Genomic DNA, 67,836 nt, shown 5'->3' with positions numbered 1-67,836 from the left:
GAGGAAAATCCAATCCCATCAAGGGTTTGTGGGGAAATCACAAATTCCTCCCTCACAGCAAAGGCTGGATCCACTTTCCCAACCACTCCTTTGTGTTTGTGTGCAACAGAGAAATGGAGTTTAGTGTTTGTAAAATAAATCTGCATTGATGTTACACGGCTCTGCTTTGGAGGAGCCTTAAAATCACATCCAGTGTGTGAGAGAGGCTTTAATTCAGCTGCTTTATCCATCCCTCTCCCAGGGAAAGGAATCAAACCAACCCCAAGGTCTGAATCCTTCCAGAGGGAGGATGGAACCTGGAATAACAAAAGGAGAAAATCCAAACACCTGGAAAATCCTTGGAGATTTCTCCTCATTGCCATTCCATGGGGGGAACTTCTGCAAGACTTTTGGTCCACCAAAGGTGTTTTTTTTCTGCTCCTGTTTTATTCCTGTTACAGGGAGCAGGGCAGTGACTCTGCTCATGTTTTCCCCATCACTGGAGCTCTGGAACAAACCCCAAATGCTCAGCACTGCCTGGGAAAAGGGAGAGGAATCCCACAAGGAGCACAGCGAAGGCTGGAGGAGGGCTCAGATCCCATCCCAGCTCTGAAATTCCTTCAGGATTTTTTCCCTGTCCTGCAGCACCTCCAGCTCTCTGGGATGTTCAGCCTTTTATGCTCCTTGTCCATCCCAGCCCCTGGTTCTCCCCTCCTGTGCTGTGTTTATTTTGGTATTAACTAGAAAAAATCCCATTTTTCTGTTGGCTGCAGGGGAATAGGTTTGTTGGGATGAGAAAGAAAGGGGATAAAGGGAGGGAAATGAGGGGCTTAACTAGAAAAAATCTCATTTTTCTGCTGGCTGCAGAGGGAAAGGTTTGGTGGGATAAGAGGGAAAGGGGTAAAGGGAGGGGAATGAGGGGCAGGGGGGTCTCCAAATCCCAAACTCCAAACTCCAAATCCCAAACCCCACCCCAAAACTGAGCACTGCAGTGCCCCAGCAGCACCCTGAGAGAACCAAAGCGCAGGGAAACGGGGCTGCTGGAGCTCCGAGCAGAGCAGGAGGCTCCTGCCCACTTCCTGGAACATTCCTGGAACTGGAGGAGCCGAGCTCAGGAGGTGCCGCTCTGCGGGCCCGGCACGTTCCGTGTGTGAGCTGAGCTCAGGCCTCTGCTCCTCTCCCAGGCCAGGGTGGATTCCAAGGATTTGGCTCCTTTCCCCACCTTTGGAGTGTTGGAGTTGGGCTCAGCTCTGCTCCTTCCCCTGCCTGAACACAGGAATCCTGATGGTCTGACAAAAAGAGGAGGGAAGGGAAGGGAAGGGAAGGGAAGGGAAGGGAAGGGAAGGGAAGGGAAGGGAAGGGAAGGGAAGGGAAGGGAAGGGAAGGGAAGAGAAGAGAAGAGAAGAGAAGAGAAGAGAAGAGAAGAGAAGAGAAGAGAAGGAGAAAGAGAAGAAGAAAGAGACGAGAAAGAGAAGGAGGACACACAGGGAATGGTTTTCCAGGCAGGGATAAATGGGATATTAAGAAGGAATTCCTGGCTGGGATGGAATTCCCAGAGCAGCTGTGGATCCCTGGGAATGCCCAAGGCCAGGCTGGAGCCCCTGGGACAGTGGGAGTTGTCCCTGCCCAAGGCACTGGATGCTCCTTCAGGATCTTTCCAACCCAACCCATTCCACGATAAATCAAAAATGTGAAAAAACACGACAAACACAAACCACAAAGGGATTGTGAAAGGGTCACTGGGATGCCCAGGAGAGGGACCAAAGTGCTGCAGGGATCAGAGCAGCTCCACAATTTCAGGTTCACAGGCGACAGAGCAATCAAAATCCACTTGGGTTCAGCGAGTGGCTTGGAAACCTCCCAGGAATCTCTGGTTTCAGGCGAGCTGGAAATAAAACAAAACTATTCTGCTGGTATTCAGCCTCCGTGTTCAGACAGAACTCAGCAGCCAGGGAGCCTGAACTTGCTGTTTTTGTAGCAGTTTTTCACAGCCCGAGGACGTCGTGTTTCTGGTCAGAGCTGATCCCGCTTTTTGGAGTCTTTATTGGGATAAAGAGTCCAAAATTCTCCAGCCCAGCTCCCGTGCTCAGGACAGGCCGGGTCAGGCTGGGGATGGCACTGAGGACACAAACTCTGAACCCCCTGAGGCACAGCAGGGAAATGGGGGCAGCTGGAGACCAGAGCAATGGGAACGTCCTGCCCACTGCCAGGAACATCCCAGGAGGGTGAAGCGTTCCCTGGGATCCATCCTGAGATCCATCCAGGACCCATTCCCCGAGATCCATTCCCTGGCATCCATTCCCTGAGAACCATCCAGGATCCATTCCCTGGCATTCATTCAGGAACCATTCCCTGAGAACCATTCTTCAAATCCATTCCCTCAAATCCACCCATGATCCATTCCCTGAGAACCATTTCCTGGGATCCATCCAGGATCCATTCCCTGGGATCCATTCCCTGAGATCCATTCCCTGAGATCCATTCCCTGAGATCTATCCAGGATCCATTCCTTGGGATCCATTCCCTGAGACCCACCCAGGATCCATCCAGGATCCATTCCATGGGATCCATACAGGATCCATTCCCTGAGAAACACCCAGGATCCATTCTCTGAGATCCATTCTCTGAGATCCATTCCCTGAGATCCATCCAGGATCCATTCCCTGGGATCCATCCAGAATCCATTCCCTGAGAACCATTCCCCGAGATCCATTCCCTGAGATCCATCCAGAATCTATTCCCTGAGATCCATCCAGGATCCATTCCCTGAGATCCATTCCCTGGGATCCATCCAGGGAGGAGCCCGGTGCCTTCCTCAGGATGAGGATGATGATGAGGATGTCATTAACCACCCCAGGGGTCCCCCTAGTCAGGGCCACCCCTCCAGCTGCCACCACTGTCCCCCTCTGTCCCCACCAGGACCCTGGGGACACTACCAACCCAAACCCCCAGCGCTGCCCGGGGTTTAATTAACCAGAGTTTTAATTGAGGACCAGCTCAGCCCCTTCCAGGGGCTCTCCATCCCCTCCTGACATTCCAGGGGTCACTTTTCCCCTTGGGACCATCCCCCTGCAGGGACAGGGACAGGACAGGGACAGGGACAGGGATGGGGACAGGGACAGGGACAGGGACAGGGATGGGACAGGGGACAGGGACAGGGATGGGACAGGACAGGGACAGGGACAGGGACAGGGGACAGGGATGGGACAGGGACAGGGACAGGGACAGGGGACAGGGATGGGACAGGGACAGGGACAGGGGACAGGGATGGGACAGGGACAGGGACAGGGACAGGGGACAGGGACAGGGACAGGACAGGGACAGGGACAGGGGACAGGGACAGGGACAGGGGACAGGGACAGGGACAGGGACAGGGACAGGACAGGGACAGGGACGGGGACAGGGATGGGGACAGGGATGGGACAAGGATGGGACAGGGACAGGGACAGGGGACAGGGGACAGGGACAGGGACAGGACAGGGACAGGGACAGGGACAGGGATGGGACAGGGACAGGGACAGGGACAGGGGACAGGGACGGGGACAGGGGTCGGTGACGTGTCCGGGCACTACAAACAGACGTGGAAATGGTGCTCCCAAGAGGCTCCGAGGAGACGCGCCTTGGGAATGTGAATGAGCACAGCTGGGGCTGGGGAAAATCGGGATAAATCGGGAAAAATCGGGATAAATCAGGAAAAATTGGGATAAATCAGGATAAATCGGCATAAATCAGGATAAATTGGGATAAATTGGGGTAAATAAAGATAAATCGGGATAAATTTGGATAGATTGGGGTAAATAAAGATAAATCGGGATAAATCACAATAAATTGGGGTAAATTAGGATAAATTGGGATAAATCAGGATAAATCACAATAAATTGGGATAAATCAGTACAACTCAGAATAAATCAGGATAAATTTGGATAAATTTGGATAAATCAGATAGATCAGGATAAATTAAGATAAATCAGGATAAATCAGGACAAATCGGGATAATTGGGATAAATCAGGATAAATCACGATAAATCCCAATAAATTGGGATAAATCAGGATAAATCAGTACAAATCAGAATAAATCAGGATAAATTTGGATAAATCAGATAAATCAGATAAATCGGGATAAATTGGGATAAATCGGGATAAATTGGGATAGATCAGGATAAATCAGGATAAATTGAGATAAATCAGGATAAATTGTGCACCTCAGCAAAAGGCTGATGAAGGGAATTCCTGGCTCACACTCGAGGGGTTTTTTCCACACTTTGTCAGTGGCACCATCAATGAGTGAAAGGTGGAAAATGTGTCCAATATCTGAAATAAACCCACATTGTTGTTACACGGTCCTGCCTTGGAGGAACCCTTAAATCACCTCCAGCGAGAGAAGTTTTAATTCATTTTCTTCATCCAGCTGCCCCATCCATGGAAAACTCTTCCAAGTGGGGGTCCAGATCCCTCAGGAGGGAGAACTCACACCAAAGGAAGTTGTTTGGAAAAAAAAATAAAAAATAAGAGCTGTAACAGTGCTGGAAATTCTGAAATGCAACCAGCACCCACCCACACAGGCACAGATGGACACACACTGAGAGCCTCCAATGCAGAGGGGAAAAATCGAGATATTTTAGAAATAGCGCTGACATTTAGAATCCCAGAATTGTTTGGGTTGGGAGGATCTTAAAGATGATCCCGTTTTACCCCCCTGCCATGGGAAAGGACGCCTTGCGCTGTCCCAGGTTGTTCCAAACTCTGGGCATTTCCAGGGATGGGGCAGCCAGAGCTTCTCTGGGGAACTTCCCTCAGTGTCTTCAGCAAAAACGGGGTTTTGTTTGAACCTGGTAAAAAAATAATTAAAATAATAATTAAAAATATATAATAATAATAAGGAAGGGAAGGGAAGGGAAGGGAAGGGAAGGGAAGGGAAGGGAAGGGAAGGGAAGGGAAGGGGAAGGGAAGGGAAGGGAAGGGAAGGGAAGGGAAGGGAAGGGAAGGGAAGGGAAGGGAAGGGAAGGGAAGGGAAGGGAAGGGAAGGGAAGGGAAGGGAAGGGAAGGGAAGGGAAGGGAAGGGAAGGGAAGGGAAGGGAAGGGAAGGGAAGGGAAGGGAAGGGAAGGGAAGGGAAGGGAAGGGAAGGGAAGGGAAGGGAAGGGAAGGGAAGGGAAGGGAAGGGAAGGGAAGGGAAGGGAAGGGAAGGGAAGGGAAGGGAAGGGAAGGGAAGGGAAGGGAAGGGAAGGGAAGGGAAGGGAAGGGAAGGGAAGGGAAGGGAAGGGAAGGGAAGGGAAGGGAAGGGAAGGGAAGGGAAGGGAAGGGAAGGGAAGGGAAGGGAAGGGAAGGGAAGGGAAGGGAAGGGAAGGGAAGGGAAGGGAAGGAAAGGAAAGGAAAGGAAAGGAAAGGAAAGGAAAGGAAAGGAAAGGAAAGGAAAGGAAAGGAAAGGAAAGGAAAGGAAAGGAAAGGAAAGGAAAGGAAAGGAAAGGAAAGGAAAGGAAAGGAAAGGAAAGGAAAGGAAAGGAAAGGAAAGGAAGAAGAAATAAAAAGGAGAGATCTGAAAACCCAAGAGTTACAGGTGGACAAAACTGATGAGACTGAAATCCACCCAGATCCTCCCACTGATGGGGAACAGATGGCACAGACAAAGTGCAGTCAGAGGGGTGGAAAATGAAGTTTCCTCAGTGCCTCATCCCCCAGAGCTCCAGGAAGAGTTAAATCCACCCAGGGACTCTTGGAATGGCTTCCACTATTCCCTCACTAAAGGAGACCCAGCCCCATCCCGTGTCCCAGTCATGTTTTCACCTCTAAACTGACTGAAAGATGCCATCAAAAACCACTCCCAAGTTATTTTCCAAGCTCTCAGCTCAGGGATGTTGAGTTTCTCTTCACTACAAACTCCACAGAAATTCCTTTACTGGCACCACTCCAAATTCAGCCAGATCTGAGTTCGGACATTGAAGGTTGTAACCCCCCTCCCCCCACCACAAAAAAAAAAAAAAAAAAAAAAAAAATCCCATCTCCAGGAGATTTTTAAATTAAACAAATCTCAGGATGCCCCTGCTGCAAGAGGAACATCTGTTTCTTATGGAGGGGGGAGATATCCTCGGGTTTAATCAGCTTGGGGAGATTAGAAGGATAATGGGAGACATTTGCAAATTCCAAGTTTCCCCTAAAAACTTTTTTTTTTTTTCATTTGAGAAAGGGTTGAGTGTGAGCTGCAGGAAAAGTGGGCTGAACAAAGGGATCACAGGAAAGCAGGGATCATTTACATATCTCTTATCAGCTGGAAAAAAAACCAGGCTTTTTTGACACCAAACTGAGCTTTGATCAGGAGAGGGAGCTCAGATGTCACTGCCAGCCTTGGGTGAACTCCTGAGACACAGAGGGAAGAGCCAAAGGTGGGAGACTTGTCCCAGGTTTGTGCAGATTCCAGCAGGAAATAACCACAGATTCCATGAGGAAATAACTACAGATTCCAGGAGGAAATAACAACAGATTCTGGCTGGAAATAACAACAGATTCCAACAGGAAATAACCAAGATTCCAGCAGGAAATAACCACAGGTTCCAGCAGGAAATAACAACAATTTCTAGGAGGAAATAACAAGATTCCAGCAGGAAACAATCACAGATTCCAGCAGGAAATAACAACAGATTCCTGTAGGAAATAACCACAGATTCCACCAGGAAATAACTACAGATTCCAGTAGGAAATAACCACAGATTCCAGCAGGAAATAAAAACAGATTCCACAAGGAAATAACCACAGATTCCAGCAGGAAATAACAACAGATAACAGCAGGAAACAACAAATTCCACGAGGAAATAGCCACAGATTCCAGCAGGAATTCAGGCTCCATTTGGAATGATCTCCCCAGACCATGAACTGGGTGTTGTCAACTCTTTCTCTCCCATTCCAGAGCCTTCCCCACAGGTGAAACATTTCCCCACAGATTTCCCCTTCAGGCTCCTGAAGAATTGTTATCTCTGTTTATTCCCTGGGGGAACGTTCTGTGTCCTTCCCCTCCGTCCTCCCTGTTTTTCCCTGTTCCCCCAACACTCAATGAGGTAATTCTGCACCAGAAGGGTGGAAATCTCTGGGCTGTGGCCTCATTCCTGCTGCTGCTGGACACTGCTGGGATCTCCTGGAGCTGTCCATGCGGTGGGGAAGACACTGGATGTGTGTTCTAACTCAAATATCCAAACCAGGTTAAACCAGCCCCAAGACTCCTTAAACCTCATTTGGGGATTTCTGGGGCCTCAACTGAGCAACTCCAGGTGGGACAAGCTCCTCCAAAATGAACCAAATCCCAAAACATCCATCCCCATCGAGCCCCTAAAGTGCCGGCTTGGATTTTCCAAAAGGAAAATCTGGCCCCAAAAAGCCACCCAGCCCTTCTGCTCCTCTTGGGCCTGACCCAAATCTGCACCTCCCCTCCCCCTGCGTTTCCCCCCGACACACCTTTCCTTCCACTGGAACATAACCCCAAATAAGATGTTGGCCCGACATGAAAGGGAAATGTATAAATATTTTCAAAAAAGAGAAGAATTCCTGCCTCTCCACCAGCTTGCTCCAAACTAATAGGTTTCAGATGTCTCACATACTTCATTCATTCAGCCCCATTCAGTCTCCTAGGAGCCCCTCGCTGTATTTATTAAACACAGCAATTGTGGAATGTTCAGCACTTACAGAATCAAACACACCATTTTCTTTTTTTTTTTCTTTTTTTTTTCTCTCTTTCCCCCCCCAAAAAAAAAAAAAAAAAAGTTTTGTGAGTGACCTAAAACCATCATCCTGCTTTCCAAAACCCAGTGCCCACTTCCAGCATCCTGCAGCTGTCCCAAACCTTGTCCTAGGGGTTTAACCCTTCCTGCCTGCCCAAAAAAAGCACTTTTTTTTTGTTGGAGAGAGCAGTTTTATCTTCAACAAGACGATTCCCCCGCCGTGCTGGAGCACCTCCTGCTCCCTGTGCTGTTCCTGAACGTGTTCTTTTCGGACTTTTGGCTCTCACATCCAAACTCGTCTCCGCAGTCTCGGCAGCTCTTCCCACTCCCGGAGGCTGGAATCCTGCAGGATGCCAGTGCTAATTTCAGCAGCACGGAGCTGGAGAACACGAGAACCCTTTTCCTAGAGGGATTCGAATGGAAGCAGACACAAGAGCTGAGCCATTTCTCGTTCCAGGCCTGGCAGGGAGAGCCGAGGAGGATGTCTGGGCTGCACAAGGCAGGACGTGGGGTTGGTTCCAGCCCCAGTGACCTGCCAGAGCTTGGGGGACTGATCTGAAGGGTTTGTTGGAGTCTGGCACAAGCCCAGGTCTTTTTTTTTTTTGGGGGGGGAGAGACATGAAAAGCAGAGCTGAGAGGGGACGTGAGGCCCTGAGCCTGGGCTGGGACCATCTGGCACGAGGCAGCGGCGGAGGAATGGCCTTTGCTTGAGGCCACAACCAGTTCATGCAGCTGCTGAGTTCTGTCGGGCTAGAGTGCTCCAGGAGGAGGTCATGGCCCCCAACCAGCCTCCCCTGGGCCAGCAGATCCATCCCCTGGGCCAGCAGCTCCATCCCCTGGGCCACCAGCTCCATTCCCTGGGCCACCAGCTCCATTCCCTGGGCCAGCAGCTCTGCCTCAGCCTCCTCTGGGCCAGCAGCCCCATCCCCTGGGCCAGCAGCTCTGCCTCAGCCTCCCCTGGGCCAGCACCTCCATCCCCTGGGCCAGCACCTCCATCCCCTGGGCCAGCAGCTCCATCCCCTGGGCCAGAGCTCCATCCCTGGGCCAGAGCTCCATCCCCTGGGCCAGCACCTTCATCCCCTGGGCCAGCAGCTCTGCCTCAGCCTCCCCTGGGCCAGCAGCCCCACCCCTTGGGCCAGCAGCTCCATCCCCTGGGCCAGCAGCTCCATCCCCTGGGGCATTAGCCCCATCCCCTGGGCCTCAAACTACATCCCCTGGGCCACCAGCTCTGCCTCAGCCTCCCCTGGACCTCAAACTCCATCCCAGCCCCTCCTGGACCACCAAGTCCAATCCAGCCTCCCTTGGGCCAGCACCTCCATCCCCTGGGCCAGCACCTCCATCCCCTGGGCCAGCACCTCCATCCTCTGCACCATTAGCCCCATCCCCTGGGCCAGCAGCTCCATCCCACCCCAGCCCAGCCCTGCACACCCACCCTGGGCACACCGAGCTCTTCCCAAAGGTCTGGTGGTTCATTTTTTCCCCCCTTTTTCAGCCCCCTGCCCCCATGGGACACCCCTGGTTCATGGGAACGGTGCTGCTGTCACTGTTTCCACATCACTGCCCACTTCAAAGGGCGCTCAGTGAGGCTTGGCCCAGACATTCCCAGGGGAGCCGTTGGTTTCCAGGCAGGATTTCTGGTTATTGGCCCCACTGCAGGAGGTTGTAGGGGAAGAGATGAATCCCTGTGGCTGTAAAACACCAAACGTGCTGAGAAGCCACTCCAGAGCCTCCCAAAGCCTCATTACAGCTCTGGGTAATTAAAGTGCAGCTGTCACAGCCTCTGCCAGGGCACACGGGCAGCTCCTTGCTCTGAGACCACTCCCAGGTGGGTTCCCAGTTTTCCTCTGCTTTTGCCATCTCGTTGCACAAGGAAAAACACCTCTGGAAACGGCGGTTCCTGGAATTTGCAAGTGCTCTGGCCAGGGAATGGCCACATTCCCAAGGCTGCCAGAGCTCCAGGAGTGTTTGGACGATGCTTCAGGCACAGGGTGGGATGGCTGGGGTGTCTGTGCAGGGCCAGGACTGGACCCTGATCCTTGTGGATCCCCCCAAGCTCAGGACATCCCATGGTTCTATAATCCTGTGATTAATTAGCAATCCAAGTTAATTGTCTGGTGGGGTCAGACCCTTCTAGAAGGATCATTTCTAGTTGTAGAGTGTCTCCACACCCCCCCAGGAGCTCAGCTGGGGCTGGGATATCCCAGGCAGGGCCAGGTATCCCACTCTTCATCATCATCATCCTCATCCCACCAGATCCCATCTCCTCTCTGCAGGGAACTCCCAGGTGAAAGGTGAATATCCCAGAGATACAAATTAATAAGGAAATCAATTAATCAAAAGTGGTGTCTTTTGGTTACAGAGACAGCTCCAGGATCTGAACCAATTAAACTCTTGAGTGCAGCCACCTCACACCCAACTCATCCCAAGCTCCAGAAAACCCCAGGGATCTGAGAGTCTGGATTCAGGGATTGGGGACAGGAGCAGCCCAGCCTTTCCTCATTTCAGAGTTGCTCCATCTCCAATTGTTCCCAGATATTGCAGTGTCACTCAGCTGTGTGTGCTCGTGGCACAATTCCAGATTCCTGCAGAGATGCCCAGGCCGTGAGCACAAACCACTGCCCCAGTCCCCAACATCTGACCATGTATTGGAAAAACCCCCTGAGGAAGATTCCTGCCCATTCCTGAAACTCGGTGCCTCTGGGACAGCAATTCCTCCCTGTTCTCCCTGGGTTTCCAGCCTTTTTTTGTGAGCTTGGCTGAGCATCTGCTGGTGATTAAGGGTTTTGTCATCTGGAAAGGGCTGACAATTACCTCCAATTATTCCAACTAGGTCAGGTTCTTCAACACGAGTTTATGTGATGACTCTTGGCTGGGATTTAGGATTTCGAGCCCCACTGGAGAGCAGAATCCACCGCTCCTCTCTCACATTCAGGAAAAAAAAATTCCTTCCATAAATAACAGCTCCTTGCCCCACTGGACTTGACCCATGTGTTCCTGACCTCCCGTTGTTTCAGGAACTGCACAACAGGCCTGGTTCTCCAGAACTGGAAAAGGGACTGAAGGGAATTTCAGGATGCTCCAGGAATTTCAAGAAGGGTTTTCTCATCCAACTTTCCACGTGGAAATTCCCAACTTGCTTGGAAATGTCCTTTGGGGCCTCAGGTGAGAGAGTGGGGACTGAGGTTTTAAACTCTGTGTGGGTAAAGGATGTCTCATCCCTTTTCCTGGGATTTACTGGCTCTAATTTCCCACTGGGAATTTCTCATTGTGTGAGCAGCAACCATTTAACAGGGGCTGCACTAAAGTCCTTTAGAGATTCCTGCCAACCCCAACTGTTCCAGGGCTCTTTGAACAGTTGTACTTGTCCAGCCCCACAGCAGATTGGGGCTGTCCCTGTTCTCCAGGAAAAGGGTTTTTCCAGGTGTCCCTCAAAAAGCTCAGAGCTTCTCCATGCTCCTAGTTCCCATCTGAGACTCAGTGTGGTGGTTTGAAAGAAAAACGAGTGAAAGGCTTCAAGTCAAAAATACAATTTAATAAGAAGAAAGGAAAAAAGTAAAATAAAATAAATGCAGTAACACAAAGGGTCACTGACAGAGTCAGAACACACCCTGAGCAGGGTGGGGGGAGCAGTCCAGGTGAGGGGCTCTTCCTGAAGCAGTGATCCCACAGAAAGGTCTGGGAGCTCTGCTCCTCTGGGAATCCAGTGGCTCAGGGCTGCTTGTCCTGTCCCAAATCCCAGATTCTCTCCAGGTGGGAATGCTTGGCTCCTCCCCCTGGGCATTGGGAGCATCTCCCAATGGGAGGAGGAGTCGTGCAGTGGCTCCTTGATGGCCCATTAAACAGAGAGAGCTCCTGGAGGGAGTTCCCTGTGAGTCCTGGGCAAGGCATTGATGGGCCATGAGCAGAAGAGCCCAAAGGAGGGGCCTGGGAAAACACTGCCCCACCTGGTTCCAACAGCTCATGGGGATGGGGATGGAATAAATACTTTGTGCACATCCTACACTGCAACCCAACAACTCAACGTGCCTGAAAAGCCTCCTGAAGAATCTCCTGCAGAGCAGGAAAGGTGCAGAGAATTGAGAACCCAAAATGCTGTTTGTGGCTCTGCCCCGTGCCAGGTGCTGTCCTTGTCACCCTTGTCACCCTGCCCGGCACAGGCACCTCGTGTTTTCCAGCAGGTTTTCTTCCCACACGGATTCCCCTGGGGACAGGAGGGTGTCCCACTAACCCAAACTCAGAGCACAGCCTCAGCAGTGAGATGGTCCAAATGGGACAAGCACAACTGGAAAATGTGCTGCACTGCAAGGCCAGGAGATTCCAGCTCCTTCTCCCTAATTACGAGTGATTGCTTCTTGGCAGGAGCTCAACCTGCCAGAGCAGTGAGGTTTTTACAAACATTCACACAGGCATTAGATCATTGTTTGAAGGAGTTATTGGCAGCCCGAATCTGAAGTAAAAACAGAGTTTAAAGCAGACCATATTGACCAGGGTGAAGCTGGCTGCTTTCATGTCTCCTGCTTGTCTCTGCACACCCAGGACCCTCATTTGTTTCCTGTCACTCCCATCACCGTGGCATTCCTGGGGCTGGATGTCACAGTTTTGGGGGGGTTCTGTCCTTGTTGGGAGCACAGGTTTACAGAATTAAGAATCCCAGGATGGTTTGGGTTGGAAGGGACTTTAAATCCCATCCAGGGCCATCCCTGCCATGGGCAAGGACACCTTCCCTCATCCCAGGGTGCTCCAAGTCCTGTCCAACCTGGCCTTGGGCACTTCAGGGATCCAGGGGCAGCCACAGCTGCTCTGGGCACCCTCTTAGGGAGGAATTCCTTCCCAATATTCCATCCATCCCTGCCCTCTGGCAATGGGAAGCTGTTGGGAAAGATGGGATGTTCTTAAAGGAAGCCATTCCCTGTGTCCTGTCCCTGCACCCTTTGTCCAAAATCCCTCTCCAACATTTATTTCTTTATATCCAAGAAACACCTTCCCAAATCCAAACACTGTCATACATTGGGAACAAGCCCTTTTCCCTTTGTATTCCAGCAGAATCTTCCTGCTTTGCTCTCGTTGAACTCATCCTTGTCTCTGCTGGGCCAGTCTGACACCGTGGGATGAGCTCTGGAGAGCTCTGCCACCCTCTCCCAAAAGCTTTGGGAAAGTAAAGGCTCAAGCTCGAAGGAGAAATGGGAATTCCCATGAAATCCTGTTGTGACTGCAGAGGTGAGTCTGTCCTGCACTCAGGTGGGGCTGGGAGTTTGGAAATGGATAAAAACACTCCAGGCTCTGGCAGCCAACAAGGCAAGAGCTCCTCATGGAGCAGCTCCCACCCCAGAGGACGCCCTGGCCTTCCATGTGTTCCTAAATGAGATCTCCTGAGAGCAGCAGTGGCTTTTTAAAAGAGAGGTGAGCTTGTTAGTGCCCAGCATCATCCCTTAAAAAGGAAATCAGAGGTTTTAGTGCACTTGGAGGGGCTGTAAAAGGGAAGGAGGAGGGAAGGGGCAGCGTCAGGAAGCAGCAGAGCCCCTTTGCCTGGCACTCAGGAGCTCTGTAATTGTGAAATTCCCCAGCGCTGAGGTAGAACAAGCCTCAGACTAAACCCAAAGGAGCTTTGGGAAGATCCAGAGAAGGTTTGTAGGGGCAGCTCCCCAGCAGGCCCCTTTTCCTGAGGCTGGAAAGGGTCTAAGTGAGGATTGCCAAGCTCTCCACCCATGAAAGTCAGGGTGTGCAGGCTCCTTTCTTCTCAATTCACGGCTTGGGTTACACACCCCTGTGCTGCTGGAGCAGGAAACTCGGGGAAGTCACATTAGAGGAGTAAAAAAGCTCCTGTGCTGTCAGAGATTCCCTGCCCAGGGACTCTGGTGACTCTGCTCCAGGTTTTCCTTGGATTTGGGGGGTACTTGTGTCTGTTCCCATGTGCCCACAGAGCTCCTGTCCTGTCCCAAAAATACAAATTAATAAGGAAATCAATTAATCAAAAGTGGTGTCTTTTGGTTACAGGGACAGCTCCAGAATCTGAACCAATTAAACCTGTCCTGTCAAGGCCACTTTTGAATCAGAACCCAAAAATCAAAAGGACAAAACAAACACAAACGACACAGGAACCATCCTGGAAAAGCTCTGAGGAATCTGTTGTCATGTTTTAAGAAAGAATGTGGAATTTCTGCTGCTTTAAACTGATTTTACAGTGCAAACATTGGTGGTGCAGCAGTGGCTTTAGGAAAATCTGAACCAAAAAAAAGCTTAAAGATTTTTTTTTTTTTTTTTTTTTAATATTAACCAGTCCCACTCCCTGGGAGGGTTTAGTGATTATTGTCACCCTAAAATATGGGAAATTTGCAGGAGAGCTGATGTCCTTCCTAAGGTCAGACATGATGAGATGGAACCAGGAAAGAAAAAATAATTGGTCCTGGTTTTAAGTGTTAAGCAATTCTGCCTCCCTAAAACAAGCAGCATAATTTATTGGTTTTTTTCTTGCTCACACAGCAAAATCCACAAACAGCCGAGGACAACCACGAGGGAAGAATTTGTCCCCTCATGTAAATCCACTTTTTTTTTCCCTTGTAAAGCTGCATTCCTGACCCGGCAGCTGCTCCAAAGGGCCGATCCCAGACCCCCCATCCCACCCCAAACACCCCCGAGGGCTGTTTGGGTTTAGGATCACCCCAGGACAGCCCCAGGTGTGGTGGCCAGAGGGTTTGGGATGGTGAAAAAGACACACCAGAGGCGATTTATCAGCGTGAGGCCAAAAGCAGACAGCGCTTTCCCAGGGATTTTTCCCTTTGCTGTGTGTTTGGGAGGTCACAGCTGTAAAGGAGAGACACAGGAGGAGCTGGAAGCCTGCAGGGATTGTTGCCTCCATCCCATATGGATGGAAGCTTTCCTGTGGACTGACATCCCATTAATTCCTGCTGGTGGGAGCTGGAAACCCTTTTTGGAGCCTCCAAATTTGCTCATCCCACAGATCACTCCGGTTCCCATCCCTTGACCTGCCGACTCGTATTTATTTTCTCGCTTTATAAGAACCAGGTTCTTCTTCTTCTTCCCTTTGCTCTCATTCCTGGTGGGAGGTTGTTCTGTCTGGGATACCCGAGATGGAAAAACGGGATTTTGTCCAGCAGGGTTTGTCTGTCTTTGCTGGGAAAAAGAAAAGAAATTAAAATCCTCAGCTCCACAAGCTCCCAAATTGTGCCATCAGCTGGAGCGAAGTGGAATTTCACAGGATGGGATAAAACAGACTTTTTTTTCCAAAACTACCTGTGTGAACAACCCCCAAATTGTGAAAAATTAGGCTTATTTTTTTTGTAAATTTAAAAAAATATATATTTAATAAAAAAATAAGATAATTAGGAGATTAAAAAAGCAAAGTACGGCCGGTTGGGTGACATGGAATTCATCTATTTCAGAGACATTCGTTAAATACCTTTTTTATTGTATCAGTTTGTGAATACCTTTATAATATATATAAAAAATAACCTGTGAGGATAAAAAGCGCTTTGAGAGCCCAGGAAAGCTCAGGAAAGAAAATCTGGAAGGGAAAGCTTAGGAAAGGTCTTGGTGGTCTCTGGAAGGTGACAGATTTCTGCCTCAGGTCTCCATCAAATCTCAAAACTGCCTTAATAAAGGCATTTAAAAGGGAGATTCGCCTCCTGAGCAAGGAGTATTTATACTCCTCGGCGTTTATACGAGGAGTAAATACGAGATGGTATTTATGACACCAAGAGACGGGATATTGGGGAAGGAATTCCTCCCTCTGAGGGTGATGAGGCCACGGCACAGAGAAGCTGTATCTGCCTCTGGATCCCTGGAAGCGTCCAAGGCCAGGCTGGACGGGACTTGGAGCAGCCTGGGATAGTGGAAGGTGTCCCTGCCATGGCAGGAGTAGCCCAGGACGATTTTCATTTAAGATCTATTTCCCATCCAAACCCCTCCATGTCCGCGCCCGTTTCCCGCCATCGCCTCAGCCCCGCCCCGGGGTCTCCCGGCCCCGCGCGCAGGGGCCAGGCGGGGGCGCCACCGCCCGCGGGTCTCTCTGCGCATGCGCACAGCGCCCCCCCCCCCCGCCTCTCCGCCGGAGCGCGGGAAGGCAGCGACGGGCGGGACCACCGGGAGACATGGAGGGGGGACGGGGGTGGTCATTAACGGCCACAGAGCTCCGGTGTGAGGTCTGGAACCGCTCGGAGCTCCGGTGTGAGGGTTGTAACGCTCCAGGGCTCCGGTCTGCGGCTGTCTCAGCCCGGGGAAAGCCGCGCAGGGAATAGGCGCTTCCCCGTTAATCACAGTACTCCCCCCCCAGCCGACATGGCCGCCCGCCCCTCAAGGCCGCCGCTGCCGTGACGGCCCCGCCCCGGTGGGCGCTGAGTGCCGGGGTGGGGCGGAGGGCGAAGCGACGGGCCTGGGGCAGAAAAGGGACTGACCCCAAGGGCAAAAAAAAAGGGTAAAACGCAGGAAAACAAGGGGATTGTTGTGGAACAGCAAAGGGACCGTCCTGAAACAGCAAAGGGACCGTCCTGGGACAGCAAAGGGACCATCCTGGGACAGCAAAGGGACTGGTCATGAGACAGCAAAGGGACTGGCCCTGGGACAGCAAAGGGACTGGCCCTGGGGACAGTGAATGGCCCGACCCCAGGGGCAGCTCAACCACCACAAACACCCCAAAATCAGAACAGGGACGGAGCCTCAAGCCCATTTATTACCCATTGCTGGTGTCTCAGCGCTGCTGGGGTGGGACAAGGGACGGGAGCAGGCCTGGGATGGGGACAGTGGCTGTCACAGCCCCACCCAGGGTGTCCCCGAGGCCGCCGGGCTCCAGGCGCTGAATTCCCCGGAATCTGTAGCATCTTTTGCAGCCACCTGGACGTGGTGGAGACTCCCGGGCTCCAGATCCGTCAGGATGTGGGATGTCACCTCATACGGCCCCACCTGGGGACAGCAGGGTCAGGGACAGGCTGGGCACAACCAGCCGTGCCTCAGTTTACCCAGAGGGGAGGTGGCAGTACCGTGGTGGGGACGGAGTCATTGTCCTGGGAATAGCGGACGCGGTACTGGAGAGGGAAATAGTCCGGGAATGGCCAGGAGGATGGAGGGCTCCACTCCAGCAGCAGCTTTTGGGGTTCTCCAGGGATGGGGGAGACACGTAGGGACTCGGGGGGGTCTGGCTTTACTGGGGAGACAAGGAGTGAGAGAATTCCAGGATGGTTTCAGTGGGAAGGGACTTTGAGGATCATCTCATCCCACTGGGGACAACTTTCGTTATCCCAGGCTGTCCCAAGCCCTGTCCAGCCTGGCCTTGGACACTTCCAGGGATCCAGAGGCAGCCACAGCTTCTCTGGGAATTCCATTCCAGGGTCTCCTCACCCTCACAGCCAATTCTTCTTTCCAATATCCCATCTAAATCCTCCTTTAGATTAAAAACAACCCCCTTGTCCCACCACTTTCCTTTTTAGACATAGGGGGATGTCATGGCTGTGGGATCCAGGATGGGATTGTTGGGGCCAGGGTCTTCATGTCTCCCTGTGAACTGTGCAGGGACAGCCTGAGCCCCAGGAATTCATTGCAGTGATGATCCCACATCCCAAGCAGGGGAAAGCCTCAAAAGACACCCCAGGGTGAGACATGAAGGTCCTGCAGGTCACCCCAACCCTAACCCTAATGCAACCCTAACCCAACCCTAACGCTAACCCTAATTCATTGCAGTGATGATCCCACATCCCAAACAGGGGACAGCCCCAAAGGACACACCCCAGGGTGAGATATGAGGGTCCGGCAGGTCACCCTAACCCAGCCCTAACCCAACCCTAACCCTAATTCATTGCACTGATGATCCCACATCCCAAAAGACACACCCCAGGGTGGGACACGAGGCTCCCGCAGGTCACCCCGGTGTCCCCAGCCCGCAGCACTCACTGATATTCTCCAGCAGGAAGGGCAGAGTCCCCGAGGCAGCTCCCAGGGCGTTCCTGGCTGTCACATTGAGCTCGTAGGGGGTGAGGGAAAACACCTGCAGGTCCCCGAAGGAGCAGCTCCGCGGGCCCGTGGCCGTGCACTCACCTGTGGCTGTGCCGTGCCTGGGGACACAGGGACAGCTGCCCAAGGGCTGGGGGACACGGGGAGAGGGGCTTTGGGGACCCTCACTGACCTGTAGGTGACCACGAATTCAGTGTCCAGCAGAGGGTCAGGGCTCAGCCCCCAGGAGCAGTTCACAGCCTGGGGGTACCTGCTGGCCCAGCACTCGATGGCCGGTGACGGGGGCGGGTCTGGGGACAGGGGACAGGGGTCACCCCACTGCCACCACCCCCAGGGACCCCCGGTGGGGTCACAGCAGGGCTGGGGGGACACTCACAGCCCAGCCTCAGGCAGATGGTGGCCCAGGTCTCTCCGGTGACAGGGTGGTGGCAGCTGTAGTGGCCCTCGTGGGCCAGGCTGGCGTTGGGCAGGGCCAGCCCCGGGGCTGGGGACGTGCCCAGGACAGTGTCCCCCCGGCGCCACTCGGCCTCACCCCCAGGGCATGGCAGCAGCACCTCGGTGCCCAGGGGGCCGTGCTGAGGGGTGCAGGGGCCTGGGGACACATGGGGACACGGTGGGGACATGGCAGGGACAGGGACATTGCATCAGGAAGGGTCTGGGCCCCCCAGTGCCATTCCCAGTGTCACCAGACCCCACCTCTAGCCCTGGTCCCCCATGTCCCCAGACCCCCAGGGTCCCTACTGCTCCATCATCAATCCCTCTGTGCCCAACCTCATGTCCCCAGTCCCTCCAGTGTCCCCACACTTCTGTCCCTGTCATTGTTCCCCTCACTGTCCCAGATCCCCTCCAACCCCAGTGCTCCCTCCATCTCCAATCCCAGTGCTCCCAGTCTGCCCAGTCCTGCTGTATCCCCAAATCCCCCCAGCCTCCACCCCAGTCCCCCCAGTCCCCTGTACCTCTGTCCCCACTGTCCCCATCCCCAGTGCTCCCAGTCCCCCCAGTCCCCCATACCTCTGTCCCCACTGTCCCCATCCCCAGTCCCCCCAGTCCCCCATACCTCTGTCCCCACTGTCCCCATCCCCAGTGCTCCCAGTCCCCCCAGTCCCCCATACCTCTGTCCCCACTGTCCCCATCCCCAGTCCCCCCAGTCCCCCATACCTCTGTCCCCACTGTCCCCATCCCCAGTGCTCCCAGTCCCCCCAGTCCCCCATACCTCTGTCCCCACTGTCCCCATCCCCAGTGCTCCCCGCCGTGCCGTTGTAGGGGACAGTGCAGGCAGGTGCCACCAAAGCCACGACCCAAAGCCACCTCATGCCAGGGGACTCTCAGTGGGGCTGTCCAGGCACCTGTGGGGACAGGCAGGACGGTCAAACCCCAGCACTGGGGACAGCACAGCCACCACAGGTCCTCAGGGACATCACCCTGGAGCCACCCCACACTGCTGTGCCTCAGTTTCCCCCTGGGCCCTGCAGAGGGATGGATTCCAAAGGGGTCAGGAAAAGAGGAAAGAGAGGAGGTGAAACTTCCTGCTGTTTCCGAGGGGGACCTGCAGCCACCCTGCAACCTCATCAGGGGTTTGTATCCCTCGGGGGGGTCCCCACCTCCATCCAGGGCAGGGATGTCCCTCACAGCGACCCCCAAAGCCCAGCCTGGAGGCCGAGCTGAGCTCCCCGCTGTCCCCAAGCCCAGCACCGCAGGGACATGTCCTGCCCTTGTCACCTCCCACCACAGCCCAGCTCAGCCCTGGCGGGGACAGGCTCCGCTTTCCCTGGATTTGGGGGTGTTTTGGGGTCACCCCAGACCTCCAACACCCCCCCGCAGTGCCCGTGGGGATCCCAGAGCCCCCCAAACGCTCACCGCAGCAGGGCCAGCCGGGACCGCGCTGTCCCCGCCGGATCCCGGCGCTCCCCAGCCCATTTCCTCGCAGGAAGGGCCGTTCCCGAGGGGACGGAGCCGATTCCCAGCCTGCTGCCACCGGGATCTCCACGCCTTGGGAAAAGGATTCCAGCCCTGGCCAAGAGAGTTCCCACCTCTCCCCTGCCACCACTCCCTTCCTTCACTGTCACCCTTCCCCTGGAGGGATGGCAGGGCTGGAGATGGTGACACTGATCACCTGCTGTCCCCAGGTCCCCCCACAAGCCCCCCGTGCCCACCCCGGTGTCCCCAGAGAGGAGCCACCCCATTAGTGTGTGACTATAAATAACTTTATTGCTGCTGTGCTGGGGGTGGTTTGGGTGCCCGGACAAGCAAAGGGACACACGGGGTGCTGTGACAGACCTGTCCCTCCCTCCCCTGTGCCCCCCGTGCTGGCAGGGGCTCATCTGCCCTGCTCCTGCAGCCGCTGCATCCTCAGGATCTGGCACAGGAGTCTCTGCACGTCCTCGTCCATGTGGCCCTGGGGTGGAGGGGACATTGGTGGGCACAGTGGGGACAGCAGGGGAGCTCCGTGCATGTCCCTGGGCTGGCACCTGGCTCAGCCCCTCCATTGCCTCCTGTGGGTGGCAGGTGGCCCAGCCCCTAGTCCAGTGTCCCCACCTGTCCCCAGCCCTGTCCCCAGCTCACCCCAGCCCTGTCCCCAGCTGTCCCCAACCTTGTCCTCAGCTGCCCCCACCCCATTGTCCCCGGCTGTCCCCAGCCCTGTCCCCATCCTGTCCCCAGCCCTGTCCCCATCCTGTCCCCAGCCCTGTCCCCAGCTGTCCCCAGCCCTGTCCCCAGCTGCCCCCACCCCATTGTCCCCGGCTGTCCCCAGCCCTGTCCCCATCCTGTCCCCAACCCTGTCCCCAGCTGTCCCCAGCCCTGTCCCCAGCTGTCCCCAGCCCTGTCCCCAGCTGCCCCCACCCCATTGTCCCCAGCTGTCCCCAGCTCACCCCAGCCGTGTCCCCATCCTGTCCCCAGCCCTGTCCCCAGCCTGTCCCCAGCCCTGTCCCCAGCTGTCCCCAGCCTGTCCCCAGCTCACCTGCACGGCATAGAGCAGGTGGCTCCGGTACAGCGTCACCACCTTGCTGTGCCTGGTCTCTGTCTCCTGCAGCACAGGGAGGGGGTTTGGCCACAGGGCTGGGGGCCAGGGGGAGCCCCGATCCCCCCAGGTGACCCACCTCCCCCCAGGTGACCCCCCTCCCCCCAAGTGACCCACCTCCCCCCAGGTGACCCCCCTCCCCCCAGGTGACCCACCTCCAGCTTCTCCTCCAGTGCCCGGATCCGGGCCTGGAGTGCGGCCGTGTTGTTGTTGGGAGGGGATTTTGGGGGTCCCCCCGACTCGGGGAGGGCGTTCAGGGCTTCCTTCAGCCTGAAAACCTCCTTGGAGAGCTCGGTGATCTGCACAGGGCACAGGGGTGACAGGTCACCCAGAGCAGCTGTGGCTGCCCTGGATCCCTGGCAGTGTCCAAGGCCAGGCTGGACAGGGCTTGGAGCACCCTGGGACAGTGAGAGCTGTCCCAACCTATTCACGAGAGTAAGACAGACTTAATTAGCACATCTAGACTGGGATGCCCTGGAAAGAACAAACAGAACTTGGAGCTCATGAGAAGATGGGATTAGAAACCTGCTTAAAAGAAGAAAATTCAATCAACCCCCTACATGGATATGTTGAAAAATGTATGAGTTATTTGTATGATCTTTTGACCTAATTGTTGTAGTGGAAATTATTAACTTTACTGAAATGGTGTATAAGTTCTTGGATAAACCTGAGTAAAATCGGATTCTGATCATGGTCAGTCTCCCCGTCTCTCCTTCAATCTCCAATACCAACCCATGGCAGGGGTGGAATGGGATGGACTTTAAGATCCCTTCCAACCCAAATTCACCGACTCCAAAGCCACCATTCATTCCCCTCCGAGCCATCCCCTCACAATCCCCTCTCCCTTTACCTTCCTGTCCCTCTCCCTGACCAGCCTCGCCGCATCCTCGGCGTGCCCGTGGAGCTCCCGCAGCCTCTTCGCCTCCTCCTGCGCCTGCTCCAGCTGCTTCTGCGCCGCTCCCAGCCTGTCCTCGGCCGCCTGCCTCTCGCTCTTCATGAACAGCGCCTGCCTCTGCACTCGGAAAACCTCCTCGCACGTCTTCTCGTGCTTCCTCTCCAGCTCCTGCAGCCGCCGCGCCAGCGCCGCCGCCTCGGCCTTCAGCCCCGCCTCGGCCGCCTCGTGCTGCGCCCGCGGCACGGCCGCCGCCAGCTCCGCCTGCAGCCTCGAGGCCTCGCGGCTTTTGGCGTCGGTTTTGGCCTCCAGCTCCCGGAGCTGCTGCCTCAACGCCCTGGCCTGCTCCTGCAGCGCGGCCGTGCCGCGGGCGTGCTCCTCCCGGGACACCCAGCCCTCGGCCTGCGCCCGCTGCAGCCACGTCGGGGTCGCCGCCTCCTTGTCCTCGTGCTGGCGAAGGCGCTCCCGCAGCGCGCTCAGCTCGGATTCCCGGCGGGTCAGGGCGGCCTGGAGCTCTGCCAGCTGTGCCTCGGCTTCCCCAGCTCCTGGAGCATCCCGTGGTCTCGCCGACAGCTCCCGCCGCAGCTTCTCTGCCTCGGCCTCGGCGCGGCCGCAGCGCTCCAGCAGCGCTTCCTTCTCCCGTGACGCCTCCTCTGCTGAGGATCCCGGTGAGGCCGCGGTCTGTGCAGCCTCCAGCCGGGCCTGCAGCTCCTTCAGCCGCCGCTCACGCTCCTCCAGCTCGGTCTGTGCCCGTTTCAGGGCTGCCCGTGCCTCCGCCAGCTCACCCGGGGGTGAGGAAGAGGAGGAGGAGGATGTCTGCACGCCCAGCTCGCCCAGCGCTGCCTTGCACTCGCCCCAAGCCCAGGCTGGTTCATCGGGGGGACGTGGCCCTGCTGTTCCCCCCGGGATGGGCTCTGAGGCCCCGCGGTGCCCGTCCCCTCCAGCCCGGGCCGTGCCCTGAGCCCGCAGCTGCTCCAGCTCCTTCTGCAGGGCCCGGTACAGAGCGATGGGCACCGTGTCCCCCGGGCCAGCAGGGCTGCTCTCGTCCCGTTCGTAGTTCTCCAGCACCTGCCCAGAGATCATGAGGCCACCGTGAGCCAGGGGACAAGGAAAAGACAGACAGACAGATAGATGGACGGACAGAAGTGGGACATGCCTGGATTTTCTCCCTCAGCTCCTTGTTCTGCACAGTCAGGGACTGCACCTGCCCCTGGAGCGTGGCCAGCAGCTCCTCGGCCGAGGGGCTCAGCGTCTTCTTGGAGAGCAGCATCTCTGCTCCTGCAGGGCGCAGGGACCTGGGGCTGTGCCCACCTGTGTCCCCAAGTGCCACCTCCCTGAGGTGTCATCGGGAGCTGCCAGGACCTACCTGGGAACTCCAGCGGGTCTCCCTCCTCGTCCTGCAGCGTCTCGATGTCATAGCTGGTGTTCTCCTTCTCGTTCTGGGGGTGCAGGGAGGGGGTGACCCCGCTGTGCCCGGCCCTGGGCACTCCCTGCCAGGTGTGTCCTGCCCACACTCACCTCCATGGAGGACAGGCGGCTCCGCAGAGCCTCCACCTCCTTGCCCAGCTTCTCCTTCTCCCCGTCCCGTGCTGCCAGCCGCTCCTCCAGCTCCCGGATCTGCGGGGCAGGATATGGGAATGGGATCCCTTTGGCTCCTGGCAGAGTTCTGGTGGCATTCCCATCACCAGGACCCCTCGGAGAGGTGAGATCACCTCCAGGCTTTTCCCTGGCCTCACCTGCTTCTCCATGGAGCGCAGGGAGGACTCATCCTGCTCCGCCCGCTGGCAGCACCCAGGGAGGAAACAGGGAGGGATGAGTGTTGTCCCCACCTCCCCTGTCCCCTCTGCTCCCCAAGGACACGGTGGCATCTCCCCGGGATCCTGCAGCCGGTACCTCCCGCCTCTGCTTCTCCTGCTGCTCCAAGCCGCGGATCTTGTGCAGGAACTGCGCCCTCTCCTGCCGCAGCCGCACGATCTCCTCGTAGGCGTCGCGGTCCTCCTGCAGGGGGAAACATGGAAAAGCATGGAAAACCAAGTCCTGGCACAGGAAAAACCCCAAAATCCCACTCTGTGCCCGAGGGGACTTCTTGGCAGAGATCTCCCCTCATCGAGGAGTGTTTTGGGGTGCTCTGCACCTGCCAGGCCCAGGTGGGGACTTGGGGACTTGGGGACTTGGGGACTTGGGGACTTGGGGACCCGTTTCTCACCTGGCTGGAGGTTCCCAGGGGAGGCAGAGGAGCCTTCCTCTTCCTCGGGGTGCTGCTCTTCTCCCTGACTGATGACTGGCTGGGCGAAGAGGTCTGTGGACAGCCCAGGACAGAGGGGACATCACACCCACAGTGCCCTCCCTCCTTCCTGAGCCAGGGGACCCTCCAGGGACTCCCCCAGCCCCTCACCTGCGATGTCTGCTCTGTTGACTCCTCTTCTGTAAAGAAAAGCATGAGGGGAGAGAAATTGAGGAGATTTAGGGGCTCAGGGGGGGTACAGAGACCCCTCAGCGGGGACAGCACAGGCAAAGGCAGCCAGGAAAAGGGGACACATCCCCCCAGCCGTGTCCAGCCAGTGACAAACCCCTCAGTGACAGTGACAGGGAGCCCGGGGGTGGCCCATCAGCCTCACCGCTGGCCCAGGAGCGTCGCTGGGCCGCCTCCTGCAGAAGGTGCTGGATGAGAGCGTTGCCCGTGGCCAGCCCGTAGTGAGCGGCGTCGTGGCCGGTGGCGTCCACCACGGCCACGCGGGCGCCGGCGCTGACCAGCACCTCCACCGTGTCCACGCTGCCGCTCTCGCAGGCCAGCATCAGGGCTGTCCTGGGCACGGGGAGAGAGCTGGGTCAGGGGATGGACAGTCCCTGTGTCCAGTCCTGGGAGCCCCGGTGATGTCCAGCCCCACCTGCCCTGCAGGTCCCGGCAGTTGATGGAGGCGCCGCGGTGCAGGAGGTACCGGCACAGCTCCGAGTGGCTCATCTTGGCAGCCAGGATCAGCGGTGTGGAGCCGTCCTGGCCATGGCAGGGAGGGGAGGATGAGCAGAGGAGGATCAGATCCCCCCAAGGGGCAGCTTGCTCTTGATATCACCCTGATTTCTGTGTCTCACCTCAATTTCCATGTCCCACCCCGATTTTAATGTCCCACCTCAATTTCCATGTCTAACCCAAATTTCCACCTCCTACTCTGATTTCAATGTCCCACCTGGATTTCCATTTCCCACCTCGATTTCCATGTCTCACCCCAATTTCCACCTCCCATCCCAATTTCAATATCCCACCCTGATTTCCATGTCTCATCCCAATTTCCACATCCCACCCCAATTTCCATTTCCTACCTCAATTTCCATGTCCCACCCCAATTTCAATGTCCCACCCCAATTTCCACCTCCCACCCCAATTTCCACATCCCACCCCAAGCCGTGCCTCATTTCAGGACCACCCCAACCTGGTGCAGCCAGACCAGAAGCAGAATCACCTCACCTTGTCCTTGCTGTTCAAGGGAGCCTTGAAGTCACAGAGGATCTCGGAGCAGGAGATGCAGCCGCTGGCAGCTGCGGGTGAAGGACCAGAGGCTGAGGGCTGCCCCCTCAGGGACATGAGGGATGGGGTCAGGGTTGGGATTAGGGTTGGGGTTAGGGTCAGGGTTAGGGTTAGGGTTAGGGTTAGGGTTAGGGTTAGGATTAGGGTTGGGGTTGGGGTTAGGGGTTAGGGTTGGGGTCAGGGTCAGGGTCAGGGTCAGGGTCAGGGCACTGTCCCCACTCACCCGCCAGGTGCAGCGCGGTCCGGCCGCTGCCATCGGCCACATCCACGGGGCAGGAGGCCTGGGGGGACAGCCTGGGTCACCACAGGAGGGGGACAGAGGGGACACACACTGCTGGAGTGGCATGGTGAAGGACAGGGGACTGACAGACTGTGTGGTGTGGTGGAGGAAAGGGACAGGCAGACAGACAGACAGACAGACCCCCTGTGGCTCCACGCCGTGATGAGGAGGGACAAGGGACAGGCCCCCTGTGTCACTCCTGGTGCCAGGGCTGGGAATCACCACGCCAAGGCACGGGTGACAACAGGGGATTCAAGGACAGGGAGGACACGGAGCTGCCACAGCACCTCCCTCCATCCCTCCCTCCCTGTGTCCCTCCTCCCTCTCCCTGTACCTGCAGCAGTTTGCTGACACACTGAGGGTGCCCGTGCTTGGAGGCCAAGTGCAGGGCAGTGTAACCTGGGGAAGGGACAGAGGGGTCAGAGCAGGGCTGGGCCAGAGGGGACAGCCTGGGGGGACAGACAGAGGGACGGGCACACAGCAGGATCAGCTGGAACAGCAAGGGGACAACCCCAGGAGCTCATCAGGCATTGCTCAAACTCGAGCAATGTAACCTGGGGAAGGGACAGATGGGTCAGAGCAGGGCTGGGACAGAGGGGACAGACAGAGGGACAGACAGAGGGACAGGCACACAGCAGGATCAGGGAACTGTGATCCCATCACAGCAGGATCATCTGGAACAGCAAGGGGACAACCCCAGGAGCTCATCAGGCACTGCTCGAGCTCCCTTAAGAAACTGTGACAATTTACAGCCCCCCAGGTGTGGCCACCACCTCTGTCCCCTCATCCTCAACACCTGGGGACAACCAGTGGCCCTGCGTGGCATTAACCACGTCCTCACCAGCGCTGTCCTTGGTCATGGCATCCACTCCGTGGGCCAGCATCGCCTCCAGACAGTCCACATTGCCCCGTGTGGCAGCCAGGTGGAACCTGCAGTGACACCAGGGGCTGTGGGGCCGTGTCCCCTGTCCCCAGCCGTGTCCCCGGGGTGGGATCGGGGCCACTCACGCAGATTTGCCCTCCGAGTCCAGCTTGGTGGGCACCAGCCCCTTGCGGAGCAGGAGGGACGAGACCCGCCCGGCGTCGTTGTAATCCACGGCCTGCAGCAGCTTCTCGTCGTTCTTGGTCCAGTCCTGGCTCTGCAAGGGAGTCCAGGGGAGGCTGTGACAGTGTTGGCTGTGACAGTGCTGCTGTGACAGTGCTGCTGTGACAGAGCTGTCCCCAGGGCTGGGCTGGGCTGGCTGTCTTTGTCCCCATCCCTGCCCTGCTCCACCCAGCCCTGTCCCTGTGTCTGTGCCCCTCTCCTGGGAGCTCCAGGGTGGGAGAGTTAAAAAAAAAAAAAATAAAAATCCCCCCCAGCCCTGTCCCCGTGTCTGTGCCCCTCTCCTGGGAGCTCCAGGGTGGGAGAGTTAAAAAAAAAAATAATAAAAATCCCCTCCAGCCCCTCCCCAGTTTGAGGGGATTTTGCAGACACAGCCCAGTTTAGCTGTGCCAGGCTGGGATTTGGGATTGAGCCCCAACTGCCCCAAAATCCCAGTAATAAACTGGGGTTTACCCCCAACACCCCAAAATCCCAGTAATGAACACAGCCAGCACCCCTGGGAGCCCCAGCCCTGATCCCATTCCCAGCTCTGATCCCACTCCCAGCCCTGATCCCGTTCCCAGCCCTGATCCCAGCCCTGATCCCATCCCCAGCCCTGATCCCATCCCCAGCCCTGATCCCATTCCCAGCCCTGATCCCATCCCCAGCCCTGATCCCACTCCCAGCCCTGATCCCACTCCCAGCCCTGATCCCATCCCCAGCCCTGATCCCAGCCCTGATCCCGTTCCCAGCCCTGATCCCATCCCCAGCCCTGATCCCATCCCCAGCCCTGATCCCATCCCCAGCCCTGATCCCATCCCCAGCCCTGATCCCATTCCCAGCCCTGATCCCATCCCCAGCCCTGATCCCATCCCCAGCCCTGATCCCAGCCCTGATCCCGTTCCCAGCCCTGATCCCATCCCCAGCCCTGATCCCAGCCCTGATCCCATTCCCAGCCCTGATCCCATCCCCAGCCCTGATCCCATCCCCAGCCCTGATCCCAGCCCTGATCCCGTTCCCAGCCCTGATCCCATCCCCAGCCCTGATCCCAGCCCTGATCCCACTCCCAGCCCTGATCCCATCCCCAGCCCTGATCCCATCCCCAGCCCTGATCCCATCCCCAGCCCTGATCCCATCCCCAGCCCTGCTCTGCTCCCAAAGGAGGAGAGAGGGATCAGAGCAGGGCGGGCACAGCAGCTCTCCGGGGATGCTCCAACCTCCCGGGATAACGGGGCGCTGTCCCCCCAAACAGCCCCGCGGCCGGGCCGGGGCAGGAGCTGGACTGGGGTTTGCTGTCCCGGTTTATCCCTGTCCCAAAGGAAGCGGGACAAGGACCGCCAGTCCCGGGCTCACCCCGCTGACCACAAAGCGGCGCTTGGCTGCGGTGGCGGCGGCAGGAAATGGATGTGTCACCTTTGGGGAGCCGCTGGCTCCTGTCCCAAACCCTCCTGTGCCCTCTGGGGCCCCCCCGAGCCCCTCCAGCCCGGTGGGAGCAAGGACAGGGGGAAAACCAGTCTCCCAGAGCAAACTGGGCAAACTGGGAGGGTGGTGCCGGGTCCCCCCCAGCCCCTTGTCGGGCAAGGACAAAGCGGGATGGGGAGGGGAGCCCCGGGATGGGGATGGGGGGACAGGGGGGGCGGGGGGACACGGCTCAGCCCCCAGGACGCGACCAGAGGTGACCCCGGGAGGGGAGCCGGGAGGGGACCGGGGACGTACCGCGAAGGAAGCGGCGGCACAAAGGCAGATCTGCTTCATGGTGCTGAGCAGGAGGCGGCGGGAGGACGCCATGCGCCCCTCGCCCCCCGCCCCGGCCGCCACCGGCACCCCCGAGCCCCGAGAGCTCCGGCATCGCCGCCCGGGCGGGGGCCGGGGCTGCGGCACTGAGAGCCGGGCCCGCCTCCTCCGCCCCCGGCCCTCCCTCCCTCCTTCCCTGCATCCCTCCCTCCCTCCTCAGCATCCCTGTATCCTCAGCATCCCTCGTTCCGCGCATCCCTGCATCCCTGAATCCCTGCATCCCTCCATCCATCCCTCCCTCCCTCCATCCATCCATCCCTCCATCCATCCATCCATCCATCCATCCATCCATCCATCCATCCATCCCTCCCTCCCTCCATCCATCCATCCATCCCTCCATCCATCCCTCCCTCCCTCCATCCATCCATCCATCCATCCATCCATCCCTCCATCCATCCCTCCATCCATCCATCCATCCATCCCTCCATCCATCCATCCATCCCTCCATCCATCCCTCCCTCCCTCCATCCATCCATCCATCCATCCATCCATCCATCCATCCATCCCTCCATCCATCCATCCATCCATCCATCCATCCATCCATCCATCCCTCCATCCATCCATCCATCCATCCATCCATCCATCCCTCCATCCATCCATCCATCCCTCCATCCATCCCTCCATCCATCCATCCCTCCATCCATCCATCCCTCCATCCCTCCATCCATCCATCCATCCCTCCATCCATCCATCCATCCATCCATCCATCCATCCATCCATCCCACCACAGAGCAGGAAACGCCTCCAAGGCAGGGACCGGCACCCAAACTGGTCCCAGTTAAATAGGGGAGGTTGTGGTGGGGGCAGCTGTCCCACCTCGCACCCACAAAACAGGGCTGAGCATCTTCGTGGCCACTGAGGAGAGGGACCTGGTACCCCCCGTGCTGTCCTGGGGCACAGAGTGACCTCCCTGCCCGAGTGACCTCCTGCCCTGTCCTGGGGCACAGAGTGACCTCCCTGCCCGAGTGACCTCCTGCCCTGTCCTGGGGCACAGAGTGACCTCCTGCCCTGTCCTGGGGCACAGAGTGACCTCCCCTCTCTGTCCTGGGGCACAGAGTGACCTCCCCTGTGCTGTCCTGGGGCACAGAGTGACCTCCCTGCCCTGTCCTGGGGCACAGAGTGACCTCCCTGTGCTGTCCTGGGGCACAGAGTGACCTCCCTGCCCGAGTGACCTCCTGCCCTGTCCTGGGGCACAGAGTGACCTCCCTGTGCTGTCCTGGGGCACAGAGTGACCCCCCTGTGTGGCCCTGGAGCCAAGGGAGGGCCAGATCCCCCCTCCTGCACCTCACAGCCCCCCCAAACACCCCTCAGGGAGGAGCCCCAAAAGGCAGAGGGTCCCCAGGCTCTGTCCAGGCTGTCCTGGTGGCAGCAGGACACTGGGAACCTCTCAGGGGAAACTGAGGCACGGGAGCACCCCGAGTGGGCTGGTCCCTCAGAGTCCAGGTGAGGAGCCTCAGGCTGTGTCCCCGTGTCCCCACAGTGTCCTCCCGGTGCTCTGGGGACAGCGCTGTCCCCCTGTGCCCTCAGCACCCCGTGTGCCAGGCTGCTGATGAATAATTGAGGAGCATCGACAGGCTGGTTCCATGGGCTGTGACAGCTGGGAAAACAGCACTTGTCCCCAGGAAAGGGACAGGGAGGGGACCTGGGACCCAATTCCCTTCTCCTTTGCTCTGCCCCACTCCCAGTGATGGCTCTGGGGGCACTGGGGGAGCACTGGGAGCTCGAGCCCACTGTCCCTGTGACACTGGGGACATCCTGGGGGAAAATCCCAGGTCCTCATGTCCCAGTGAACATCCCAGGGCAGGTCCCTGTGACACTGGGGACATCCTGGGGGAAATTCCCAGGTCCCCCTGTCCCAGTGAACATCCCAGGGCAGGTCCCTGTGACACTGGGGACATCCTGGGAGAAACCCTCAGGTCTTCACAGGGCAGGTCCCTGTGTCTCTGTGACATTGGGGACATCCTGGGGCAGATCCCCATGTCCTTATATCCTGTTGAATTTCCCAGGGCAGGTCCCCGTGTCCCTGTGACACTGGGGACATCCTGAGGGAAATCCCCATGTCCTCACATCCTATTGAACATCCCAGGGCAGGTCCCTGTGTCCCTGTGACACTGGGGACATCCTGGGAGAAATCTCCAGGTCCCCATGTCCCTGTGGACACCCCAGAGCAGGTCCCCATGTCCCCATGACATCCCCAAGGACAACACTCACATCTCCCTTCTTGAACTTGGCCCTCAGGCTCTTCATGGTGGCTCAGCCCCAGCCCTGCAGCACCTGCTCGGGGGGACGACAGGCACTCCCAGGGCTCTGTCTGTCAGTCTGTCCGTGCTTAGGGACAGCTCCAGCCCCAATCCCACCGTTCCCAGCCCGTCCTGGAGCTCCCAGAGCCGGGAACCGGAGCCGGGGATTGAGTTACGGCCACGGCTGCGGTTACAGCCCGGGGGGGCCGGGCTGGGCTGGGCTTGGGAAGGGACCTGCCGGGACAGCTACACAAGGGGTTCTGTTTGAGAAGGTGTAGAAAATTTTCCATGGATGGTGGGGACAAGGAACTCTGCAGACCTGAGATGTCCTAGAAACACATGGTTTTATTATTACAAGGGTCGTGTGTAGAAATTTTTCTGTGGATGGCAGGGACAAGGAATTTTGCAGACCTGAGATGTTCTGTGGCTTTATTATTACAAGGGTCATGTGTCGAAATTTTCTGTGGATGGCAAGGACAAGGAACTCTGCAGACCTGAGATGTCCTAGAAAAATGTGGCTTTATTATTACAAGGGTGGTGGGTAAAGAGGGGTTTGTTTTCAGCCACCAGCCTGGGCTGGAGCAAAGCCCTAAAGAGAGAATGGGGAGAGAGAGAGAGAAGAGAGTTAAGGGGTAGAAATGAGATAGGAGCAGGGGAAAAACGTGGGGAGAAAACAGGAGCAAGAGAGGTGAGAGAGAGGAGAGGGGAAGGGTGAAAGAGAGCCAAGAGGGTAAGAGAGTAAGAAGGTAAGAGAGTAAGCGAAGAGAAAGATCCTCTTGTTCCAATCCATTCTATCTCTTTTTCTGTTGAATATTCTAATTCACAGCGACCAACCGGCGTGAGATACAAAACCTACAGACTTTACATGCAGCCTGTGAGAACTGCTACATCACCATGTCATTTTATATTCTAAACTCTGTAGACTTCTTTCTCATGCCCTTGTTCCCTGATGTCTTTGCAGGGTGGAAAGGCAACATTCCTGTGTATTTTGTTTTTCTGTCTTTTCACTCATCTTCAGCTCATCACTGTCTTCCTGCCTCCCCATGATCACATCTCCAAACTGGCTTTCATTTCTATTTCACTCACAGCTTTTCCATCTGCACTATTTCTTACCATAAAATCATATCCATAAATCCTTCCTATCCCATCTTTCCCAACAGGAAAGGATCTGTAGCTTTGCTTGCAGCAGCACCTTGGTGTGTTTTCCCAGGGGACACACCTGGGGTGACTGGGGAGGGCTGGGCACCCTTTGCTCATCACAAACACCCCCAGCCCTTGGTGGCACCTCTTTGTCCTGTCCTGATATTCCCCTTTCCCCTGTCCTGGCAGTGGTTGGTTTTGCCAGTTCCTGCTGTTGTTGTTGTTGTTGTCAGCATCTCCTGCTCCTCGCTGGCAGCTCTGTCCTTCTTCCCTGGGATCCCTTTGTCAGCACGGCTTGTCCTTCCCTGGGATTCACCGCTCTGTCCTGGTACTTCTGTCCTTGTCAACCAGCCCTGTCCTTGTGTGCACCCCGTGTCTCTCCTCTTCCTCTCCTCTCCTCTCCTCTCCTCTCCTCTCCTCTCCTCTCCTCTCCTCTCCTCTCCTCTCCTCTCCTCTCCTCTCCTCTCCTCTCCTCTCCTCTCCTCTCCTCTCCTCTCCTCTCCTCTCCTCTCCTCTCCTCTCCTCTCCTCTCCTCTCCTCTCCTCTCCTCTCCTCTCCTCTCCTCTCCTCTCCTCTCCTCTCCTCTCCTCTCCTCTCCCTCCCCTCCCCTCCCCTCCCCTCCCCTCCCCTCCTCTCCCCTCCCCTCCTCTCCCCTCCCCTCCCCTCCCCTCCCCTCCCCTCCCCTCCCCTCCCCTCCCCTCCCCTCTCCTCTCCTCTCCTCTCCTCTCCTCTCCTCTCCTCACAACCTGAGCCCAGCCCCGCCTTGCCCAGTTCCAAGATGGCGGCACAACATGAGTGCATCCCCCGCTTTGCCCAGTTCCAAGATGGCGGCACCATCTGAGCCCAGCCCCGCCTTGCCCGGCTCCAAGATGGCGGCACAAGCCGAGGGCATCCCCCCGCTTTGCCCGGCTCCAAGATGGCGGCGGCGGCTTCTGGGCGTGTCCCGCCTTGCCCCGGCTCCTCCCGGCTCTTCCGGCCGCGCCGCGGCCGCGCCGATGGCGGTGAATTACGCGGCCGGGCTGTCCCCGTACTCGGACAAGGGCAAGTGCGGCCTCCCCGAGGTGAGCGCGGCACCGCCGGGTGACCCCCCGCCCGCCCCGGTGATCCCCCGCCGGCCCCGGGGAACCCCCGCTCTCCGCGGCCCCCGGCGCGGCCCGGTGCCGTTCCCATGGCAACCACGGCCTGCGCCCCGCGGGGACAACCGTGGGGGGCCCGAGCCCTTTGTGCGTGTCCCCGGCACATCCCGCGGCTCCTCCTTGTCCCCATTCCCGGGGTGTCTCTCCGGACACCCCTTGGCTCCTTCATCCCCTTCATGTCCCCCTTCCATGGCCTTTCCTTGTCCTCACCCTCTTTCTGCCCCCTCATATCTGTGTCTTCCCTGAGCTTTAGCAGTTCTTGGGAAGCTTAAAGCAAGGTTTGGGGACAGGGACACTCAAGGAGCCGTGGGGATGCTGAAGGGACACTCAGAGTGCTGTCCCCGGGAGAACGGGCTGGAGAAACATCTCAGGAATTAAATATTGTGCCCAAAACAGGGTTTGGTGTCCCCAGCTCGCTGTCCCTGAGCCCTGTCCTGTCCCCAGAGCTGGGGCTGAGCACACCCGGATCTCTCCTGGCTTTTATCAGAGAACAAACCCCCTGTTGGTGTTGGGTGTTTCCAGCTCTGTCTCCAGACAACACAGAGTCTCTCCCATTAAACATTTCTATTGTTAAAGGATGCAAAATCCTTCATGGAAAAAGAATTGTGAGTTAATTTGGGCTCTAAAATTGTGGAATCAATCCTGGAATGGTTTGGGTTGAAAGGAGCTGAAGGATCATCCAGAGTAGAAACACTTTCCACTATTCCAGGTTGTTCCAAGCCCTGTCCAGCCTGGCTTTGAACATTCCAGACATCCAGGAACAGCCACATCTTCTCTGGAAAATCCATCCCAGCCCTTCCCCAACATAATCCACATCTCTCCATCCCAGCCTGTTTATTTTTTTTTTTCTCCTTTTCCCAGATTTTCGACCCTCCAGAGGAGTTGGAGAGGAAGGTGGAGGAACTGGCAGAGCTGATCCGGAGCTCCTCCAACGTGGTGTTCCACACTGGGGCAGGGATCAGCACGGCCTCAGGCATCCCTGACTTCAGGTAAATCCATCCCTGATTTCAGGTAAATCCATCCCTGACTTCAGGTAAATCCATCCCTGATTTCAGGTAAATCCATCCCTGATTTCAGGTGAATCCATCCCTGATTTCAGGTAAATCCATCCCTGATTTCAGGTAAATCCACCCCTGACTTGGGTAAATCCATCCCTGATTTCAGGTGAATCCATCCCTGACTTTGGGTAAATCCAGGAAAACACTGGGATTGATTTTAGTCCATGGGAGAGGCTTCTGACACTGAGAGAGGAATTGCAAACCACCAGGAAGTGAAAACAGCAGTTTAGCACAGGAGAAAATGCAAAATTCAGGAGTTTTAGGGTTCTCCCAGCTCAGGAGATTCCATGATGATGATGATGATGATGATGATGGTGATGCTCCTGTCCCCATCTCCAGCTGTGATATTTTTGGGGAATCCCACCAGGAAATCGCCGCCTCAGGTGTCAAATTTGTAACCTGAAAATCTCAAAGCAAAGAGACAAAATGTGCCTCCACTTCCAGCTGATTTATCCCAGTGGTTTTCTGGGAATTCTGGGACCCAGGGAAGGGAGTTTGAGCCCTGGGCAGGGGGTGTGGAGCTGCTCCAGGGGGTTTGGAGACCTTGGCACAGCCCAGGAAAACACTGGGGTTGATTTTAGTCCATGGGAGAGGCTTCTGACACTGAGAGAGGAATTGCAAACCACCAGGAAGTGAAAACAGCAGTTTAGCACAGCAGAAAATGAAAAATTCAGTAGTTTTAGGGTTTATAGGATAGAGATAAATGGGGGATAAAATGGAGGAATTTGGGTGGTGCCTCGTGTCCCTCTCCTTCCCCCCGCCCTCCATCCCCTGGGGTGGTGATGGCACAGGGCAGTGACAGTGGGTTGGGTCAGAGCAGAAATGACCCTTTTAGTGTGAGCCCTGGGCATTGGTGTGAAATAATAAATAACCTACACATAGTTATCTGGATAAAATTAAAGTGACTCCCCATCTGAGCTCAGTCCCCTCATGTCCCAGCCCTGTCCAGACCTCGGCTGGGAGCAGAGAAAAAACTCTGAGATCTCAAATAATAAACAACAAACAACATTATCAATTGTTTATAATATTGATTATCAATTATAATCAATAAACAACACGAGAAATCAGAAAACAAGGCCTTGAACAACTCTGCTTTTTTCTACCAACACAACTCAGGGCTTTTTAGGTTTTTAAATAACCCCAAAAAAAGAGAAAACCAACCCAAGAGAGCAAACCCCATCTCTGTTCCCACAGAATCCTGTGCTGTGTTTGCATCAACCCCCAAAATCCAGAATCCTGCTGATCCTGGGGGAAATCTGCTCCCATTTCTGACACACCTGGAGCTGATCTCTCCCTTCTTTTCTTTTCTTTTCTTTTCTTTTCTTTTCTTTTCTTTTCTTTTCTTTTCTTTTCTTTTCTTTTCTTTTCTTTTCTTTTCTTTTCTTTTCTTTTCTTTTCTTTTCTTTTCTTTTCTTTTCTTTTCTTTTCTTTTCTTTTCTTTTCTTTTCTTTTCTTTTCTTTTCCCTTCCCCAGGGGCCCCAATGGCGTGTGGACCATGGAAGAGAAAGGGCTGTCCCCAAAATTCGACACCACCTTCGAGAACGCCCGGCCCTCCACCACCCACATGGCCCTGCTGGGGCTGCAGAGGGTGGGGATCCTCAAATTCCTGGTCAGCCAGAACGTGGACGGGCTCCACGTGCGCTCAGGATTCCCACGGTAATTCCTGAGGGGTTCCCGAGGGGTCAGAGCCCTCTCTGACACCGGGAGGGGATGGACCAGCCGGGATTTAGGGGAGAAGGAGAAGGGATTTTAGGGGAGAGAGGGGAAGCTGGAAAGGAATAAACCAGCTGGAATTTTGGGGAGAGAGGGGAAGGGATTTAGGGGAGAGAGGGGAAGATGGAAGGGGATGAGCCAGCTGGGATTTAGGGAAGAAAAGGGAAGCTGGAATTTAGGGGAGAGAGGGGAAGATGGAAGAAGATAAACCAGGTGGAATTTAGGGCAGAGAGGGGAAGCTGGAAGGGGATAAACCAGTTGAAATTTAGGGGAGAGAGGGAGAGCTGGAAAGGAATAAACCAGCTGGAATTTAGGGGAGAGAAGGGAAGGGGTTTAGGGGAGAGAGGGGGAGCTGGAAAGGAATAAACCAGTTGAAATTTAGGGGAGAGAGAGAGGGGAAGGGATTTAGGGGAGAGAGGAGCTGGAATTTAGGGGATGAACCAGCTGGAATTTAAGGGAAAGAGGGGAAGCTCCAAGGGGTTGAACCAGCTCAGGATATTTTGGGAACAACCAAGGCCAGGCTGGACAGGGCTTGGGGACAGTGAGATGTGTTGTCCCTGCTCATGGCAGGGGGGTTAAATTTAAATTTAATAATTTAATTTCCTTTCCAACCCAACCCCAAATCTGCAATTCCACGAGTGAGGAGCATCGATGTGTCACAAACACCTCCAGCCAGAGCTGCCCCCTGGGGGATTTTCTGCCCTTCCCAGCCCCTGTTTGTCTGTCTGAGCCAAACAACCATGGGAAAAGCAGTAGAGGATGATGATGATGATGGTGATGATGGAATTCCAGGCTGCTCCCACAGCCCCGAGCCTCTGGCTCCTGTCCCAGCTCTGCCTGTGCTTGAACAAGCTGAACTGGGGCCAAACTGGGGGGAAATCAAGTCAGTCCTGTCTCCCCGAGCCTGGAGGAAGTTCCCAGTCAGCCCCAGTGTTTTCCTGCTCTCAGCCTCAGGGGGATTTTAGGAAAAACAGGTGTCAGAGGGCTGGAACAGCACAAATACAGACAGGAATTTTGGGTACTGGAAAAGCAAAGATCTGGGAGCTCCCAGGAGCAGAGATTTGAGCTGTAACCAGTGGAAACAGAACAATTAAAAGGCCAGGACCTGCTGTCCCTCCCTCAGACCCATTTGGGGCCATCATCTGGCAGGGCTGGAAGGCAGGGAAGGCCTTGGGGGTCCTGGGGAGGAGGGAAGGGTCTCCCAGGGCCCCCCAGATCACCCTCCTGTGCCTTTCTCCCACAGGGACAAGCTGGCCGAGCTCCACGGGAACATGTTTGTGGAAGAGTGTGTGAAATGTGGGAAGTACGTGAGGCCTGGAGGGGCTGGGCTGGGGTTTCCATCCCAGGGGGATTGTCCAGGGAAAATCTGGGCTGGCATTTCCATCCTGGGAAAATCTGGGCTGGGATTTCCATCCCATGGGGGGAAGTTGGATTTCCATCCCGGGGGAAAGCTGGGCTGGGATTTCCATCCTGAGGGAAAGCTGGAGTGGGATTTCCATCCCATGGGGGGAAGTTGGATTTCCATCCCAGAGGGAAGTTGGGCTGGGATTTCCATCCCAGGGGGAAAGTTGGATTTCCATCCTGGGGAAAACTGGGCTGGGATTTCTATCTCATGGGGGGAAACTGGGCTGGGATTTCCATCCCAGGGGGAACCTGGACTGGAATCTCCATCCTGGGGGGAGCTGGGCTGGGATTTCCATCCCAAGGAGAAGTTTGATTTCCATCCCAGGGAGAAGCTGGGCTGAGATTTCCATCCCAGGGGGAAGTTGGATGTCCATCCTGGGGGGAAACTGGGCTGGGATTTCCATCCTGGGGGGAAACTGGGCTGGGATTTCCATCCTGGGGGGAAACTGGGCTGGGATTTCCATCCTGGGGAAAATCTGGGCTGGGATTTCCATCCCAGGGGAGGAACCTGGGCTGGGATTTCCATCTCAGGCTGTCGTGGGGGGCCCTGCAGCCCCCCTGAGCCTGTCCCTGCCCCACAGGCAGTACGTGCGGGACGCTGTCGTGGGCAGCATGGGGCTCAAACCCACAGGTCGCCTCTGCAGCGTCACCAAGGCCCGGGGGCTGAGGGCCTGCAGGTAGGAGGTCACACAAAATAAAAACTCCAAATATTTCAGAAGGCAAACAGCACAGAAAAAAGGCTTTATTGTTTAATTCTTACTACATTTTATAAGGTTGTTCTGATACAGATTTAACATGGTTGGTGAATAGGAAAAACACTTTTCTAATCCTATTTATCAAACCAGAGAAAACAGCAAAACATCACCTGGACAAAGATTGTTTTGAGGAAGGAGAGTTGTTTTGCCAAGACTGTTTTGAGAATAAAACTTTCTTGAGAAATTTTTTCCTTGGGAAAAAAGTTAGCAGCTGCCAGCAGGTTAAAAAATCTCTCAGACCCAGAAATATCAGGGCCAGGGGTAGGGAGGGATCCCTCCTGGGATTTGGGATGGGGAGATCACCCAACAGCTCCTTGGATTTGGGAAAAGCAGCCCCAAAGTGCAGGAAGATCCCTCTGGGTGCTCCACAGGGAGGGTGGGACAGGCTGTGGTGGTTGTCCCCCCTGCCAGGGCACAGCTGCCTCTTCTCCTGCCTTTTCCAGGGAAAACTGTGATCCCTGTGTGTGTTTTCCAGAGGGAAATTACGGGACACGATCCTGGACTGGGAGGATTCCCTGCCTGACCGTGACCTGACCCTGGCAGACGAGGCCTGCAGGTACTGACACCTGCTCAGGGGGGAGAAATCCCTTTCCTCCCATCCTTGCCCTGATTCTGGATTCCTCCTCCTCCTCCCTGCAGGAAAGCTGATCTCTCTGTCACCCTGGGCACCTCCCTGCAGATCAAACCCAGCGGGAACCTCCCGTTGATCACCAAGAAAAGAGGAGGGAAGTTGGTCATTGTCAACCTCCAGGCCACCAAACATGTGAGTGAGGCTCCTGCAGCTCTGCTCTGCTCCTTTTCCCTTCTATCCCTCTGTTCCAGGCCCATCCCAGGTTTGTCCCTGCACGTTGTCCCCTCCCAGGTGGCCTCTCTTGGCTGGGAGTCCTGGGGTGGAGGGTTTAAACCTGAAACTCCTGCTGAACACAGAGAGTCATGGAAAGGGCTGGGCTGGAAGGATTGGAAGCTCATCCCAATCCCTCTCCCATGGGCAGGGACACCTTCCACTATCCCAGGCTGCTCCAAACCCTGTCCAGCCTTATCCAAGCAAATCTGTAGGAGCAGAGTAAAAGCTCAGCCTGGAGCCTGCAGTGTCCTGGTGGGGTTTACAGCCTGATGGGAGGGCCACACTCACAGAGCCTGTGGAAGGCATGATCAGATCCTGCTCAGTTCCTGTTCAAATCCTGCTCAGTTCCTGTTCAAATCCTGCTCAAATCCTGCCCAGTTCTTGCCCAGTTCTTGCCCAGTTTCTGCCCAGTTTCTGCCCAGTCCCTGCTCAGATCCTGCTCAGTTCTTTTCCAGTTCTTGCCTAGTTCCTGCCTAGTTCCTATTCAGATCCTGCTCGGTTCCTGCTCAGATATTGGTGCCCCAATTGTCCAAAGTCTTTAACACCCAGAGCTGGGTGTCCCTGCGATGTCACCAGAGCTCCCTTGTGCCTGTCACGCTCTGTCCCTGTCCCTGGCTGTGTGCCAGAGCCCCGGGACCCGCTGGGAATGACACAGCAGGGCCTGAGCCGTGTCCCCTGAGCCGTGTCCCCACGTGTCCTCAGGGCCATCCCTGTGTCCCCTGAGCCGTGTCCCCGTGTCCCCCGTGTCCCCTGAACCACAGGGCCATCCCTGTGTCCCCTGAGCCGTGTCCCCAGGGCCATCCCCGTGTCTCCTGAGCCGTGTCCCCAGGGCCATCCCCGTGTCTCCTGAGCCGTGTCCCGGTGTCTCCTGAGCCGTGTCCCCAGGGCCATCCCCGTGTCTCCTGAGCCGTGTCCCGGTGTCTCCTGAGCCATGTCCCCAGGGCCATCCCCGTGTCCCCTGAGCCATGTCCCTGTGTCCCCTGAGCCGTGTCCCCCGTGTCCCCAGGACCATCCCTGTGTCCCCAGGGCCATCCCCTGTCCCCTGAGCCGTGTCCCCTGTCCCCAGGACCGCCAGGCCGACCTGCGCATCCACGGCTACGTGGACGAGGTGATGACCAAACTGATGAAGCACCTGGGGCTGGAGGTGCCCGAGTGGACGGGGCCGGTGGTGGTGGAGAGAGCCGAGCCGGGCAAGGCCCAGCAGCTGCAGGGGAGGCTGAAGGAGGAACCCGAGGAGGAGATGAAGGAGGAATTGAAGGAGGAGCCAAAAGAGGAGCCCCAGCCCCGGCACAACGGGACGGCAGCGCCGTGTCCCGGCCACGGCCTCAAACTGGAGCTGCCCAGCCCCGACACGGGGCCAACGCCGGTGAAAAAGATGAAAGTGGAGCCTCTTCTCCTCACCTGAGTGACCTGGACTGTCCCTTTTGTCTCACCTGGGCTGCTTTTCCTACCGACTTTTTTTTATACCCTTAAATATTGTTTTCCCTTTTTTTTTATGTCAGTATTAAAACACTTGAATTGTGGCTGGTGGAGAAGCTGCACCTCCCCACGGGCCTGGGGAGGGATTTGCAAAGGGAAATTCCTCCCTGTGAAGGTGCTGAGGGCCTGGGATGGAATTCCCAGAGGAGCTGTAGGTGCCCCTGGATCCCTGGAGTGCCCAAGGGCAGGCTGGATGGGATTTGGAACACCCTGGGACAGTGGGAGGTGTCCCTGCCCATGGCAGGGGTGACACTGGATGGGATTTAAGGTCCCTTCCAATCTAAACCACTCCATGATTGTAATTCCACATAATTTGGTCATGGAAGGGTGTTGGGACAACATCAGGAGCCTGGAGCTGGCTGGATCCCAGCTGGACTCGGGGCTGGGAGCTGTGGGAGGTGTCCTGGCCCCAGCTCCAGGCTGGGCATGGCTGTGTATCCCCCTCAGAGCTCCCTGAAACCTTGTGGGTCATCCCCTTTTAAACCACAGCAGGTGAATTTTTTTTTTCAAAAATATCTTATATTTAGAGATGAAAATAAAATTAAAAAAAAAAAATAAATCCAAAACCAAGAACAAAAACCAACCAGTCGTGCACCACCAGCAGCCAACCAGGCCGGGGTCCCTCCTGCTTCCCCAGCCCCATCCTGGGTGACCCCACAACTCCCACTGTGCCAGGAGGGGCAGGAGCAGCCCCTTCCCTCCCAGTGAGACCAGTGAGAACCGATCTCCTCTTCCCATAGAGAGAATCCAAGCAAAGCCAAGCAGATCCAGAGGCAGATCCTGGAGGGGTCCCCCCAAAGGGCTGGTCCTGTAGGGGATGAGGTGCTGTGTCACCCCAAGGCACCCCCTTGTAAAACTACAACAGGTGCATTTATTTTTTTTTTTCCCAAAATATATTTAGAGATGAAAATAAAATTTAAAAAAAATCAAAACAAAACCAAGAACAAAAACCAACCACTTGTGCACCACCATCAGCCAACCAGGCCGGGGTCCCTCCTGCTTCCTCAGCCCCATCCTGGGTGACCCCACAACTCCCACTGTCCCAGGAGGGGCAGGAGCAGCCCCTTCCCTCCCAGTGAGACCAGTGAGAACCGATCTCCTCTTCCTATAGAGAGAATCCAAGCAAAGCCAAGCAGATCCTGGAGGGATCCCCCCCAAAGGGCTCATCTTTTAGGGGATGAGGTGCTGTGTCACCCCATGTCACCCCCGTCCTTCCTGGGCTGCCTAAAGCTCCTCCAGCGGCTCCAGCACGGCGGGCCGGCCGTGCCCGGGCTCTGCCCAGGCCAGGGAGGGCAGCCCCGGCTGGGGCTCGGTGCCATCCTCATCCTCCCCGGGCTCAGCATCATCAGCCCCAGCCCCGCCCTGGTCCCCCCGGCTCGGCCCCGCGCTGGGCGCTGCCCCCGTGCGGTTCTGCGGGTTCCTTTTGTCCGGCCGGGCTGGGGATGTGCCCTGCAGAGCCTCGTGAAGGGTCCCGAGGGTCTTCTCCGACCACAGAGGCTCCGGGGGTTTCTCCTCGCCGGGCTGGGGCTGGGCGTGCACCACGCGGGAGGCGGCGGCGTTGTGCAGGGACCTGGAGAAAACTGAGCCCCAAAGAGGGTCAGGGGGCTGGGGAGGGGCTCTGGGGGTGTGGCAGCTCTGGCTCGGCTCAGTGCAGGCCCAAAAGAGCCCCAAAACAGCCCAGTACAGCCCAAACAGAGCCCAAACACAGCTCAACACAGCTCAAACAGAGCTCAGTACAGCCCCAACAGCCCAGACAGGGCTCAGCACAGCCCAGCACAGCCTCAAGAGCCCAGAACAGCTCAGCACAACCCAACACAGCCCCAAAACAGCCCAAACAGAGCCCAAACACAGCTCAGCACAGCCCCAAAACAGCTCTGGCTCAGCTCAGCACAGCCCAAACAGTCCAGCACAGCCCCAAAACAGCTCAGCACAGCCCAGAACAGCAGCACAGCCCAGTACAGCTCAGCACAGCCCAACACAGCCCCAAAACAGCCCCAAAACAGCCCAGATAGAGCTCAGCACAGCATAGCCTCAACAGCTCAGCACAGCCCAGCACAGCTCCAAGAGCTCAGCACAGCCCAAACAGAGCTCAGGACAGCCCCAAAACAGCTCAGCACAGCCCAAACAGAGCCCAGCAAAGCCCCAGCACAGCCCAGAACAGCTCAGCACAGCCCCAGCACAGCCCAGCACAGCCCAGTACAGCCCAGTATACCCAACACGGCTCAGCACAGCCCAAACAGAACCCAGTACAGCCCAGCACAGCCCCAGTACACCCCCAGTACAGCCCAGCCCATCCCTCACCTCGCACGGGCCTGAAGTCGCCGTTTGCCTCAGCCTTGCTGGGGGAAAAGGGGCTGATGGAGGGGAAGACGATGAGGGTGAAGGAGAGGAGCAGGACCTGGGGACAGAGGGGACATCACTGAGCACTGCAGGGGACAGGGACCAGGAGCTGGGTCACGGCTGGTGGCAGAACCAGGAGTGAATCTATCAGTCACTCCTGGTTCATGTCCTGCCAGTGCACCTCCATCCATCCATCCATCCATCCATCCATCCATCCATCCATCCATCCATCCATCCCTCCATTTTCCCTCCATCCATCCCTCCATCCCTCCAATCCATCCATTGTCCATCCATCCATTGTCCATCCCTCCATCCCTCTCTCCCAGCCCCTCTCCAGGCCCCCAGGGTTTGCAGGCCCCACTCACCGCCAGGCAGGTCCCTGTCTGTGCTGCTTTGTTGCTCGACTGAACCACCATGGCCTGGAGCTTCTTCAGCTGCTCCAGGAGGGATCTGGCAACAAAGATAACCCTTGAACCCCCATCCCAACATTTCCCACCCCAGTTTGCCCCCATCCCACCCCGGGAACACCTACGAGTTCTGTTTCTCCAGGTGCAGGACTTTCCTCTGCAGCTCCTGGTTCTGGGCTGTGCACGCTGACATCCTGGGATGGGGACAGCAGGGTGGGGTCAGTGTCACCCCAGGGCTCCGGGTGTCACCCCAGGGGTCAGAGTGTCACCCCGGGGCTCAGGGTGTCACCCCAGGGCTCAGGGTGTCACCCGGGGAGGAACTGGGCTCTCTACCTGCTCTCCAGCCCATCAATATATTCCTTTTTCTTCTTTCTGCTCTCCTGAGCCGACTGCTTGTTCCGGATCTTCCTCCGGATCTTCTTCAGCACCCGCTCCTCGTACTGGGGGAGACATTGGGGGGGGTCAGGGGCTGCCAGGGATGGGACCCCCCACTCCAAACCCTTCCCCTGTGGGTGCCCACCTTGGTGAGGGGCAGCTGGGTGGGCAGGGTCACCCCTTCCTTCAGCAGCAGCTTCTTCTCATCCTCTGTCAGCACCAGCTCCTGGAAGTGGCCCTGGCTGGGCCGGAGCAGGGAGCCAGGAGCCTGTGGCTGCTGCAGGGACAGGGAATGGTGACACCCTTGGGTGGGGGTCACCCCTCACCTGGCCCCAGGGAGCCTGGATGGGACCCTGGTGAAGGTGCCTTGGGCCAGGAGGGGACAGGGATGACAGACAGGGAGCAGGAAGGGAAAAGGAACAAGGGTGGGGATGGGGATGGGGGTGATCAGGGCCCAGGAAGGGACAAGGCTGGGGACAGGGAGTGTTGGGGACACAGGGACAGGGACTCACGTTGTCAGAGCTGCCTGAGAGCAGCAGGTCCTTGACGGTGAGGGCGCAGGATTCGGGTGGGGGGGCCACGGGCAGGTCCTGGCTCTCCTCCAGGAAAAACCCGGGGTGCCACATGTCTGGGTGGGGACAGAGCAGGGCTGACAGCAGTGCTGTGTCCCCACTGTCCCCAGTGTCCTCATGGCCCCAGAACCAGGGGGATTTGCTGCCCAGTCCAGTTCCCCTCACTCTGCCCCCCCAAACTGTCCCTCTGTCCTTCCTCAGCCCCCCTCACTCAACACCAGTCTGCCCAGTTCACCCCAAACTCTCCACACTCCCCTTATCTCCTCCCTGACCCACCAGACCTCCCAGTTCTTTCCAGTTTCCCCCCAGCTCCCTTAATTTCCTCACAATCCCCCACCACCCTCAGCTCCCCAGTCTCCCCAGTCCCTCCAGTGCTCCCAGCCTGATCCTTTCCCAGTTTAGCTCACCCAGGTCGATGGAAACCTCCGAGTTGAGGACCCCAGAGGCCGTGGGGAGGGTCTGGGGCTGGCAGGGCTCGGTGTAGGGGTACAGGACCTCCCGGGGACCCCCATCACAGCTGCGGGGGGGGCTGTCGTGCTGGTCAGAGGGGGGGTCCTCGGACACCCCGCTGTCACTGGTGGCCGGGGACCAGCTGGGCGAGTCCGACACCGAGTCCCCGGAGCCCAGGATGGAGCTCAGGAAGTCCTCGCTGTCCGGGGCGCGCTGTGGGGACACGGTGGTGTCACCAGGGAGGGAGGGCTGTCCCCAGGGCTGTGACACCCGCAGGGTTTGGTGTCCCAGGCCGGGGCGGGGTCCAGGCTCACCCTGTCCTGGGGCCAGGCGCCCGGGGGTGTCCCCAGCTCCAGCCCCCGCAGGATCCCGTCCTGGTGGTCGAAGAGGAGATCCAGCAGGTCCAGGCTCTCGAGGCTGCCCGCGCTGGAGGCCACGGCTGTGGGGTGACAGGGTCATTGTCCAGCCCAGGCCCCGTGGAACCCCCAGAGCCACCCCCTGGGAAAGCCCTACAGGGTGTGGGGGCTCCAGGTATGGCAGTGCCCCCTCCCCTTCTCATCCCAGCAGCTGAAATTCCCAAATTCTCTGTTTTTTCACCCAGCCAGGGGGTTCCCTCCTGGAGGTGACCATGCTGGAAGGGCTGGTTAATCATTTTGGGTGGCAAGTGGAGGGGAGGGAGGGGACTGTGGCCACTGGCCACCCCAGGGAGGGGACTCAGCCCCTCATTGCCACCCTGGACTCAGAGAGAGCCCCTGGGCCAGCTGACCACCAGCCCAAGTGGCCAATCAGCCAAGTGACCAAGCAGCTGACCCACTGACCAATGGCTCAGTCAATGAACCGATCGAGAGACTGACCAGATGGTCAAGCCATTGGCCAAGTGACCAATGGATGGACTGACCCAACAACCAGCCCAAGTGACCAATGGATGGACTGACCCAACAGCCAACCCAAGTGACCAGTGGATGGACTGACCCAACAACCAGCCCAAGTGACCAATGGAGTGACCAGTCAATTCTCTGACTGATTGACCAACCAACCCACCACCCAACCAACCAACCCAAATGTCCTCCAGTTGTCATTATTTGACATTTGTTTGCCCAAGGTGGACACGGGGCTTTATTGAGCTTTGTCTTCACCCTCAACCCTCCCGATAAATCCTGAGCCGTGGAAACCAGGCCATACCTGAGTGAGATGCCATGGATTTTCCTCTCCACTCTCCTCACCCTCCTCCTCTTCCTCCTCCTCCTTGGCGATTCCCTGACCCGAGTGGCAAAGTTTAAACTCCAACCGCACAGAAATAATATCCCAGATTGCAAAATGCCCCAGCCCTGATTGGGGCTGTCGGGGCGCGATGGCAGGGCCGCCCCGGGGCTGGACCCGTCACTCATTAGCCAAATGTTTTTGTGCTCCTTTGCCAAGCGGGGCAGAAGGGGCCGGGGCTGCCGAGCAAAGTCCAGGTGCTATAATTGTCCGTGAACCTTCACCCACTTTTGGGGACAGTTTCCCTTTTTTTTTTTTTTTTTTTTTTTTTCAGATGTCTCGGCGTTAATTACGACTGACGTGTGTTGAGGGTAATATCCTGCTTGGGCTCTACCACTTATGGCTAATCAAAAAAAAATATAAATTACAACCAATGTGTGTTGAGGGTAATATCCTCCTTGGGCTCTACCACTTATGGCTTATAAAAAAAATCCAAAAAAACTCTTTGGTGCTCTGTGGCTCTGCCTGGAAAGGGATTTGGGATTTTTGAGGGATGCAGGGACAGGAAACAAGGAATGGATTCCCAAAGGGATGGATGGGATATTTGGGAAGGAATATGAGGGTGGGGAGGCTCTGGGATGGAATTCCCAAAGATGTGGCTGCCTCTGGATCCTGGGAAATGTCCAAGACCAGGTTGGACAGTACTTGGAGCAGCCAGGTGATTTATTAAAAAACTATGGATATTGATCTAATACCAATATCCAACTATGACGGACAAAGACTCTCTAACAGTTTAAAGTTAGAAAGTGTGTGTTTATTATAACGCCGGGATCACTCCCAAATACACAATTTACAGATGGTCACAGGGGCTTTTATGTCCAGGAGTATTGAACACCCAAAACACAAATGCACATTCATAACTCTGGTACATCCCATTCCCTGCTCCATATGGTAATTAGCCCAAAAAGCCATTAAGCATGGGGAGTTTATTCTTTAAAATGGGTCGGTGGTCTTTTTTATAGGGTGGGGTCCCAAAATGATGAAGTAAGATGGGTCTTCCTCCCTTTGACTTTTTAACCTTTGACAGCTGAATCCTGATTTTTTCAGGACTGTTTGATTTATGATTGTATTGTATTCATGGGGGTCTATTGATTATTCAGGATGCAAAAGCCTGGTTTGACACTTCCCTGATTTATCAATTCCTTCAATTATTTATCAGATCCTTCAATGATTTATCAGTTCCTTCAATCCAGCTTGTATTAACAAAAAGGGAAATTTTAGCTCCTTTACCTCAGCAATATTTATTTTAACTAAAGTCTTTAATTCTTCTAAATCACTGGGACAGTGAAAGGTGTCCCTACCTCAGCGATATTTATTTTAACTAAAGTTTTAATTCTTCTAAATCACTGGGACAGTGAAAGGTGTCCCTACCCATGGTAGGGGTGGAATAGGATGTGTTTAAAACCCATCCCACCCCAGACCATGCTGGGATTATTCAGAGTCCCCTCAGGGCTGTTTCACTGTCCCAACCCCTCATCCATCCCCTGCCCTGAGGGCCCAACACCGGCCCCGGCGTCCCCTCAGCGCTCCCGGCCGGGCCCAGGGAGGGGACAGCGCTGACTAAGGCTCCGTGTGGCCCAGGCGTGGCTCAGGGACAAGGCCACGGCCCCTTATCGGCCGCCCCGCGGCCTCTGCCCCACAGGCGGCGGCTGCTCCCTCCTTTATGGCCCCGCCGGGAACGGGCAAAGGGCGCCCGCCCGCCCGGGGCCACCCTGAGGAGCCTCGGGGGTCTCAGGGCCCCTCATGAGGAGCCTCGGGGGTCTCAGGGCTGAGATGGGGCATGGAAAGGGATGAGCAGGGTAAATAGGGGGTGGAGGGGTGTTGCTCGTTGGTGGGTGGTTAATTAGGGATTATTTAATTAATGTTTTGTCCACACAGTCGGTGCACCCCCGAGCAGCTCGGGGGGCGCCTCGTTCTGCCCCTCAGCGAGATCTCGCGAGACTCCGCCCCGCCGAGCGTTATTAGCTCCGCCTCCCCATGGCCACGCCCCCTGTGCAGCACGAGGCCCCGCCCACCGGGCGGTCTTCCCTCGCCTTATGGAGCCCCCAGTTCCCGCCCTATGGAGACCCCAATCCTGCCCTATGGAGCCCCTGGTTCAGCCCCATGGAGATTCCGGTCCCGCCCCACGGAGCCCCCAATCCCGCCCCACGGAGATTCTGGTCCCGTCCTATGGAGATCCCGGTCCTGCCCACGGAGACACCAATCCCGTCCTATGGAGATCCCGGTCCCGCCCCATGGAGACCCTAATCCCGCCTCATGGAAACCCCAATCCCGCCCCACGGAGACTCCAATCCCGCCCCACGGAGACCCCAGTCCCGCCCCCATAAATTCGACCGTATCCCCACCCTCCAACCCCGCCCCTCTTCCGGCCCCCGCCCCGTTACCGACTGAGGCCCCGCCCCAGACTCGACCCCACCCCGTTACCGTCTCAGACCCCGCCCTTAAACTCGACCCCGCACACGATTGGCCAGCGCTGGTCCCGCCCCTGGACGGCCCCGCCCCGATTGGCCGGCTCAGGCCCCGCCCCTTCTTGGCCCCGCCCCCATGCGCGCCCCCGCGCCCGGCCGCGCCCCCCGGCCCCGCAGGCGCGGCCCGGCCCGGCCATGCCGGCCAAGAGGAAGCCGGTGCTGCCCGCCCTCAACATCGCCCCCAGCGCCGCCGAGGGGCCCAGCCCCGACGGCTCCGCGGAGTGAGTCAGGCCCGGCCGGGACCGCCCCGACAGCCGGGATGTGCCTTGGGGGTGGGGGGGGGGGGACGCGGGGCCTTGAGGAGGGGAACACCGGGCCTGAGGGGACAGCGGGCCTGGGCGGACCGGGCAGGCCGGGACACAGCGGGCACAGCGGCCTGAGGGACGGGGCACGGCGGGGACGGGGTGTGGGGAGGGATAGAGAAGGCCTGGAGGAGCCGGGACGGGTTTGGGGAGGCTTGGAAAGGTCCGAGGGGGGACCTGGGACAGGCCTGGGGGGCTGGAGGGGCCCAGCCCGGGGAGTGTGGGGCAGGTGAGGGGTCAGGGAGGAAGGGCTGGGGATGGAGATGGGATGGGAAGGGGGAGACTGCTCTGACCCCCCGATTTTCAGGGACAGGGAGCCTGGAGCAGGAGCTAAACCGGCCTGGAGAGCCGGGCTGGGGATGGGATGGGGAGGGGAATTGGGGGGCAGCAATGGGGGCTCAGCAGGTGGGATGTGTGGGGTGAAGGGTGCTGGAGGGGGGTACCTGGGGGCCCTGGGTGTAAGGGACAGGGTGAGACCCCCCCGGGTGTGGCAGAGGGGGGACAAGGCGGTGGCAGCAGCTGGGACGGAGCAGCTGGAGCTGACCCCGGGCAGGGGGGGCTCAGCAGCAGCTGCTGGGGCAGCACAGACCCCCCTTTGTGCTCAGGGTTTGGGGTAGGAGCTGCTGGACCCCGTGGAAAACCCTTCTCATGTTACACATGGGACAGGGAGCGGTGTCTGCTGCTGCCTCTTGAAGAACCAAAAGATTTTTCCTCTTCTTTTCTCTCCCAAAAACACTCGACTGCTCCAAAGCTCCTCTCCACAGGGGCTGGGTCTGACTTCTCCAGGTCTCTCCATTTCCAGGGGTTCAGGACATCTCAGGAGATGCTTTTCCATCATTTCCCTAAAAACTAAACCTTATTTTCCCTGTTGCTGCCCATCTCCCATCCCCTCCTGCCCTTCCCCAGGGCTAACCTGGTGGACCTGCAGAAGAAGCTGGAGGAGCTGGAGCTGGATGAGCAGCAGAAGAAACGCCTGGAAGCTTTTCTGACTCAGAAAGCCAAAGTTGGGGAGCTGAAGGACGATGATTTCGAGAGGATCTCAGAGCTGGGAGCTGGAAATGGAGGGGTGGTCACCAAAGTGCAGCACAAACCCTCAGGGCTCATCATGGCACGGAAGGTAACGAGGGGCTGGGGGGCACCTGGAGCTCTGGGAGGGCTTGGTTGGGTTGGATTATTTCTGAATTTTCACCTTCTCCACCTCACCTGGGTCAGGAGCAGAGCCCTGGCTGCTCCCAGATGGAGTTGTCTCCTTTGGGAGAGGCTGCACTGCCACTGACAGATCCCTGGGGTCTGGAAAAATGGGATTTTTATTTTTTTTTTTTTCCCCATTTGTGACGGGTGAAGTGACTGGAATTGGATTGTAGGTTGTGGCTGAGAAAGGAGGGCTGGAAGTGGCAGTGGGAAGGATGAGTTTGGCTCACACATCCCTCATCCCCATTTAACACACCCCAAGGTCATTCCAAGCCAGGGCAGAGGTTCCTCTCAGCTTTGGGAACAACAGAGTAGAAAATCAGGAGCTGCTGGGAGAGGCTGTGCTTGGCAGGAGCAGCACAGGCACTGCTCTGCCTCCTCCAGAGCCTCTCCTCCCTCCTGCTCTTGGGATCATGGAATGCTTTGGTTTAGAAAGGGCTTTACAGCTCCTTCCATCAGCCCAGGGGGTTTCCCTGACCCCACGTGGAGCCCTAAAAACCACCACTTGTTCTCATGCAGAACCTTCACAGGAGCTTTTTTTTTTTCTTTTTTTTCTTTTCTGTGGTTTCCTTGATCTCGGGGCACCTTCTTACAACACCTCCAAGAGCTTGTGAAAATGTTCCTGGCTGCTGACTCAGAGGGGCTGAGATCAAACTGCTCCTCCTGACTCGTCTTTCCGCCCGTGTCCGGCGCGATCCCGGCGCCTTCCGCGGCTGGGGCAGCTCAGGGCTCTCCCTCCCTCTGCCCTCAGTGTGAAATCCCACTCTGGGTGGGCTTGGGGAGGCCTCAGATCCCACCCTGGGTTTGGGGAGGCCTCAGATCCCACCCTGGGCTTGGGGAGGCCTCAAATCCCACCCAGAGTCACCCCTGGTGTGGACAGGGACACATTTCTGTGTCCCAGGGTGTTCCAAGCCTCGTCCAGCCTGGCCTTGGGGCAGGCACAGCTTCTCTGGGATTTATTCCCCTAACCTATCCCACCTAATCCTTATTATATCCCACTATATATATTATATTAATATATATATTATTATGTTATATCGTATTATATTATACATTATATTATGCATTATACATTATATTATGCATTATACATTATATTATGCATTATACATTATATTATACATTATACATTATATTATACATTATACATTATATTATATATAATATATATTATACTATATTATATATTATATTATATGTTATATTTTAATATATAATAACATTATATTATTATATATCATATAATATATAAATGGATATTATTATTATTATTATTATTATTATTATTATTATTATTATTATTATATTAGGTGGATTATATCCCACCTAACCCTGCCCTTGGGGAGTGGGAAACCATTCCCTTTGTGTCCTGGCACTTTATCCTTAACATTAATCTGCAAATGGGAAAAAAATTCTGCTCCAAAAGAATTGGAGCTTCCCTTGAAAATCTCTGCCTTGAAGATCTCATTTCATTCCCAGCACTCAGGGCTGCTCCCCATCACTTCATTTCCCCCCCAGGAGTGACCCTTTGCCTGTTTTCTCTCCTGGCAGCTCATCCACCTGGAGATCAAACCAGCCATCAGGAACCAGATCATCCGGGAGCTGCAGGTGCTGCACGAGTGCAACTCCCCGTACATCGTGGGCTTTTACGGGGCCTTTTACAGCGACGGGGAGATCTCCATCTGCATGGAGCACATGGTGAGCCCCTTCCCTTCCCCTGCACCCTCCCAGAGCTTTTCCCAGCCACCTGAGTGTGTCAGCTCCTGCTGGGAGCCCCAGATCCCTGCCCAGGCCTTGGGATGAGGGAGGCAGCGAGTTTTGGGCAGAGGAAACTGAGGTTTGGGGCCGGGCCAAACGGAAATTTGCCAACCCAGTGCTCTGCTGAGAGGCTCTCCTGGTGTTTCTGGTGGAGAATGTGGTTATTTCTCCTCCAAATCAGCACCAGTTTGGTGTTTCCAGTGGTGGAAAGGAGTAAAGAACCAACAGCAAGAAGCAGAGCTGGTAAAAAAAACAGTTTTCAGTGATAAAAAACTGAAAACTTTTCAGAGCTCAGATCACCAAATCAGCACCAGTTTGGTGTTTCCAGTAATGGAAAGGAGTAAAGAGCCAACAGCAAAAGCAGAGTTGGTAAAAAAACCAGTTTTCAGTGATAAAAAACTGTAAAAAAACCAGTTTTTCAGTGATAAAAAACTGAAAACTTTTCAGAGCTCAGATCACCAAATCTCCTCTTTTTTTTGGCTGGAAAAGGGGTGTGCTCAGTCCAGCTGCTGTGTTTTCCTGCTGGGAACTGCAGTGTTGGTCATCCCTGTGTTCTTTATTTCAGGACGGTGGCTCTTTGGATCAGGTGTTAAAAGAAGCCAAAAGAATTCCTGAGGAGATCCTGGGCAAAGTCAGCATAGCAGTGAGTGATGGGGCTGCTCAGGCTGCCAGGGGGGATTGGGAATAAGGCCTGGCCTGCCCTGGGGAGATTTTTGTGTTTGCTGCACTTTCCTGGGCCAAGAGCAGGGGGGGTGGAAATTCCCAACCCCTTTTCCCCATTTCCAACCCCTCTGGATAACATCAGCTTCACCTCAAGGAGGTTTGGGAGAAATTTTTTTTGGGGTGGTTCACCCAAAATCTGTGATGGAATTGGGGGATAAATTACAAACCATGAGGGATGTGGACACTTTTTACTGAGGGTAAAGCTTTTTTCCCCTGAGCTCTGCTCTCATCCCTGCTTTGGATCCCCCCCAGGTTCTGCGGGGTCTGGCTTATCTGAGGGAGAAACACCAAATCATGCACAGAGGTGAGAGCAGAGCCCTGAAAATCCCCATCCTGCAGTGCCAGGGGTGTCACCCAGAGCCACCCTGACATTCCCCTGTCCCCCCAATTCTGTTCCCAGATGTGAAACCCTCCAACATCCTGGTGAATTCCCGAGGGGAGATCAAGCTCTGTGATTTCGGGGTCAGCGGGCAGCTCATTGACTCCATGGCCAATTCCTTTGTGGGAACTCGGTCCTACATGTCTGTAAGTGGCTTTTTTTGGGGATTATTTGGGTTTATCTCAGCTCTGTTTTCATCCCCATTATCCCCCAGGTTATTTTCACTATCCCAGGGTGTTCCAAGCCCCATCCAGGGACAATTCCAGGGATCCAACTTCTCCTGGAACCTGTTCCAGGGGCCTCCCCACCCTCCCAGGGAAGGATCCTGAGGTCTGAGCTGCTCCTGTATTTTGGGAATGGTTATTCAAGTGCAGTTATAGTTAGACAGGGGCTATTTAAAAATCCTCTCCCCTCTGCCTCCCTGGCTCTGAGCTGCCTCAGAGCTGCCAGTGGGGATGACTTGCATGGATTTGATTTATTTCTAATTTTATTTTTTTTTTCTTTTCATCTCCATAACCTCAAGGGGATTTTTCTGCTCCTCTGATCCCTCTGGGTTGTTAACAGGAGTGAGCAGGAAAATAACATTTTTTTTTTGTGGATAAGTCGAGTTCCTCAGATTTGAGCAGACAGGGAAATAAATTCCTGCTGGATGTTCCCAAACACAAATCAGTGGGAATGCAGCCGAGTTGGGAGTGTGGAGGAGATGCTCCAAGTGCTTTTTTTTTTTTCTGCACATCATCCTTATTTGCACAAGATCCTTCTGCGCCTGTCCTTTCCCTGGAGAGGCTTTTGGGATATCACAGAATTCCAGAGTGGTTTGGATCCCTTAAATCCCACCCAGAGCCACCCCTGCCATGGCAGGGACACTTCCCACTGTCCCAGGCTGCTCCAGCCTGGCCTTGGACATTCCAGGGATCCAGGGGCAGCCACAGCTGCTCTGGGAATTCTTTTCCAGGGCCTCCCCACCCTCACAGGGCAGAATTCTTTCCCCAAATCTCCTCCATCCCTGCCCCTGGCAGTGGGAAGCCATTCCCTGTGTCCTGTCCCTTGTCCAAAGTCCTTCCCCAGTTCCCTTGGAGCCTCTTTAGTCTCATCCCTACGGGATATTTGTGCCCTTGGTGTCAGTATCCCCTGTTCCTGTGTCCTGGGGGTCAATATCCCATGGCAGTGGGTGTTCCTGTGCTCTGGGGGACAGTGTTCCATGTCAGCCCCCATCCCCAGTGCCCTGGGTGCCATTGTCCTCCATTTCCATTCCCTGTGCCTCCTTCCCCCCCATCACCCCGTTCCCAGTGCCCTGGGTGCCCTTATCCCCCATCTCCAGTGCTCTGGGTGCTGTTATTCCCATCCCCAGTGCCCTGGGTGCCCTTATTTCCCCTTCCTTGTGCCCTGGGTGCTGCTCTCTCCATTCCCAGTGCCATCACCCCCATTCCCAGTGCTCTGGGTGCCATTATCCCACAACCCTTGTGCCCTGGGTGCTGCTCTCCCCATTCCCAGTGCTGCTCCCCCCATTCCCAGTGCCATCATCCCCCATTCCCATTCTGTTCTCCCTATTCCCTGTGCCCTGGGTGCCATTATCCCCCATTCCCAGTGCAGTTCTCCCCATTCCCAATTCCATTATCCCTCATCCCCAGTGCCCTGGGTGCCGTTATCCCCATTCCCAGTGTAGTTCCCCCATCCCCATTCCCAGTGCTGCTCTCCCCATTCCCAATTCCATTATCCCCCATTCCCAGTGCCCTGGGTGCTGCTCTCCCCATTCCCAGAGCCATCATCCTCCATTCCCAGTGCCATTATCTCCATTCCCAGTGCCATTATCCCCCATTCCCAGTGCCCTGGATGCCATTATCCCCATTCCCAGTGCAGTTCCCCCATCCCCAGTGCCATTCCCATTCCCAGTGCAGTTCCCCCCATTCCCAGTTCTCCCAGTCCCATTCCCAGTGCCACCATCCCCATCCTCATTGCCATCCTCCCCATCCCCGTGTCCCCGTGTCCCCTCTGACGGTGCCGTGTCCCCGCAGCCCGAGCGCCTGCAGGGCACGCACTACTCGGTGCAGTCGGACATCTGGAGCATGGGGCTGTCCCTGGTGGAGCTGTCGATCGGAAGGTACCCAATCCCCCCGCCAGACTCCAAGGAACTGGAAGCAATTTTTGGCCGTCCTGTGGTGGACGGGGCGGAGGGAGAGTCCCCCAGCATCTCGCCGCGGGCCAGGCCCCCAGGACGCCCCGTCAGTGGTAGGGGCTGTGCTGTGTGTGTGCATCATCGGCGACAAAACAACAGCATGGCTGCCTTGGGGTGGGGACGAGCGGGGCTGGGGATGGGGCTGGGAGAGCTGCCCACGTGGGGATGTTCACAGGGAAGTCGTAGGAGTGATTCCTGTCCCTTCTTCAACCTCGTCATGGGTTTGGGGGAGAGTGGGGAGGGATCCTGAGCCCCCCAGGATGGGTTTGGGGTCTGTCAGAGAAACCTCTTTCTTTGTGTCATACAAAAAGGTTCAAAAATCTGTGCCTGTGCTGTGGGCACAGTTGGAGTGTGGATCCCGTGGTTTGAGGGACACTCAGCCCCCCAGGATGGGTTTGGGGTCTGTTGGAGGAACCTCGTATGTCCCACAAAAAGGCTCAGCCCCCCTTTCCATGCTGGAATGTGGATCCCTTGGTTTGAGCGGCACTGTGACAACCCTTCAGTCCCTCAGGATGGATTTGGGATCTGTAGAACACTCTGTGGGATCCTCAGACCCTCCTGTGTCCCATAAAAAAAGCTCAAAAAATCTGTGCCTGTGCTGTGGGCACAGTTGGAATGTGAATCCCTTGGTTTGAGGGACACTGTCACAGCCCCTCAGCCCCTCAGGATGGATTTGGGATCTGTTGGAGACTCCATGGGATCCTCAGACCCTCCTGTGTCCCATAAAAAAGCTCAGCCCCCCCTTTCCATGCTGGAATGTGGCTCCCGTGGTTTGAGGGACTCTGTCACAGCCCCTCAGGCTTTGCCAGCAGGTTCCTCTCCAGCCTGAGGCAGATTTTTTTTTTTTTTTTGGGAAGAGCTTTTTGCTGGGAGCTCTCCCAGAAGCATCACACAGCCCCAGGATTGCAGGGAGGCTCTGCTGGAGCTGTTGCCTTGGGAGCAGAAGGTTCTGGAAAGTGCTGCCAGCCAGGGGAGATGGTCTGGTGCTCTCCAAACACTCCAAGCTGGGAAATAAACCTGAAATTGGAGCTTTGGTGAAGAAAAACCCAAATTTTTAGGAACGACTTTGACTCCTCTTTAACCACGACTCAATTCCCCTGGGAGCTGCCTCAGAACTCGCCCCCAAAATCGTGTTTTTTTCACCCCAAAGTGAGCTCTGAGCAGCCTCTCAGCACTTTTTGTGTCGTGTCCCCCCTCTCAGGGCACGGGATGGACACCAGGCCAGCCATGGCCATCTTTGAGCTGCTGGATTACATCGTCAACGAGGTGGGTCTTGGTGGGGTTTTTTTTGTGTTCCCAGAGGGTTCCTCAGGGGCTGGGGCAGCTCTGCTGAGCCTGGCTGGGATCTGGGGTCTTTGATCAGTCGTGGGATCCTTGAGTGGGTTGGGCTGGAAGGATCTTAAAGGTCATCCAGGGCCATCCCTGTTATGGGTAGAGATAAATCCCACAAGTCCCGGGATAAATCCCACAAGTCCCGGGACAAATCTCACTGTCTCAGGATAAATCCCACAGTCCCAGGACGAGTCCTACTGTTCCAGGGACAAACCCCTCAGTCCCAGGACAAATCTCACAAGTCCCAGGAGAAATCCCCCAGTCCTGGGACAAACCCCACTGTCCCGGGACAAATTCCCCCAGAAGTCCCGGGACAAATCCCCCAGTCTTGGGACAAATCCCCCCCAAGTCCCAGGGGAAATCCCCCCAGTCCCAGGATAAATCCTGCACTCCCAGGACAAATCTCACAGTCCCGGGACAAACCCCCCAGTCCCAGGACAAACCCCCCAGTCCCAGGACAAATCCCACAGTCCCAGGTTGCTCCAGCCTGGCCTTGGACACTCCAGGGATCCAGGAGCAGCCACATCTTCTCTGGGAATTCCATCCCAGCCTCTCCTCACCCTCACAGGGAGGAATTTCATCCCCAAATCCCACCTAAACCTTCCCTCCTTCAGCTTAATTCCACCCCACTTTGTCCCACAAACAAAAGGCAGCTTCTCTTTCCCAGGGTGATGGAAAAATCCTCATTTTGGGGTTGTTTTATCAGCCACAGGCAAGGCCAGAGCTGGGATTTGTGAGGCTGGATTTAGGATTGGTGATTTCCCAGCTTTGTTTGGGGTTCAGAGTTCAGAGCAAGGGGAAAGGAATGTCAGGGAAGGGTTTTCCTGGCTGGAAAAGCAGTGAGGATGAGGAGGATGAGAGTGGCTGTTGGAGCACAGCTCCCTGACACTGATTTATTTTTTTTTTTTGGCACAGCAGCACAATATTTTCCAAAAATCCCTTTTTTTTTTTTTTTCTTCTCTCCACAGCCTCCTCCCAAACTGCCAAGCGGAGTCTTCACGCAAGATTTCCAGGAGTTTGTAAATAAATGGTGAGGATTTCATCTCCTGGCTGAAGGTGGAGGCCTGGCTGTGCTCCCTGGCAGCTCCACCCTCCGTGTTCTGCCTCATTTCTCTTTCTCTGCCTCGTGCTGGGAGCTTTGGGAAGGGATTGGAATAAGAAACAATTTATTTGTGGGGCTGCTGAGCAGGATCTCAGCTCCTTTTAAATCAGGGGAGCAAATCCTGGGGCTCAGGGGCACCTGGAGGTGCTGCCAGAGCTCCCAGTGAACAAAAATAATACAAATAATAAAAAAAAAAACCCAATTCATGCCAAGCTTTAAAGCCTTTTCTCTGTTTGCAGGGCACAGTTTGGGATGGGATGGGTCTTGCAGCTCTCCCTGGCAGGGCTGGGATTTTTCTGAGATCTTGAGGGGGTTTTGGGATGAAATTGGAGCTTTTCCAGCCTGATCCTCACGTTGATTTCTCTCTCTTGTCCTTCTCATTTCAGCTTAATTAAGAACCCAGCAGAACGAGCAGATCTGAAGATGCTGATGGTGAGTTGAGGGGAGTATTTTTATTCTTATTTTTATTCTTATTTTTATTCTTATTTTTATTCTTATTTTTATTCTTATTTTTATTCTTATTTTTATTCTTATTTTTATTCTTATTTTTATTCTTATTTTTATTCTTATTTTTATTCTTATTATTATTCTTATTTTTATTATTATTATTATTATTTTCTTCTACACTGGGGTGGCCCCAGCTCTGCCCCATCCCATCCCAAAAGCTGGGAATTCTCAAGATGAGGCAGATGGGAGGGATTAACCCCCTTTTTATCCATGAATTTGTGCTGGGAACCTGTCTGAGTCCTGGGCAGCAGGAAAAGGGAGGGAAATTCTGCCTTTTTCAGGTGAGATCCCACCTGCAGAGCTGCCTCCAGCTCTGCCCCAACACCAGCAGCACCTGGAGAGAGCCCAGAGGAGCCCCTGGAGCCCCTCTGGAGACACCCAGGGGTGCTCACCTGGAGAGGAGAAGCTCCAGGGAGAGCTCAGAGCACCTAAAGGGGCTCCAGGGTGAGCTCAGAGCACCTAAAGGGGCTCCAGGGTGAGCTCAGAGCACCTAAAGGGGCTCCAGGAGAGCTCAGAGCACATAAAGGGGCTCCAGGAGAGCTCAGAGCACCTAAAGGGGCTCCAAGGAGAGCTCAGAGCACCTAAAGGGGCTCCAGGGAGAGCTCAGAGCACCTAAAGGGGCTCCAGGGAGAGCTCAGAGCACCTAAAGGGGCTCCAGGAGAGCTGGAGAGGGATTTGGGATGAGGGATGGAGGGACAGGACACAGGGAATGGCTCCCACTGGCAGAGAACAGGAATAGATGGGAATTTGGGAAGGAATTCCTGGCTGTGATGGTGGGAGGGCTGCAAGGAACAAATATTTTCCCCAAATCCTGCACCAGCATCATCCCCCCCTCTCTCCAGGGCACATCCCACAACACAGGGGTGGATTTTTTTTGGGGGGTCTGGGGTAGCTCCTGACCGTGTTTTCCCCTGGTCCTTGCAGAGCCACACGTTCATCAAGCGCTCCGAGGTGGAGGAGGTGGATTTTGCGGGCTGGTTGTGCCGGACGCTGCGGCTGAACCAGCCCAGCACTCCCACCCGAGCTGGGGCTGCCCTGTGAGCCCGGCCCGGCCCAGCCCTGCTGCCTCTGCACCACCGAGTCCTTCTCCTGCCTCCAGGGCACAGCTCTTCATCCTTCCTCCTGCCCTCCCGGCCCTCCCGGCCTGCCCAGCCCCAGCGCCAAAGCTCGGGGTGTCCCCAAAATTCTAGGTCCCCAAAAAGCTCTGGGTCTCCAAAGCTTTGGACTCTCGAAGCTCTGGGTGTCCCAAAAGCTCGGGGTTCCCCCCAAAGCTCCCACCTCAAAGTTTTGGGTCCCCAAAGCTCCAGGCTCTCAAACTCCAGGGTCTCCCAAAAGCTCTGGGTCCCCAAAGCTTCAGGACCCCAAAAGCTCCAGAGCCCAAAGTTCCAGGGTCCCCCAAAGGTCTGGGACCCAAAAACTCTGGGGTCCCCAAAGCTCTGGATGCCCCAAAAACTCTGGGGTCCCCCCAAAGCTCCAGGTCCCCCCAAAGCTCCAGGTCCCCCCAAAGTTCTGGGTCCCTCAAAGCTTCGGGCTCTCAAAGCTCTGGGTCTCCCCAAAAGCTCCGGGGTCCCCCCAAGCTCTGGGTCCCCCCAAAGCTCTGGATCCCCCAAAGCTCCAGCGTCCCCAAAAGCTCTGGGTGTCCCCCCAAAGGTCTGGGTCCCTCCAAAAAATTCTGGTCCCCCAAAGCTGTGAGCTCCCAAAAGCTCCAGGGTCCCCCAAAAACTCTGGATGCCCAAAAGTTCTGGGGTCCCCCCAAAAACTCTGGGTTCTCCAAGCTCCAGGACCCCAAAAGCTCCAGATCCCCCCAAAGCTCTGGGACCCTAAAGCTCTGGGTTCCCAAAGCTCTGGGCTCTTGAAGCTCTGGGGTCTCCCAAAGGTCTGGGTCCCCAAAAGCTCCAGGGTCCCCCAAAAGTTCTGGGTCCCCCCAAAACCTGGGCAGGGTTGGTCCCTTCAGCTCTGGGGTTTTGGTTGTTCCAGGCCTCTGCTGCAGCTCTGGAGCTCCTGACACTTGGCAATTGTGGTGCTGCTTCTGTTGATTTATTTTTTTCTTTATTTTAGGTTGGTTTGGTTTTGTTTGGGTTTTTTGGGTGGTTTTTTTTTGGGTTTTTTTTTTTTGGAAATGTGTTCACTTGGTTTAAAAAAGAAGGTAAAAGAGGGATGTGAGGTGGTTGTGATGGGGATGGGGATGACTCTCCCACTTTTCAGTGTCCAGGTGAGGTGAGAAGGTGGATTTTCCTTTCCCTGGAGAGGTGGAGGCTGAGCCTGGCTGTTCCCAGTGACCCTTCTTGGCTTGGGGTCTCTTTCCTGGTGCCATCGAGGGGAGATTTTTCCCTCCAGGCTGGAAATTCCCCCTCCAGCTGCCCAATTCCCCCTCCAGGCTGGAAATTTCCCCCTCCAGGCTGGAAATTTCCCCCTCCACCTGCCCATTTCCCCCTCCAGTTGCCCATTTCCCCCTCCACCTGCACAATTCCCCCTCCAGGCTGGAGATTTTTCCCCCTCCAGGCTGGAAATTTCCCCCTCCAGCTGCACAATTCTCCCTCCAGCTGCACATTTTCCCCCTCCAGGTTGGAGATTTCCCCCTCCAGCTGCACAATTTCCCCCTCCAGGTTGGAAATTTCCCCCTCCAGGTGCACAATTTCCCCCTCCAGCCCATCCCAGGGGTGTCCTCAGCCCTTCTGGACCTGCAGAACTCCAGGATTCCCCATCAAATCCCCCCAGGCTGGGGCTGAACCCCCCCAGAGCTGCCCCATCCCACTTTTTCCTGGATTTTTCCTGGATTTTTCCTGGATTTTTCCTGGATTTTTCCTGGATTTTTCCTGGATTTTTCCTGGATTTTTCCTGGATTTTTCCTGGATTTTTTCTGGATTTTCCCCTCCCAACAAGGACATTTCAGCCCCCCAAGGTCCCCTCCCCTTCCCCACACGTTGATTTTTAGGTGAATCAACCCCTGAGCCCCTCCCTTTGAAGATTTGGAGAGTGAATTTGGAATATTTTGGTGTTTTCTTTATTTTATTTTATTATTTTGGTTGTTTTTTTTCCCCACTCAGGCCCCCCTGCCTGCCCTGGCTCCCACCAAAAAAAAAAAAACTTTAAAAATTAATTAATTTTGGGCAAAACCCTCCCAAAAAATTAACTCCCAGACCTGGAGAATCCCAAAATTCCTCATCCCTTTTCCTGCTTTTCCAGCACAGGACAAAAGGTTCCCAACCCTCATCCCCAAAAGGGGGGAAATCCCAAATTATTTTGGGGTGGAACAGCCCAATTTTGGGGGAAGCATCCCAATTTTGGGGGAAATATCTCAATTTTTAGGGGGGAACAGCCCAATTTTGGGTGGAAAATCCCAATTTTAAGGAGGAAAACCCCAATTTTTGGGTTGAACATCCCAGTTTTGGGGGAAATATCTCAATTTTTAGGGGGGAACAGCCCAATTTTTTGGGGGAAAAAACCTAATTTTGGGGTAGAACATCCCAGATTTGGGAGGAAAACCCCAATTTTGGGGGAAATATCTCAATTTTAGGGGGAATAGCCCAATTTTTGGGGTGGAACAGCCTAATTTTGGGGGGAATATCCCAATTTTAAAGAGGAAAACCCCAATTTTGGGGGGACATCTCAATTTTAGGGGAAAAAGCCCAATTTTTGGGGAGGAAAACCTCAGATTTAAGGAAGAAAACCCCAATTTTGAGGAGGAAAATCCCTATTTTGTGTAGAACATCCCAGTTTTAGGTTTCCTCAAATTTTTGGGGCTTTTTTTCCCATAAATTTTGGTGCTGGGGATTATTTTTTTGGAGGAGGAAAATGAGGAGGAAAAGGACATGGATGGAGCAGCTCCGTGGTGCAATTAATTAATTAAATTTTTTTCTTTTTTTTTTTTTTAAACTCGATATTTTCATCATGGAAATGGGGAAAAGGGGAGGGGGGAAAAGGGGGTAAAAAAAAATAATAAATAAAAAAGGCACTTTACATTTCCAGGCGGTTTTTTTCTCTCTCCTCGGTCTTAGTGTGAGTTTAACCCTTTAGGAGCTGAAATTCCTATTGGGAATTTTGGGAATATTTTGATGATTTTTCCAGGGTTGTCCCAACCAAAATCTGCCTCCAGTGGAAGAAGGAAAAAATAAAATTATCCAATGAGAAATCCCAAAAAAAACCTCAATCTATTGGAAATATTTAATGGGGTGAAAAATATTTAAGGGTTTTTATTATTTGGGGGTGAGGAGGAGCTGAAAAAATTCAATTTTGGGCCTAAAATGGAGAAATATTTTGTAATTTTGGGGGGTTTGAGACCCCACACCCTCCCTGCCTCAGTTTCCCCACCTGCTCAGGGAATTTAATGACCTAAACCCCCCCAGGGGGTTGGGGGAAGGTGGGGAGGGGGCGAGGAGCTGAGCCTGGGGTTATTTAAGGGGAAAAAAAATTGGAGAAAAAAGGGAAAAATCCCAAAAAAAACCCGAGGCTGGAATGAAACCCCTTGAAGCCTGAGGCTGTTGTTGATCAACGCTTTGCTTTTCTCACTTTCTCTTCCTTTAATTAATTTAAAAACCCCATCAAGATATTTAAAAAAAAAAAAAAAAAATCTGGTCGGGCTCTTCCCAAGAGCTGCTTTTTCCAGCTGGGAAAAGGAGCTGGGAATGGGGACAGTGTCCCCCTGGTGTCCCCAGGGTGGGGACAGTGTCCCCCTGGTGTCCCCAGGGTGGGGACAGTGTCCTCCTGGTGTCCCCAGGGTGGGGACAGAGCCTTGAGGGTGTCCCCAGGGTGGGGACAGTCCCCCTGGTGTCCCCAGGGTGGGGACAGTCCCCCTGGTGTCCCCAGGGTGAGGACAGTGTCCCCCTGGTGTCCCCAGGGTGGGGACAGTGGCCTTGGTGTCCCCAGGGTGGGGGACAGTGTCTCTGGTGTCCCCCAAGGTGGGGACAGTGGCCTTGGTGTCCCCAGGGTGGGTGACAGTCACTCTGGTGTCCCCAGGGTGGGGACAGTGTCCCCCTGATGTCCCCCCAGGGTGGGGACAGTCCCCCGGTGTCCCCAGGCAGGCCCGCAGCCCGAGTCTGTCCCGTCCTTGCCGGGTTTGGCTCCCGGCCCACCGTGACCTTGGGGCTCCATGTCCCCTGCCCAGGACAGGGGGTGGCCCCAGGGGACTTTGGGGACACGCACGTGCCGTGGTGGCTTGGGCAGGTGACACCAGGAGGGAGGGAGGTGACAGGAGGTGACACCAGTGGGGCTGGGGGGGGGCGTGGGGAGGGGACAGGGAGGTGTGGGGTGACCTGGAGGGGGGTTTGGGGGGACAGGGAGGTGACATTTGGGTCTGGGGGTGGCACAGAGGAGCCCGGGGAGGTGACACCAGGGGGTGACACGAGTGGCTTTGGGGGTCCCAGTTGGTGACCCAGAGGGGACTTGTGGGGTGACACCCCTGAATTTGGGGGACACCAGCGTGACCTATGGGGTGACCCAGAGGTGCCCTGTGGGGTGACCCCCCTGAATTTGGGGGGCACAAAAGTGTCCCATGGGGTCACCCAGAAGGGACCTATGGGGTGACACAGGTGGATTTGGGGGTCCCAATTTGGTGACCCAGAGGGGACCTGTGGGGTGACCCCCCTGAGTTTGGGGGTCCCAATTGGTGACCCAGAGGTGACCTATGGGGTGACACTCCTGAGTTTGGGGACACAGAGGTGCCCCCTGGGGTGACAGGTGCGTTTGGGTGACCCAAACAGACCCAACGAGGTCCCCCCTGAGGTGACACCCCTGAATTTGGGGGCCACCAGGGTGACCCGTGGGGTGACCCAGAGGTGACCTGGGGGTCGCCCCGTGGGGACATCGATGGGTCTGGGGTCATGTGACATGTGAGGTGCCCCGTGATGTGACACGTGTGGGGCTGGGTGACACCCCTGGGGGAGGGGGGGGGGGGTGACACCGTGTGACACACTCGGGTCTGGGGTCGGTGTGACACACTCAGGACAGGGCAGGTGACCCCCTGTGACACGCGTGGGTCTGGGGTCTCTGTGAGTGTGTGACACACTCGGGACACGGGAGGTGACACCGTGTGACACACTCGTGGGTCTGTGTGTGTGTGACACTCGTGGGTCTGGGGTCTCTGTCTGTGTAACACACTCAGGACAGGGCAGGTGACACCATGTGACACACTCGGGTCTGGGGTCTCTGTGTGTGACACTCGTGGGTCTGGGGTCTGTGTGACACACTCAGGGCAGGTGACACCGTGTGACACTCGTGGGTCTGGGGTCTGTGTCACACACTCAGGGCAGGTGACCCCCCGTGACACTCGTGGGTCTGGGGTCTCTCTGTGTGTGTCACACACTCAGGGCAGTGCAGGTGACCCCCCGTGACACTCGTGGGTCTGGGGTCTGTGTGTGTCACACACTCAGGGCAGGTGACCCCCGTGACACGCGTGTCCCATCTCGCGCAGTCACGCGCTCCGCGGGGGGAGGAAGGGGGGGGTCACCACCCCCGGCCCATCCCACTCCCCGCACAGCGCGGGGGGGTCTCTGGGGGGGGGTCCCCTCTCTGCTCTCCCCGCACTCCCCCCTCCTTTCCCGTGTCCCCCCCGTGTCCCCCCCTCGCTGCGCCCCCCCGAGGCCGGAGGCGGCTGCGCCCCGCGGGGGGGGGGGGGCGGGGGGGGGGCGGTGAGGGGGGGGCGGCGCGCGGCCCCTTTAAGAGCGGGGCGGCCCCGGCCGGAGCAGGAAGGAGCCGCATACGGGCCTCGGCGAGCAGCTCCCGCGGGGCGGCCAGAGCCTGCTCCGCCCGCCTCGGCACGGCCCGGCCCGGCCCGCCCGCCTCGGCACGGCGCGGCCCGCTCCGCTCGCCCGGACCGCTCGGCGCCCGCCCGGTACCGACCTGAGGGGGGGGCGCGGAAAAACTGAGGGGGGGTCGCGCGTGTTGTGGGGGGGGTTCGAGCCTGACTCTTCCTCCTTCCCCCCACTCTAAGGGTGGTGGGGGGGGTGCGGGGGTGGGGAGGGGTCGGTTGGGTCCGTTGCGGGGGGGGGTGGGGGCTGCCCCCCCTCTCCGCCCCCCCCGCCCCCCCCCCCCCGTATACGTTGTACTTGGCCGGGCCGTGCTGGGGGGGTCGCGGGGGGGAAGGGTTGGGAACGGGGAGGAGTTGAAGGGGAGCGCCGCGCGAGGGTTGTCGGGAGTTGTAGTCTCTCCACCGCGCTGCGCCGTAGGTATTGATAGGCGAGTGGACTGCGCTTCCCAGCAGCCTCTGCGCTTCCCCAGAGCGGGAGGCGTGTTGACGGGCAGCGGGCGGGGCCAATCGGGGCGCGCCCTCCGCCCCGCGCGCTCGCCCCGCCCAATGGCGGGCGCCGCGCGGGGTGGCCGGGGACGGGCGCGGCGGGGCCTGCGCCGCTTCCCCCGCCCGGAACCGCGACCCTCACCCGGGGCCGGCACCGCCAACACTCCCCTCACCCTCCTTCCCATCCCCTCAGCGCCGCCACCAACACTTCCCCCCCTTCCTCACCTCGTCCCCCCCCCGGCGCCCCCCGCCCCCGCCTCCCCCCGGCCTCCATTGCGGCGGCCGCCCGGGGGAAGGGGTGGGGTCGTGGCTGCGGGCCAAGGCTCCCTGTGGGCCCCGCGGGGGGAGGCCGGGCCTGGGCCTGGGTGGGGTCCCCCGGGGCCGCCCCGTGCGGGGGCGTCGGGCCCGGCCCGTCCCCGCTCACCCCACAAGGTCGTTGCCGGCCCCGGGGGGCGCCCAGGCCTTGCCCTGCCCGGCCTTTGGGGTTGTTTTTACCCCGCTTTGAGCCGTGTCTTATCTCCCCCCGGCCGGCTGTGGGCACAGGGATGGCGGTGATAATCCCCCCGGCGGGGCTGGGGCTGGAGCCCGGCGGGATAAAGCCTTTTTTCTCCCCCCGTGAACAGGCCGGGGAGAGGCTTTGGAGGGAGTGAGGGGCAGCATCTCTTGGTCCTGCCAAAATATTTCCCTCAGGGGGCCTCATCATCATCATTATCCACACTACAGGGCTCGGGTTTGGTGCCCAAAAATCCCTGCCCTGTTCCCCTTGGAGCTCGGTGAGGTTGTGGAGTGGATAAAGTCGTGGGGAAATTGTTGGGAGATGGGTAGAACCAAAGGAAAAAAAAGTTCTTTGGTTGTGTTGTTTTAAAGTGTGGGAAAAGTTGGTTTGTGGAGCTGTTTCAGAACAGGTTGAGGTTGGAAAAGGTGGTGGGGGCAGATTCCCCAGGGAATGATCCCAAATCCCCAAAGGTTGGATTTCAGGAAAAGGTTTTTTATTCCAGAGTGTGGTGGGGGCAGATCCCCAGGGAATGATCCCAAAGGTTGGATTTCAGGAAAAGGTTCTTTTTTTCCAGAGTGTGGTGGGGGCAGATTCCCCCAGTGAATGATCCCAAAGGTTGGATTTCAGGAAAAGGTTTTTTTTTTCCAGAGTGTGGTGGGGGCAATTCCAAACTGCCACAACTCCAGGAACTCGAGGACACAAATTTAGGATTATTGAGGTGTCTGATCCCTTCCAGCTGAGGAGAAAAACCCCCAAGAGCAGGACGTGTCAAAGCCTGGTGTGTTCCTCTGGTGAAAGCAACAGTTCCTGTTGTACAAACCCAGCAGGACGTGACTGCCCGGCCCCTCTCTGCCTCTAAATGTTCCCTCAGACCCTCAACTGCAGGGCAACAATAACTTTGAGCAGCCAAAAAAGTTTATTTTTTAGGCTCAAGGACTCTTTGGTAAAAAAGAATTTCCCGTGTTGCTTGTTAATTGTCCTGCCTATGGAAACTATAACTTATATAATAATAACTGTTTTATGGACGGGGAAGGGAGAGAAAGGTTCTGCCTGGGAGAATTTTACAACCTTAATGAGGGGTTGAAGTCGTAGCTCGGCTCAGTAAAGGAGCTAAAAGGTCATCCTGGCATTTCCCAAAAGATTTTTTTTTTTTGGGGGGGTGGTTGGTGGTGGTATTTTTTTAATTTTTTTTAATTTTTTTTCAAGGAATTGTGTGATTTTTTTTTTCTCATTTATTCTGCCTGATCCTGGTTGGAAATTGCAGCTTGTGGAGGTTAAGCAGGAAGAACCAGGCTGGCTTTAATTCTGCTGGTTTTGTTAGACTTCAAAAATAATAAAAAAATAAATAAAATAAATAAAAGAGACCGAGAGAAACTATGAGGAGTTTATTAGACAGGAGCTTTTCTTGTTTAATATTCATTCTGGCCCCTGTTTAGGCTTGTTCTGGTGAAAGAAGAGGCACAACCCAAACACGGGCTGAGCTCTGGTGGGATTTTTTTTTTTTTCCACCCAAACCTTTAATTGCTTTCAGTAACTCCAGGGATGGTTTTATAAAGTCAGGAACTCTTAATAAAAAAACGTGCTTGGTGAATGAAAGTAGCTCTTCACTTTTGTTGTGCTGCTCTGCAACTCTTCCTCTCTGTTCCCTTTTTTTTTTTTTTTTTAATTATTAATGATTTTTCACTCGTATTTCATCCCGTGGCCGTGGGATCTGGTGCAGATCTTTTAACCGTGGCTTCATGAGGAGCTCTGTGAGAATTAATTTGACACAGTGAAAGGCACCAGCTTTTCCTTTTGGTGGTTTGGTGACTTTTTTTAAAAAAAAAAAAATAAAAAAATTCCAGTTTGCTCTCCCAGCGTGGGAATTTGGATGTGGGCACGGGAGGCAAATGAGGGGGGAAATTTATTTATTCTGCCATCGAGGCTCTCTGGTGGTTTTGGGTGCTCCTGAATCTTTTATTTTGGTATGCAATGATGAGATTTAACCTTTATTTTGGGATTTAAGAGTTCCCACCTAAAAAACTCTTAAAATCCCTTTGAGACAGAGCCCTAAACTCTTGAGAACTGTGGTTTAATCTCGATTAACGCTGACATTTGATGGTTTTTCTCCTCCTCTCTCCTGCTGAGTTTTTTTGGAAAGACAAACTTGAGCAGGGAAACAATTAAACCCCAACTCGTTATCTCCCCTCTCCCAGGCAATAAACAGTCGCTTTAACTTTTAACTTCACTCCCAAACCAGCCTTTAACCTCAAATTCGAACAACCCTGTGCCAGCCTGTAATTAAAACTCCTTTTGAAGGAGCAGAACTGATGGAAAAAATGAAAGAAGACAGGCAGAGTCTGGGATAAAGGAAGTGTTTATCCCAAATCTTTTGATCCAAAGTGTCCGTCCATGTACCTGTGTTGTCTGCAGAGTCCTGGAGCAGCTCTGGGAGGAGTAAACCAGGTCAGGGATCCTCTGTGAAGTCTCCAGGGCTGATTCTTGCTGTCCCAGCCCCTGCCTGGATCATTTTTCCTCCTCTCAGTTTCAATTTCCCACCCAGCTCTGTTTCAGAGTCACCACTTTCCCCACCTCAAACCCTGGTGAGGTTTTTTTTTCCCCCCTTTTCCCAGAGCTCTTGGAGAAGATTTAGGATTGTCCCGGTGCTGCAGGTGGAAAAAAAAGGGACTGAGAGAGAGAGCTCAGCTTAATGTGACAAGGTGTGAGAAACTGGAAACTCCGGGTGGGAGCCAAGGGCACGTCGTGGGATGAACTGCAGATTCTCCCGGG

General features: G+C 55.9%; 5 protein-coding genes across 6 annotated transcripts; 2 read left to right on the top strand and 3 right to left on the bottom strand.

Annotated features, from left to right (window-relative positions):
* Positions 1-16,345: 16,345 nt before the first annotated feature.
* Positions 16,346-19,560, bottom strand: EBI3 (Epstein-Barr virus induced 3; the record flags this gene model as incomplete). Its single annotated transcript, XM_083880214.1, is given in 9 exon segments — positions 16,346-16,599; positions 16,677-16,840; positions 17,584-17,744; positions 17,816-17,933; positions 18,020-18,235; positions 18,857-18,968; positions 18,971-18,989; positions 19,501-19,527; positions 19,529-19,560. Coding segments are annotated over 9 exon segments (1,002 nt in total). The 3' UTR covers positions 16,346-16,446.
* Positions 19,561-19,943: 383 nt separating this feature from the next.
* ANKRD24 (ankyrin repeat domain 24) lies at positions 19,944-28,223 on the bottom strand (the record flags this gene model as incomplete). The annotated part of the gene is made up of 19 exons (XM_083880007.1): positions 19,944-20,038; positions 20,600-20,665; positions 20,815-20,958; positions 21,510-22,619; positions 22,708-22,829; positions 22,918-22,990; positions 23,070-23,168; positions 23,288-23,332; positions 23,445-23,549; positions 23,758-23,850; positions 23,947-23,975; positions 24,170-24,357; positions 24,440-24,546; positions 25,015-25,085; positions 25,298-25,355; positions 25,689-25,753; positions 26,196-26,284; positions 26,363-26,493; positions 28,152-28,223. The coding sequence occupies 19 exons, from the start codon at positions 28,221-28,223 to the stop codon at positions 19,961-19,963; spliced, it is 2,745 nt and encodes a 914-aa protein (XP_083736133.1). The 3' UTR covers positions 19,944-19,960.
* A 4,344-nt stretch (positions 28,224-32,567) lies between these two features.
* SIRT6 (sirtuin 6) lies at positions 32,568-40,042 on the top strand. Of its 2 annotated transcripts, XM_083879858.1 has the most exons (8): positions 32,568-32,670; positions 33,607-33,734; positions 35,277-35,459; positions 36,760-36,819; positions 37,502-37,597; positions 38,151-38,231; positions 38,315-38,438; positions 39,586-40,042. In XM_083879858.1, the coding sequence occupies exons 1-8, from the start codon at positions 32,605-32,607 to the stop codon at positions 39,922-39,924; spliced, it is 1,077 nt and encodes a 358-aa protein (XP_083735984.1). In that variant the 5' UTR covers positions 32,568-32,604; the 3' UTR covers positions 39,925-40,042. The 2 variants fall into 2 exon arrangements, with proteins under 2 accessions (XP_083735984.1, XP_083735985.1); XM_083879859.1 differs by lacking the exon at positions 37,502-37,597.
* Positions 40,043-41,186: 1,144 nt separating this feature from the next.
* CREB3L3 (cAMP responsive element binding protein 3 like 3) lies at positions 41,187-45,875 on the bottom strand. Its single transcript, XM_083879857.1, has 10 exons — positions 45,325-45,875; positions 44,457-44,581; positions 44,100-44,355; positions 43,633-43,748; positions 43,266-43,397; positions 43,079-43,185; positions 42,871-42,939; positions 42,704-42,788; positions 42,300-42,396; positions 41,187-41,578 (listed from the first exon to the last, which is right to left on the bottom strand). The coding sequence occupies exons 1-10, from the start codon at positions 45,338-45,340 to the stop codon at positions 41,223-41,225; spliced, it is 1,359 nt and encodes a 452-aa protein (XP_083735983.1). The 5' UTR covers positions 45,341-45,875; the 3' UTR covers positions 41,187-41,222.
* Positions 45,876-47,974: 2,099 nt separating this feature from the next.
* Positions 47,975-58,684, top strand: MAP2K2 (mitogen-activated protein kinase kinase 2). The gene is made up of 11 exons (XM_083880066.1): positions 47,975-48,091; positions 49,079-49,289; positions 50,915-51,061; positions 51,687-51,764; positions 52,097-52,148; positions 52,245-52,369; positions 54,239-54,452; positions 55,601-55,665; positions 56,700-56,761; positions 57,220-57,265; positions 58,265-58,684. Exons 1-11 carry the CDS (start codon positions 48,006-48,008, stop codon positions 58,379-58,381), a joined length of 1,203 nt encoding a protein of 400 aa, XP_083736192.1. The 5' UTR covers positions 47,975-48,005; the 3' UTR covers positions 58,382-58,684.
* Positions 58,685-67,836: the final 9,152 nt, after the last annotated feature.

The sequence above is a fragment of the Zosterops lateralis genome (genome assembly GCF_965231275.1).
Source record: "Zosterops lateralis genome assembly, chromosome: 29".
NCBI classification, from domain to species: domain Eukaryota; kingdom Metazoa; phylum Chordata; class Aves; order Passeriformes; family Zosteropidae; genus Zosterops; species Zosterops lateralis.
Note: the sequence above shows the minus strand (reverse complement) of the source record. Positions and strands in the feature narration are given on the sequence as shown.

Coding starts and splice junctions, on each gene's coding strand:
- MAP2K2 (XM_083880066.1), top strand. CDS start 48,006: ATGCCGGCCAAGAGGAAGCCGGTGCTGCCCGCCCTCAACATCGCCCCC. Junction 52,370..54,238: donor GAACTCGGTCCTACATGTCT/GTAAGTGGCTTT, acceptor GTGTCCCCGCAG/CCCGAGCGCCTGCAGGGCAC. Junction 57,266..58,264: donor CAGATCTGAAGATGCTGATG/GTGAGTTGAGGG, acceptor TGGTCCTTGCAG/AGCCACACGTTCATCAAGCG.
- CREB3L3 (XM_083879857.1), bottom strand. Junction 44,356..44,456: donor GCGCCTGGCCCCAGGACAGG/GTGAGCCTGGAC, acceptor GTGTCCCCACAG/CGCGCCCCGGACAGCGAGGA. Junction 43,186..43,265: donor CCCAGCTGCCCCTCACCAAG/GTGGGCACCCAC, acceptor TGTCTCCCCCAG/TACGAGGAGCGGGTGCTGAA.
- SIRT6 (XM_083879858.1), top strand. CDS start 32,605: ATGGCGGTGAATTACGCGGCCGGGCTGTCCCCGTACTCGGACAAGGGC. Junction 35,460..36,759: donor GTGCGCTCAGGATTCCCACG/GTAATTCCTGAG, acceptor TTTCTCCCACAG/GGACAAGCTGGCCGAGCTCC. Junction 38,439..39,585: donor ACCTCCAGGCCACCAAACAT/GTGAGTGAGGCT, acceptor CCCTGTCCCCAG/GACCGCCAGGCCGACCTGCG.